Source organism: Anas platyrhynchos, chromosome 33 (genome assembly GCF_047663525.1).
Source record: "Anas platyrhynchos isolate ZD024472 breed Pekin duck chromosome 33, IASCAAS_PekinDuck_T2T, whole genome shotgun sequence".
NCBI lineage: Eukaryota > Metazoa > Chordata > Aves > Anseriformes > Anatidae > Anas > Anas platyrhynchos.
The window spans coordinates 1,181,572-1,250,185 of record NC_092618.1 but is presented as its reverse complement, the minus strand read 5'-3'; the positions used below and the strand labels follow the sequence as shown (position 1 = coordinate 1,250,185).

The following is a 68,614-nucleotide window of genomic DNA, read 5'->3' as shown; positions in this document are numbered from 1 at the left end:
GTTAGCTGACGCTTGGACTTGAGCTGAAGGCCCTTTTCCAAGCGCAAGGGTTCTGTGACTCTTTCACTGATTGAGTAGGCACCATGCAGTCACCGGGCCCAGGGAAAAGACGTCCATGGTGGCCTCCAAGTTAGCTCAGCGTCATGGCACCGAGTCACTGTGAAGGAGCTGCTGGAATAACGAGACAACAACCTAGTTCTATTAAATATATATATTGCTCTTTTGAGGACTGCTGCGGGGCTAGCGGCAACACGGCAGTGGAAATCTCCGTCCTGACGTTGCGGTATGCCTTGACGTCAGCATCACGGTGGTTTCAACTGCCCCGGAACGGACCATGGGTTCCGGGTCTTTCTCTGAAGGCCGGAGGACTGCAAAAGAAAGAAGAGCAGAGATGAAAACCCACTCGTTGCAGAGATCCCCAGGCATCCCCTGCAGACCATGCCAGCCCCACTCGACTCTTCCCCAGGCCAGGAGGAGCAAGAGGGACAAAGGAATCCGTTGAAAGCTGCTGCTCAGCAATGTCCCAAATGCAGCCACCAGTCCTTCCCCACCTGCGCACCACAGGTCAAGTGGGGCACCTTCACAAGCTGGTTCCCTCACCACCTGCCTCCATCCCTTGGGAGGATTCACACACTCCAGGAATCTCCTGGACTCTTTCCTCTCGCTATTGTGCTTCCCCATGAGAGCAAGGGCTAGCAATCGTGACCCTGCTCCTAGCTGCTTGTAGGCTGTCTCATCTCCCTCTTCGTCCTGGTTGCGTGCTCTACAACAGGCTCCCACCTTCTGTCAGCCTTACTGTCACCCTTTCCCCTGACTCTTCCTCAGGGACACTCAACCCTTTCAGCGGCACTGCCCAGCTCCAGGCTGGGAGGCCATTCCCTGACACCACAGGCTACCCCGTCTCCTCTCCCTCGTTCCTATGGCTGCATTGCTCCTCCGCCCCGAAGCATTTCCCTGGAGCAGGGCAAGGCACGGGGGCCTCTGCCGCTGTCCCCCCAGCCCTAGCACACCCCCCACTGCCCTCACTCACCTCTGAGGATTTCATTCAGCTTCTCCTCGCTCTGGTCCTCGCAGTAGCGCGCAGCAAGACCTAGACACAGAGACCCCATCAGAGCCCCGCTCCCCAGCACGCTCCCAGCAGCGCAGCCCCTGGCCTGGCCAGCCAGGCTGTGCCCCCTCCTGCACCCTGGAGCAAGGGCCCAGTCGGGGGGCTCTGGGGGCAACAGGGCAGTGCCTGGGGCTGCCAAAGACTGCCCCAAGAGGGACCCAGGGGCTGGGCTCACCAATGAATCTGACGGCCTCAAGTCGCAAGTCGGTCTGAGTGGCCTGCAGGTAGGGCTGGCTCTGCTGCAGGTATTCTTCTACTCTGCCTCTGTCCTGCTGCAGCTGGAGAGAGAGAGAACGCAGGGTCACGGGGCTTGCACACCCTCTCCAGGGTCTCCTCCAGCATCCTGGGGGCAGGGAGGGCAGAGGGGCCTGCAGAAGAGCCCCCTGGGGCTCTGTGCTGGCAGGAAGGGAGCGAGGATGCGGCTGCAGGCAGCGGGCTCTGGCCGGGCACGTTTGCCCAGCTGGGGCAAACCAAGTTGGGTCCTTACCAAGCACTCCCCGATCCTCCACGTCTGTTCTGTCTGGGCCAAGCGCTTCAGCTCCTTGCATCGCAGAAACTCTGCAGTCACGGCGAGAGCTTCCCCAGAGGCCTGCGGAGCAGCAGAGGTTGGGAGGTAGCAGCACAGCCTTGGGAAGGAGACCCTCTGTCCCCTCCTCTTGGCAGGGCTGCAAGCCTTTCCCAGCGCGTTATGGGAGGCTGTGGTGGGGGGCAGTGTGCACTGGGTTCAGTGGCCAAGGCAAGGCCACGGGACAGCCACCATCGGAGGCAGCTCATGCTGCCGGCCAGAGATCCCCCAGAGCAACCCTGTGGCATCAGCACACCCTTGCCCACATAACTGCTCAGCTCTGAGATCTGTACCTTTGCTACGCTCTCACTCTGGTCTCTCATGTGAAAGTAGAGTGGGAGAAGGCTCCTGTGAACTGTCCTCTTCATTTCCTTCTTCCTTTGCCGCAGCACAGCCTCCACCACGGTTTGGAAGAGGCAGATGGAGTGCTCCCGCATGTGGCTGGACTCCTGGCAGGGAGGAGGACAGGAGGAATTTCAGCATTAGCATGGCCGATGTGAAGGGAGCTCCCAGCACTGTGAGATGCTTCAGCGCTGGATCCTTCCCAGAGGAGCTGCTCAGGGGCAGCTGCAAGGCCTGGTGCCCGTGAAGGGCAACGCAATCGGTTGCCATCGCAGGCTGCCCGCCAGCCACCCCACTTTCGCCACCAGCCGCACCAGCCATGCCCAAGCAGAGCTCCCCAGCGCCTGGGCTGACGAGGAGACTGGGAAGGCCCTGCCTGAGTGCTGCCCACAGGGCCGGGCTGAAGGGCAGCCCTCGTTACAGGGGGCCCAGCTGAGGGCTCGGGCTCCCGCAGCACACTTACGTGGTCAAAGAATGGCAGGAGCTTCTCAGCCAGCTGCAGAGCCGGGCCACTGGCCTTCCTCCTCTCCACATGAGCCATCACGTTTTTCAGCACAAGCAGGGCCTTCAGCACCACGTCTGTGTTGGTGTCCTGCAGGGCCTCCAGGATGTCTGGCAGCAAGACCTGAATTTCCCTTGCCTGTAGGAAAGACACCATTTCCCTTCCGTGAGGCAGTGAGAGACCACCCTGGGCAAAGGGCTCTGGTTCCTGAGCACCAGCCTCCTGCCTTGCTTCCTGGCAGCGGGGAGGGACGGGAGGGCAGAAGAGCAAAGCCCCAGGCTGCCAACATGGCTTTGCTTGACGATGGCCCGCTCACCTTCTCAGGGCTCTCTGACACGGTGCAGAGCCCTTTCAGAACCAAAAAGCGCATCATTGGTCTTGGGTGCCTCAGGTAGCTCTGGAGGTGCACTGGGTTAACAAAGTCCTCCTCAGAAATGTGATTCTGGGCCAGCATCTGCAAGAAAGAGCAGTGAGAGCCTGGCAGGGCCTGCAGGGCTCCCTGCAGCCTCTTCTTCTCCCACCTTTGGGCAGGGATGGGGCAGCGCCAGCTGGCACCAAAGAGGCACCAGGCGCGGGGAGCTACGGGGGCTTGCCGGCCCCAGGGACCATGTGTCCGTACGTCCTGCGGGAGCTGGCAGTTTGGGGGTAGATGGGCACAGGGCTGTGCCTGTGTGCCTGAAGGGGCACACGTAGCCCTGCTGTGAGCAAGGTTTCATCTGGGAACTCACAGCCAAGCGACGGATGCAGGTGTCTTTGGTGACTTCGGTGCACCAGTTGCGCAGCGGCAAGTCTTGCATCATGATGTTTAAAACCCTCTCCAAGGTCTGCGGCATGGCCAGGATCACCTCCCACATGGCCAGGTCAGTGCTGCAAGCCCAGAATACTCTGTCAGTGAGGCTGCCTCAGCCGCAGGGCCACAAACTGGGCCAGCCCCGGAGGACCCAGGCTGTACTGCAGCCCCTGTGACTTGGGGAGCACTGAGGGCCCAGCCTGGGCAGGCAGGAGGGGGCTGAGCTGGTGTTCCCTGGGGGCAGGGGGACTCTGGGCTGCCTTGGACAGCTGGGCTGCTGCAGCCCTGGCTGGCCCAGTAGGGCTGGAACACATTGGTGGGAAGGAGGGCTGTGCTCCTTGGGGATGTCCTGCTCTTTGCCATTGGTGTGGCAAGCAGAGAGTCTCCAGGTGCATCTCCCAACACGGAACAAGCCCTCAAGGATGTTAAGGCCAGGACCTGTCACGTGGCGGAGAGAACTGCAGCAGGTTCTTGACTTCTTCCCTGGACATCTTTTTGGTCATCTGGAGAAGCAGGGAGTCCAGGCACTGCCGCGCCAATGCCGTGTGGATGCTGCCCAGGTTTCTCCTGATGCACTCCATGGTCTTTGGCACCTTGGGGGACAAAGTGGGAATGGTGTTGCCAGCAGACAGCAGCCATTGTCACAGCTGCCAATCAAACTTTGGCCCCTTCCATTGCTCTCTGCTGGCTTCAGGTGGCTTCTGGAGCCCAAGAGACCCCGATGTGCGAGGGAGGCAGGGAGGGAGGCAGGGAAGGAGAGAGGAACCACGCCTGGAAGAGCTCAAGGGCAGGGCCATGGCCACAGGCCACTTACATCTTTCAGCCAGTAGAAAGGGTCCTCCAAGGCTGCGTCCAGCACGCTGCAGGCCCCCTGCTTGTCATGGATGCTGGAGTCTTGTAAAGCTTCAAGGGCTGTGAGGATGATGTCCAGCCTCTCATCAGGGAAGAGATGTCCTCCAAACCCCTGTGGGAAGAAGGAGGAGCGAAGACATGCCTCACTGAGTGTCCCAAGGGTGCTGCTTAGCTGAGCAGCAAGGGCAGCTCTGGAGAGAGGGCCCTCGGGGGAAGGGGTGAGGATGGGGCATATGGGGCCAGAGTGCTGGCCCTGCAGGTAACCAGGGCTTGCTGGTGGCCAGGAGGGTGGAGCTGCTGCCGGGACACAGGGGAGCAGCCTTCGCATAGCCCCAGCCTGGGGACAAGAGGAACCCTCTCAGCAGGGCGAGTGAGGCCGTGCCAGCCCCACCGGTTCTGGACCCCTTTGCTCACACGAGATGCCTGCTGATGCTGCGGACAAGATCCCCAGCAAGGCCAGAGCTCATTACCTTGGCAATTTCACACGGAGTTGATGTTGTAGAAAATGGAAGTTTTGCATACTCCAATTTCTTGTGTCTCACTGCATAATATAGCATGTCCTCTCTCAATATGCATTCTAAACAGGGGGCAACAGCGAAGAGTCAGTAGGGAAGAGCATCTTTGCCAACAAGCTTGCCAAATGGTGAAAAGCACTTTCACTAGGAATGGCTGAGGAGGGAGGCTCAGACCCACGGCGAGGAGAGTGGTGGGCAGGGATGTAAAGCACAAGGTGAGGAGTGCTGGGAGCAAGAGGGACCTCAGGGATGATGCAGAAGGAGGAGAAGCAATGGCGTTGGGTGCCGTGGGGGTAGCAGCGTGTCACAGACCCCCTTCTGCTCGGGGTCAGGATGTGCAGGAAGCCCCCTGACACCTGCCTTTAAGACGGCAGGGAGCAAACAGTCAGGGAGCATTCTGGAGGGCGTCACCATCCCTGGTGATGCACGGCTGGCTCTGCTGTTCACTCCTCGGGGAAGATGCCGTTTGGGAAGTGCTCATCGATCGATGGCTTAGACTGGGGGACACCACAAAACAGCGTGGTAGGTGATCTGGGGAGGGTTGGGAAGGACAGCAGCAGAGAACTGCTCCTGGACGGCAGGTGAGCGTCTAGCTTCTGCGGAAAACGATAGCCAGAATGCTGCGGGAAGCTGCTGTGAGGAGCAGAGGAGGCCAGGGAACCTGGCAGAATTCCGTGGGCAGCCTCCACCAAGCACAAAAACAATCCTTCACAATACTCACAGAATCACAGAATGTCTAGGTTGGAAGAGACCTCAAGATCATCGAGTCCAACCTCTAACCTAACACTAACAGTCCCCACTAAACTCGGGGAAAACAAGTAGACAAATCAGTAGATGTTTGTGTGCAGACGGACGCTGCCCACCACACCTTCTTACCTCTTCCTTTTCTGATGATTTTGTATATGTGAGAAAGAGTTTCTAAAGCTGTGAATCTGATGGAATCTTTGTCACTGGTGAAAATGAAGAGGATGCCCAGCAGCTGTCCCAGGATGGGGATGTAGAGCTCTGTGGGCTCATCATCGCTATAGTTTTCATAGTCATCTGTGATCTGGGTGAGGAAGGGAGGAGAGACAAAGGGCTTAGTGGAGGCAGAGCCAGCCCCTGAGATAGCAGGGCCTGGGGAGGGAAGAGCAGGGGCGAAGGAGGGACGAAGACCCTCGATTCACGGTTCTGAGGCACTCACGTGCATCGAGGCTTGCCTCACAGGCACCCCTGAGTGGCAGGATGCTCTGGGATGCAGGAAAGGGTGGAGGGTTCCTTGTGCCTTACCTCGCTCACAAAATAACTGATGATGAAATCACCCAGCCTCTCAATCCTCCTCACAGCGCTCTCACGCACAGCTGAGTCTTTGGAGACAGCAAAGTCCAGCATCACCTGTGAGGAGAGAAGTTGCTGGGTTGACAGTGGTCTGCAAATGAGACCTGAGAGGATTCTTTGGAAATTCTTTGCAAATGCCAAACCTTCAACATATTCTCCAACTCTATGCTGACACTGGTGTTGGCACAGTTGCGTACGAAGCCCTCCAGCATGGTGTCCATGGCTTTCATAGTCTGCAGGGAGGACAGAAGAGCATCGAATTATTTCTGTGGCCCTCCTCACCCCCAGGAGCTGGCTCTGAGCCCCTCGGGAGTTCAGGGGTGGCTTTGGGGCTAAAAAGCTGCTGTGTGCAGACCTCCTGCAGCACAAGATCAGGTCGGGGAAGGGGTGAGGCTGGGAAAGCAAATCTGGGCCCCGGCCCTGCACTGGTCTCTGGTTGTGTCAGCACGGGGAAGCAAGGCAGCAGCTCAGCAGGACTGGGGGTGCTGGTACCTCACCCAGCACATACCTTGGCGTAGAGCACTCCTGTCTCTGGCACATCCGACTCCGGAGGCAGAAAGAAGATGCTCTTGCAGCACATGTTTAGGAGACTCTCCTTTTTGCCACACAGTGCTGTTGGTATGGTGTTGCTGAAGAAAAGAGAGAGAGGAGCCTGTTGGACGCAGTGCCTCGAGGCTTATGAAGGAGGACACGGACCTCCCTTGGCCAGGCATCCCTGGGAGGGACGGGCAGCCTCCCTGCCAGCTTCAGGGCCACCAGGACATTGCCACCAGGGGCTGGGCACGCACCTGAGGAGGGCGACAGTCTCCATGGCCTTCTGCCGGAATGCTGTGCGCAAGCTGTCCATGGGCTCCTTTTCCAGCAGCGCCTGCAGAGCACAAGCAGGATGAGACCTTGGAGCCGCCGGCACCCAGCAGCAGCAGAGCCAGCGCTGCCCCAGCCCTCGCCTCCCAGGGGGCTGGTGCCGGGGGGCCTTGCCCCTTCCCCAACCCGCTGCGCATCCTCTCACCATGATGTTCTCCACCAGCTTATGTTTGCTGCAGAAGCCATGCAAGTTCATCGGCACACCCCTCTCTGTGACACATGTGCACAGATCGCAGATTTTGCTGAGGAACAGCATCTTCTGCTCCTCGTCGTCCTGGCAGCCACAAAGACACCAACAGAGCATTAGGGGGACACCCACGGCCAGCAGGACCAAAGCCTTGAGGGGTCTGGGGCTGTGTGGGACCCCTGGAGGGCAGCGCCAGGAGCACAGCTGTGATGCAAGCGGCTGCCATTACCTTTTCTGTGCCTCTGACATACGCCCTGATGAATTCCACGGCCTTGTCTCTGCACAGTTTCCATGCCTTACCTGGAAAGGAGGAAAGCAAAGAGTGCTGCAGAGAGGGGCTGAATTCAGGGGTGAGGAGAGGAAGGGCCCCAGCCCCAGAAGGCCGTGGGGAGGCCGTGGGGATGCCCAGAGGCTGCAGCAGCTCCACTGGGAAGAGAGGCTGAGGGAGCTGGGCTTGTGGAGCCTGGAGAAGGCTGCGGGGGGACCTCGCTGCGGCCTCCCCGTGCCCAAAGGGGCCTCCAGGAAAGCTGGGGGGGGATCTTCATCATGGACTGCAGCGACAGGACAAGGGGTGACGGCCTTAACCTCAAAGAGGGCAGGTTTCTTTCGGACAGGCAGGGATTTCTCTCCTTCACGCCCAGGGCAGTGAGGCCTTGGCGCAGGCTGCGGTGCCCCCTCCCTGGCACTGCCCACGGCTAGGCTGGGTGGGCTTTGGGCAGCCTGGGCTGGGGGGAAGCATCGTGATCGCCGAGGTCCCCCCCAGCCCAAAGCGTCCTGGCATTCTGTGGTGCTGCGGAGGAAGCTCGGCCCCGTCAGCCCAAGCGCCGCTTTACCCAGGGAAGGAGTCCTGGAGTCAGGCAGGGGTCTCTGTGTCCCCAACCCTCCCCACCCCATCCCGAAGACCCTGACTCACTGGGATCCAGCCACTGTACGTCGTCCTGGCTCTCCTCTACCTGGCTGCTGCCCGCTGCCTGAGCAATGGCGTCTGCCGGGCTGCTGTCCTCTTCCGGCAAAAAGGCCTCAACTGGGGTTCTTTCCACTGCCAGCAAGCTGTCCTCTGCTGGCCGGTTGCTGCCCCTAGAAGACCAGGTCTCCTGCCAGGCCAGCCTGGGCTGCCTGGGGGGCATGCCTCCCTCCTCATCCCCTTCAGAAGCAGCCTCTGGAGTGGGAGAGTTCTCAGATAGAAACCGGCGGCTCCTCCGGGCGGGCGGTTGCGGCATTGTGGGACGTGGGCTATGCTCGGGGACTCCTCGAAGGCCCTGTGCTCCTGCCCTGTCCGTCACTGCCGTGCACCGACACTGAGGGTCCGAGCCACGGCTGCGCTCTTATAAGGCGGAGCCCTGGGGTGTCACCAAGTGACGTCACAATGGGTGCCACTGTGACACGCGCCTGGGCTGGGTGGGCACCCATTGTGACGTCACTTGGTGACACCCCAGGGTGCTGCCTGACGCGAGTGCAGCCGTGGCTCGGACAGCGTGCACTGGGTTCAGTGGCCAAGGCAAGGCCACGGGACTGCCACTATCGGAGGCAGCTCACAATGAGAGAGATCCCAGAGATCACAGCCAGAGATCAGAGGCTGGACTCGATGATCTTGAGGTCTCTTCCAACCTAGAAATTCTGTGATCCCCCAGAGCAACCCTGTGGCATCAGCACACCCTTGCCCACATAACTGCTCAGCTCTGAGATCTGTACCTTTGCTACGCTCTCACTCTGGTCTCTCATGTGAAAGTAGAGTGGGAGAAGGCTCCTGTGCACTGTCCTCTTCATTTCCTTCTTCCTTTGCCGCAGCACATCCTCCACCATGGCTTGGAAGAGGCAAATGGAGTGCTCCCGCACCTGGCTGGATGCCTGGCAGGGAGCAGGACAGGAGGAATTTCAGCATTAGCGTGGCTGATGTGAAGGGAGCTCCCAGCACTGTGAGATGCTTCAGCGCTGGATCCTTCCCAGAGGAGCTGCTCAGGGGCAGCTGCAAGGCCTGGTGCCCGTGAAGGGCAACGCAATCGGTTGCCATCGCAGGCTGCCCGCCAGCCACCCCACTTTCGCCACCAGCCGCTTTTTGTTTTGAATTCTAGCGCTTTCTGTCACTGTTACGCAGTATTTGTGTGTTCTGGGATATCGTGGTTGTTTAGCATTGCTCTTTACTGCTTAGGTGTCTGTGCACAGACAACAACAACAGTACGACTTCTCCCTTTCAGTCTGGAAGACGTTTATCCATCTTGCAAAACCATTGTTGTATTTGGCATAATTGTTGGCAGTTTCTGCAGGAAAAAGCTTGAACTTGAAGACAACGGGTCCACCCACACAGCCCTTTCAAAGCAGTTAACTTTAGTCTGTCAGTAGTTTTCCTTGAGAACCATTTTGGGAGTGGGAGGACTATGAAGGGAAGGTGCTTTTCTAAGTCTTTCACTTGCTCTCTCCCTCTACAGCCAGTCATGCACGGTGATAGTGGTTGTTCCATCCTTGGAGAGAAATTTAAGTATATAACAAGAGTTTGAGACTTCTCTCTAGTCACACTCTAATCTCTTTTTAACTAATGCGCTTGAGCATCTGTAACTGGGGAGATTTCTGCCTGTGCCAGTTTTACACTGAGTCAAATTCTCTGGTCTCTTCCTGTAAAAGATGATTTCTGAGTTGTCCGAATTCCTCCGAAATCTGCGTGAGGCGTCCATGGTCCAAGTCAGGTGTTCCCGGTATACGCTGGATATTCACTCTTCACATTGAAGATCCTTGAACCCATTTATCTTAGAGTTGCTTGTGCTTAAGAACAGATAAAATGTGTTGTGCTGATCAGTCTGCCTTAAAAAGAGAGTGCCTCTTTTTTTTAGGCACTGGTCATCTCGATCTCTTTTTCCACATCTGATAAAGAGTTAGAACGGACACACTCTGTTCTGCCTGTGAGAGGATTATTTAGATTCAGGGAGGCCGCTCCTGAAAAAAAAAAAAAAAAGAGATCTTTTAGCTCGAGAAGGGATTTATTTCTAATCTCATGGCCTGTGAACTTTTGTAACTTAACATTTAATTTATTATTTGGGACCAATTCCCCTTTTTGGGAAACAACTCCCCATTTGGGGAAAATATTCCCTTGTTTGGGGAAATTTCCCCCTTTTTTGGGAAAATTCCCCTGTTTGGGGGAAAAACTCCCTCTTCCTGGGTAACAACAACATACTTTTAGGAACAATTCCCCCTTTTTGGGGAAATTTTTTCCCCAAAAAGGGGGAGTTTTTCTCCAAAATTGAGATTTTTTCTCCAAAGGGGGGAGTTTTTCCCACAAAGGGAGCAATTGTTGCCAAAAAACGGGGAATTATTACCAAAAGGGGGGAGTTGTTCCCCAAAAACGGGGGAATTTTCCCCAAAAAGGTGGCATTGTTACCTAAATAAGGGGAGTCATTCCCAAAAAGTGGGAGTTGTTTACAAAAAGTGGGAAGTTTTGCCAAGAGAGGTGGAATTGTCCCCAAAAGGGGATGTCTTTGAGGTCTTGTGTGGGGTCTCCTGTGAGACAGGAGGGGTCTGGACCCCTCGTTTTTGGGGTCTCCACCAGCACTGGGGTGGGCCTGAGGGCTTGGCTGCTGGTTTGGCTCTGGGGTAACCGGGACAGGGTCCGGATCGGCCCCCTGAGGGGTTCAGGGGCTGCTCTGCTCCCTCTGCGCCTGCCCTAGAGCACCTCGACTCCCCCCAGCAGCCCCTAGCTTTTCTGGGACCACCCCCCCCCCGGTGCTGTTTTGTGTGGGGTGGGGGTGAGAAATGGGGGCTGGAGGCGCTCAGCTCTGCTCTTAGCTCTGCTCTTCCCCTTGTTATACATGAGGTCTCAACTCAATCTGAACTTTGTAATATTTATAAAACAAATATTTCTAAAAGGTATAAAAGCTATAAAAGGTATAAAAGGCAAGTAAACAGCGCTGGGTGTGCGGGGAGTCTACGCTCCACCAGCACGCACACACGAACATCAAACATTCTAAATATACAGAACATTGCTTTACATACTAAACCCAAGTATGCCTATACATACGTACAATCAGGAAAGGTAACAAACAATCCTCCAAGTTCCACGACTCAACTGTCTCCATTTTCCACTCCTTTTCCTGATTACTAACAAGTCTCCGTTTTCCATTCCTTTTGAACAATATGTCTTGCTTTATGTTGTCAAGCAACTCGGTCCTCAGGCCCTATGGATCCCGTTCTTCCCAAATCGAAGACAAGCATATCCAGCTCCTTCTCAAGGCCATAGGGCCTGGGCCAAAAGGCACATCCAGGTCACCATGGGCGTAACAGCAAAAGCCTTCGATGGCTGTAGCAGCAGAGGGGCCGATGGCGTGGCAGAAGGAGCAGTAAAGGAGCCCGCAGCTCCCTCACAGTCTGGCAAACCACACGTTTCTGACTGTGGTCCCACAGGGCTCTTTAAGGCCTCAGAGACTGCTCGCCAGGTGCCGAGCAATCCCACTGCAACCTTGTCGTTTCTAGTTGCAGAGTCCCACACCTTGACCTCAGTTTGGTCCCATGTTTCAGGATCATAAACTGTCCGATTGTTAATAAGGAGAATAAGCTGTGAGGTGACCAGGACAGTCTTTGTTCCTAAGGACGTATGATTCCCCATAATGCGCAGCTGCTTAGCAGCGAGGGGCAGTTGTGTGCTGGCTCCGCTTCTCTCAGCTCGAGCTTCTCTCCAGCTCTGGCGCGCCTGTTTCCAGTACGAGCTTCTCTGAGCAGTTTGCTGAGTTTGGCCGAACCTATCTTCATGAGGCAATCAAAATGCCTGTTCCCGTCCTGGTCTCCATTCTGCCAGCCTGTTCCTCTTCACTTCTTTTTCCTGCTTCTTTATTGATGTAACTTCATCGTGTTGCCTTTTTTTCTTCTTCTTTCTTGAGGGCAGGCTCCCCTCTTATCCCCTTCTCTCCACAGCAGTTCTTTTCAAAACAACTTTTCATTGCTCAAACAACTTTGAATGTAACAACAACAGCAAACACCCAGGAGCTTCCATGCCTTACTGGCTGGAGAACAAGAAACCCGAGCCTGCATGGAGTCTCCTGAATCACCCTTCTTGGTTCCCTCTAAACTCTTTTACATTCCTGATGGCCTCCTCGTTAAGGGTCTAATTTTATCTCAACCACAGGGCTTTCCAAGCCCCATGGCCACACTCCCAAATCTCCCCCTTCTTTATTAATATCAACCATTTTCTCCACACGAATTACCACTCCATATATCACAATCCCTCATCTTCTTTTGAGTATCATTAATCCGTGTCTTGTTTTCAGATTTGGCCAAGGCCAATTGAACCAGAAGAGAATGCTTTCACAATATTCTCTGCAAGATTTATAAACAAGTTTTTAGCAATTATTGGACCCCCATATCTAGAATATTTCACCCAACTCATTGTTCCACACAATGTATACTAATCATCCCCAGCAGCATCACATACATCAAATTTGATTGATCAAAGTAGATAACCAATCCTCTAGGTATAGAGGATTATATATACTTGCAGTGCCGCCTCTTCTGCAAGTGGGGGCTGCACGCCAGTGAGGGGGGCACAGGGTCATAACGGGTGACAACATCGACATCCACTACGCCACCAAGGGCCTGCAAGGTGCGTCCCCAGAGTGTCCCCAAGGTGCCCCCAAGGTGTCTGCAAAGTGTCCCCAAATAGCCGCCAAGGTGTCCCCAAAGTGTCCCCAACCTGTCCCCTCCCTTTTGTCGCCCCCCCCAGGCTGACCCAAGCTGCACCTCGAGGTGTGGCACCAGGGCTCCCTGGGGCATAGCGAGCTGATGGGCTTCAGCTCCTGCCAGATCCCCAGCACCCCGGGGTGCCACGCGCTGACCTGCGTCACCTGGCGGCCCCAGGGGACCTGGCGGGAGCGCCTGAGCCAATTTTGGCTGGGGGGGGGGGGGCCCCCAACCGCTTACCCCCGACCCCGGTTACGGCGACCGCATTCGGCTGCGCACCGGGGCCGCCGGCACCGTGCGCCTGGAGCTCGGCGTCATCCTGGGCCACTTCGAGCGCTACGGGGTGCAGTGCTGAGCCCCCCCCCCGCGGGGGGGACACAGGGGAGCACCGAGCACCCCCAAGACCGACGCCCCTCCCCCCAACTCCACCAGCCCCGGTACTTGGGGGTCTCGGGACTGGTGCAGGATGGAGACGCGGGGAAGGGGCCCGGGGAAAAGGGTCTTTTTGGGACAGGGGGGGGTACTGCTGGGGGGGGGTCCTGGTTGGGAAGGGGGTTCTGGGGGGGCAATTGGGGGTGGGGGTTAATGAGGGGGGCTGGAGGGGGTAATTAGTGGGGATGGGGGAAATTGGAGGACTGGTTGGGGTAATTATTGGGGTGGGGGCGATTGGGGGTGCTGGTGGGGTAATTATTTGGGATGGGGGGCAATTTGGGGGGTCTGTAGGGGGCAATTGGGGGACTGGGGGGGTAATAATTGGTGATGGGGCAATTGGGGGGGCAATGGGGGGAGAAGGGAGTAAGGGGATGTAAAAGGGGGGGCGGGGGTGCAGTGGGGGGGGCGTGGGGCAATAGGGGGGGTCAGACAGGGCAATTGGGGGGGTCAGACGGGGCAATTGGGGGAACAAGAGGGTGGGGGGGGCTGCGATGGGCTTGGGATGTGCAGTGCAAGGGGGTGGGGAGCTCCTTGGAGGGGGTGCAGAAACCCCTGGGGGGGGACATGGACCCCCCCTCTGGGGTGGGGTGACACCGTGTGTGTGTGTCCCCATGTCCCCCCCCCCCCGTGTCCCCGCAGGGCATGGCGGAGCTGCACGTCATCAGGCAGCTGGTGGGGGCCAGCGGCTTCCCCCAGCGCAGCCTCTTTTGCAAGTGGGGGCTGCACGCCGGTGAGGGGGGGGCACAGGGTGACAACAGGTGACAACATCGACGTCCACTACGTCACCAAGGGCCTGCAAGGTGCGTCCCCAGAGTGTCCCCATATTGTCCCCAGGGTGTCCCCAAATAGCTCCCAAGGTGTGTCCCCAAATAGCCCCCAAGGTGTCCCCAATGTGCCTCCAGATTGTCCCCAAATTATCCCCAGAGTGTCCCCAAAGTGTCACAAAATAGCCCCCAAGGAGGGGGCTCCCCTCTGGAGCTCTCCTCAGGCCCTCCCCCCGGTGCCCCCACGTCCCTCGGGAGCCCCCTGAGCACCCCCAGACCCTTCTGAGCACCCCCAGAGCCCTCCTTAGGGCTCTCCCCTGCACTCCCGCATCCCTTGGGAGCTCTTTGACCACCCCTGAAGCCCTCTGAGCACCCCCAGACCCCTCTGAGCATTCCCAGAGTCCCCAAAGCCCTCCTCAGGGCTCCCCCCATTACACCCCCTGCCCCTCAGGAGCCCCCTGAGCACCCCCAGAGCCCTCCTCAGGACTCCCCCCTGCACCCCCACATCCCTCGGGAGCCCTTTGACCACCCCCGGAGCTCTCTGAGCACCCCCAGAGCCCCCTGAACACCCCCGAAGACCCTCTCAGGGTTCCCCCCATTACCCCCCCACCCCTCAGGATCCCCCTGAGCACCCCCAAACCCCTCCGAGCATCCCCAGAGCCCCCTAAGCCCCCCCGTAGCCCTCCTCAGGGCTCCCCCTGTTACCTTCCTGTCCCCTCAGGATCCCCCTGAGCATCCCCAAACCCCTCTGAGCACCCCCGGAGCCCTCTGAGCACCTCAGGAGCCCCATAAACCCCTATAGCCCCCCCTCAGGGCTCCCCCCGTTTCCCCCCTGTTCCTCAGGATCCCCCTGAGCACCCCCAGACCCCTCAGAGCACTCCCGGACCCCACCCCCTCGGCCCCCCCCACGCCCCTCGGAGCCTGGCCCCGACCCCATCTCCCTCCCGAGCCCCCCCCCCCCCCCAGGCGGCCCCCACCTGGCAGCCACAACTTGGGGCGCAGCAGCACCTCCAGCGTCGCCCTCTCGGGGCTCTCCTTTGAGCCCCGCACCTCCGCGGGGCCGTACAGCCCGGCCAGCACCGAGGTGTCACCTGCGCGAAGGGGGACACAGAGGGGACGGCACTGCCACCGGGCCCCGAAAAACCCCGGGGACAGAACAATAATGGATGATGCTCAGAGGGCCTTACGGGGCGAGTGAGCTCTCCAGAAACACCTTTTACCCTGATCTCCTGGGAGACAGCAGACTTCTCCATGGGTTGGGTCAGGCCGGCATATGCGGCCCTCTGTTCTGCTCAGAAGGGAGTCACTTATGACAGTAACCCTTCTCTTCTTCTTGATGGAGGTGGTCGTGATACTGGGGAAGGCTGACTTGCCCTAGAAAACCCCTCCAACCTGGATGGACCTTCATGCACATCATCGTTTGTGTGTCCATTACTTCCAGAGTCTGTTGTTTCAGGGCACCTGAAAGGAAGGTGAGGTAGGCAAGGAGGGGTCCGCCTGCTGCCCCGAGCAGATCTAAACTTCCATCCCTTCGTCACTGAGATGCACTCCTTCTGCCTGATGGCCAGAGGGTAGGGGATCCTCCATTTCCTCTGCTGTGTCTGCCTGACGCATCTGTCCCAGGGCTGGCACAGTACAGTTCAACCTTCTCCGACTCCCTGGTGCTCCTCAGCCTGCCCACCTCCTCCCGAAGCTCTGCCAGGAGGCTGAGCAGTTCTTCTACCTGGGCGCACCTACCACAGGTGGACTCACAGGATGGGATGTCAGGAAGAATTTCTTCATGCAAAGGGTGGAACCGGCTGCCCAGGGCACTGCTGGAGTCCCAGGCCTGGAGCTATTAAAGAAATGCGTGGACTTGGCGCTAAGGGCCGTGGTTTTGTGGTGGGCCTGGTGGTGTTAGCTGACGCTTGGACTTGAGCTGAAGGCCCTTTTCCAAGCGCAAGGGTTCTGTGACTCTTTCACTGATTGAGTAGGCACCATGCAGTCACCGGGCCCAGGGAAAAGACGTCCATGGTGGCCTCCAAGTTAGCTCAGCGTCATGGCACCGAGTCACTGTGAAGGAGCTGCTGGAATAACGAGACAACAACCTAGTTCTATTAAATATATATATTGCTCTTTTGAGGACTGCTGCGGGGCTAGCGGCAACACGGCAGTGGAAATCTCCGTCCTGACGTTGCGGTATGCCTTGACGTCAGCATCACGGTGGTTTCAACTGCCCCGGAACGGACCATGGGTTCCGGGTCTTTCTCTGAAGGCCGGAGGACTGCAAAAGAAAGAAGAGCAGAGATGAAAACCCACTCGTTGCAGAGATCCCCAGGCATCCCCTGCAGACCATGCCAGCCCCACTCGACTCTTCCCCAGGCCAGGAGGAGCAAGAGGGACAAAGGAATCCGTTGAAAGCTGCTGCTCAGCAATGTCCCAAATGCAGCCACCAGTCCTTCCCCACCTGCGCACCACAGGTCAAGTGGGGCACCTTCACAAGCTGGTTCCCTCACCACCTGCCTCCATCCCTTGGGAGGATTCACACACTCCAGGAATCTCCTGGACTCTTTCCTCTCGCTATTGTGCTTCCCCATGAGAGCAAGGGCTAGCAATCGTGACCCTGCTCCTAGCTGCTTGTAGGCTGTCTCATCTCCCTCTTCGTCCTGGTTGCGTGCTCTACAACAGGCTCCCACCTTCTGTCAGCCTTACTGTCACCCTTTCCCCTGACTCTTCCTCAGGGACACTCAACCCTTTCAGCGGCACTGCCCAGCTCCAGGCTGGGAGGCCATTCCCTGACACCACAGGCTACCCCGTCTCCTCTCCCTCGTTCCTATGGCTGCATTGCTCCTCCGCCCCGAAGCATTTCCCTGGAGCAGGGCAAGGCACGGGGGCCTCTGCCGCTGTCCCCCCAGCCCTAGCACACCCCCCACTGCCCTCACTCACCTCTGAGGATTTCATTCAGCTTCTCCTCGCTCTGGTCCTCGCAGTAGCGCGCAGCAAGACCTAGACACAGAGACCCCATCAGAGCCCCGCTCCCCAGCACGCTCCCAGCAGCGCAGCCCCTGGCCTGGCCAGCCAGGCTGTGCCCCCTCCTGCACCCTGGAGCAAGGGCCCAGTCGGGGGGCTCTGGGGGCAACAGGGCAGTGCCTGGGGCTGCCAAAGACTGCCCCAAGAGGGACCCAGGGGCTGGGCTCACCAATGAATCTGACGGCCTCAAGTCGCAAGTCGGTCTGAGTGGCCTGCAGGTAGGGCTGGCTCTGCTGCAGGTATTCTTCTACTCTGCCTCTGTCCTGCTGCAGCTGGAGAGAGAGAGAACGCAGGGTCACGGGGCTTGCACACCCTCTCCAGGGTCTCCTCCAGCATCCTGGGGGCAGGGAGGGCAGAGGGGCCTGCAGAAGAGCCCCCTGGGGCTCTGTGCTGGCAGGAAGGGAGCGAGGATGCGGCTGCAGGCAGCGGGCTCTGGCCGGGCACGTTTGCCCAGCTGGGGCAAACCAAGTTGGGTCCTTACCAAGCACTCCCCGATCCTCCACGTCTGTTCTGTCTGGGCCAAGCGCTTCAGCTCCTTGCATCGCAGAAACTCTGCAGTCACGGCGAGAGCTTCCCCAGAGGCCTGCGGAGCAGCAGAGGTTGGGAGGTAGCAGCACAGCCTTGGGAAGGAGACCCTCTGTCCCCTCCTCTTGGCAGGGCTGCGAGCCTTTCCCAGCGCGTTATGGGAGGCTGTGGTGGGGGGCAGTGTGCACTGGGTTCAGTGGCCAAGGCAAGGCCACGGGACAGCCACCATCGGAGGCAGCTCATGCTGCCGGCCAGAGATCCCCCAGAGCAACCCTGTGGCATCAGCACACCCTTGCCCACATAACTGCTCAGCTCTGAGATCTGTACCTTTGCTACGCTCTCACTCTGGTCTCTCATGTGAAAGTAGAGTGGGAGAAGGCTCCTGTGAACTGTCCTCTTCATTTCCTTCTTCCTTTGCCGCAGCACAGCCTCCACCACGGTTTGGAAGAGGCAGATGGAGTGCTCCCGCATGTGGCTGGACTCCTGGCAGGGAGGAGGACAGGAGGAATTTCAGCATTAGCATGGCCGATGTGAAGGGAGCTCCCAGCACTGTGAGATGCTTCAGCGCTGGATCCTTCCCAGAGGAGCTGCTCAGGGGCAGCTGCAAGGCCTGGTGCCCGTGAAGGGCAACGCAATCGGTTGCCATCGCAGGCTGCCCGCCAGCCACCCCACTTTCGCCACCAGCCGCACCAGCCATGCCCAAGCAGAGCTCCCCAGCGCCTGGGCTGACGAGGAGACTGGGAAGGCCCTGCCTGAGTGCTGCCCACAGGGCCGGGCTGAAGGGCAGCCCTCGTTACAGGGGGCCCAGCTGAGGGCTCGGGCTCCCGCAGCACACTTACGTGGTCAAAGAATGGCAGGAGCTTCTCAGCCAGCTGCAGAGCCGGGCCACTGGCCTTCCTCCTCTCCACATGAGCCATCACGTTTTTCAGCACAAGCAGGGCCTTCAGCACCACGTGTGTGTTGGTGTCCTGCAGGGCCTCCAGGATGTCTGGCAGCAAGACCTGAATTTCCCTTGCCTGTAGGAAAGACACCATTTCCCTTCCGTGAGGCAGTGAGAGACCACCCTGGGCAAAGGGCTCTGGTTCCTGAGCACCAGCCTCCTGCCTTGCTTCCTGGCAGCGGGGAGGGACGGGAGGGCAGAAGAGCAAAGCCCCAGGCTGCCAACATGGCTTTGCTTGACGATGGCCCGCTCACCTTCTCAGGGCTCTCTGACACGGTGCAGAGCCCTTTCAGAACCAAAAAGCGCATCATTGGTCTTGGGTGCCTCAGGTAGCTCTGGAGGTGCACTGGGTTAACAAAGTCCTCCTCAGAAATGTGATTCTGGGCCAGCATCTGCAAGAAAGAGCAGTGAGAGCCTGGCAGGGCCTGCAGGGCTCCCTGCAGCCTCTTCTTCTCCCACCTTTGGGCAGGGATGGGGCAGCGCCAGCTGGCACCAAAGAGGCACCAGGCGCGGGGAGCTACGGGGGCTTGCCGGCCCCAGGGACCATGTGTCCGTACGTCCTGCGGGAGCTGGCAGTTTGGGGGTAGATGGGCACAGGGCTGTGCCTGTGTGCCTGAAGGGGCACACGTAGCCCTGCTGTGAGCAAGGTTTCATCTGGGAACTCACAGCCAAGCGACGGATGCAGGTGTCTTTGGTGACTTCGGTGCACCAGTTGCGCAGCGGCAAGTCTTGCATCATGATGTTTAAAACCCTCTCCAAGGTCTGCGGCATGGCCAGGATCACCTCCCACATGGCCAGGTCAGTGCTGCAAGCCCAGAATACTCTGTCAGTGAGGCTGCCTCAGCCACAGGGCCACAAACTGGGCCAGCCCCGGAGGACCCAGGCTGTACTGCAGCCCCTGTGACTTGGGGAGCACTGAGGGCCCAGCCTGGGCAGGCAGGAGGGGGCTGAGCTGGTGTTCCCTGGGGGCAGGGGGACTCTGGGCTGCCTTGGACAGCTGGGCTGCTGCAGCCCTGGCTGGCCCAGTAGGGCTGGAACACATTGGTGGGAAGGAGGGCTGTGCTCCTTGGGGATGTCCTGCTCTTTGCCATTGGTGTGGCAAGCAGAGAGTCTCCAGGTGCATCTCCCAACACGGAACAAGCCCTCAAGGATGTTAAGGCCAGGACCTGTCACGTGGCGGAGAGAACTGCAGCAGGTTCTTGACTTCTTCCCTGGACATCTTTTTGGTCATCTGGAGAAGCAGGGAGTCCAGGCACTGCCGCGCCAATGCCGTGTGGATGCTGCCCAGGTTTCTCCTGATGCACTCCATGGTCTTTGGCACCTTGGGGGACAAAGTGGGAATGGTGTTGCCAGCAGACAGCAGCCATTGTCACAGCTGCCAATCAAACTTTGGCCCCTTCCATTGCTCTCTGCTGGCTTCAGGTGGCTTCTGGAGCCCAAGAGACCCCGATGTGCGAGGGAGGCAGGGAGGGAGGCAGGGAAGGAGAGAGGAACCACGCCTGGAAGAGCTCAAGGGCAGGGCCATGGCCACAGGCCACTTACATCTTTCAGCCAGTAGAAAGGGTCCTCCAAGGCTGCGTCCAGCACGCTGCAGGCCCCCTGCTTGTCATGGATGCTGGAGTCTTGTAAAGCTTCAAGGGCTGTGAGGATGATGTCCAGCCTCTCATCAGGGAAGAGATGTCCTCCAAACCCCTGTGGGAAGAAGGAGGAGCGAAGACATGCCTCACTGAGTGTCCCAAGGGTGCTGCTTAGCTGAGCAGCAAGGGCAGCTCTGGAGAGAGGGCCCTCGGGGGAAGGGGTGAGGATGGGGCATATGGGGCCAGAGTGCTGGCCCTGCAGGTAACCAGGGCTTGCTGGTGGCCAGGAGGGTGGAGCTGCTGCCGGGACACAGGGGAGCAGCCTTCGCATAGCCCCAGCCTGGGGACAAGAGGAACCCTCTCAGCAGGGCGAGTGAGGCCGTGCCAGCCCCACCGGTTCTGGACCCCTTTGCTCACACGAGATGCCTGCTGATGCTGCGGACAAGATCCCCAGCAAGGCCAGAGCTCATTACCTTGGCAATTTCACACGGAGTTGATGTTGTAGAAAATGGAAGTTTTGCATACTCCAATTTCTTGTGTCTCACTGAATAATATAGCATGTCCTCTCTCAATATGCATTCTAAACAGGGGGCAACAGCGAAGAGTCAGTAGGGAAGAGCATCTTTGCCAACAAGCTTGCCAAATGGTGAAAAGCACTTTCACTAGGAATGGCTGAGGAGGGAGGCTCAGACCCACGGCGAGGAGAGTGGTGGGCAGGGATGTAAAGCACAAGGTGAGGAGTGCTGGGAGCAAGAGGGACCTCAGGGATGATGCAGAAGGAGGAGAAGCAATGGCGTTGGGTGCCGTGGGGGTAGCAGCGTGTCACAGACCCCCTTCTGCTCGGGGTCAGGATGTGCAGGAAGCCCCCTGACACCTGCCTTTAAGACGGCAGGGAGCAAACAGTCAGGGAGCATTCTGGAGGGCGTCACCATCCCTGGTGATGCACGGCTGGCTCTGCTGTTCACTCCTCGGGGAAGATGCCGTTTGGGAAGTGCTCATCGATCGATGGCTTAGACTGGGGGACACCACAAAACAGCGTGGTAGGTGATCTGGGGAGGGTTGGGAAGGACAGCAGCAGAGAACTGCTCCTGGACGGCAGGTGAGCGTCTAGCTTCTGCGGAAAACGATAGCCAGAATGCTGCGGGAAGCTGCTGTGAGGAGCAGAGGAGGCCAGGGAACCTGGCAGAATTCCGTGGGCAGCCTCCACCAAGCACAAAAACAATCCTTCACAATACTCACAGAATCACAGAATGTCTAGGTTGGAAGAGACCTCAAGATCATCGAGTCCAACCTCTAACCTAACACTAACAGTCCCCACTAAACTCGGGGAAAACAAGTAGACAAATCAGTAGATGTTTGTGTGCAGACGGACGCTGCCCACCACACCTTCTTACCTCTTCCTTTTCTGATGATTTTGTATATGTGAGAAAGAGTTTCTAAAGCTGTGAATCTGATGGAATCTTTGTCACTGGTGAAAATGAAGAGGATGCCCAGCAGCTGTCCCAGGATGGGGATGTAGAGCTCTGTGGGCTCATCATCGCTATAGTTTTCATAGTCATCTGTGATCTGGGTGAGGAAGGGAGGAGAGACAAAGGGCTTAGTGGAGGCAGAGCCAGCCCCTGAGATAGCAGGGCCTGGGGAGGGAAGAGCAGGGGCGAAGGAGGGACGAAGACCCTCGATTCACGGTTCTGAGGCACTCACGTGCATCGAGGCTTGCCTCACAGGCACCCCTGAGTGGCAGGATGCTCTGGGATGCAGGAAAGGGTGGAGGGTTCCTTGTGCCTTACCTCGCTCACAAAATAACTGATGATGAAATCACCCAGCCTCTCAATCCTCCTCACAGCGCTCTCACGCACAGCTGAGTCTTTGGAGACAGCAAAGTCCAGCATCACCTGTGAGGAGAGAAGTTGCTGGGTTGACAGTGGTCTGCAAATGAGACCTGAGAGGATTCTTTGGAAATTCTTTGCAAATGCCAAACCTTCAACATATTCTCCAACTCTATGCTGACACTGGTGTTGGCACAGTTGCGTACGAAGCCCTCCAGCATGGTGTCCATGGCTTTCATAGTCTGCAGGGAGGACAGAAGAGCATCGAATTATTTCTGTGGCCCTCCTCACCCCCAGGAGCTGGCTCTGAGCCCCTCGGGAGTTCAGGGGTGGCTTTGGGGCTAAAAAGCTGCTGTGTGCAGACCTCCTGCAGCACAAGATCAGGTCGGGGAAGGGGCGAGGCTGGGAAAGCAAATCTGGGCCCCGGCCCTGCACTGGTCTCTGGTTGTGTCAGCACGGGGAAGCAAGGCAGCAGCTCAGCAGGACTGGGGGTGCTGGTACCTCACCCAGCACATACCTTGGCGTAGAGCACTCCTGTCTCTGGCACATCCGACTCCGGAGGCAGAAAGAAGATGCTCTTGCAGCACATGTTTAGGAGACTCTCCTTTTTGCCACACAGTGCTGTTGGTATGGTGTTGCTGAAGAAAAGAGAGAGAGGAGCCTGTTGGACGCAGTGCCTCGAGGCTTATGAAGGAGGACACGGACCTCCCTTGGCCAGGCATCCCTGGGAGGGACGGGCAGCCTCCCTGCCAGCTTCAGGGCCACCAGGACATTGCCACCAGGGGCTGGGCACGCACCTGAGGAGGGCGACAGTCTCCATGGCCTTCTGCCGGAATGCTGTGCGCAAGCTGTCCATGGGCTCCTTTTCCAGCAGCGCCTGCAGAGCACAAGCAGGATGAGACCTTGGAGCCGCCGGCACCCAGCAGCAGCAGAGCCAGCGCTGCCCCAGCCCTCGCCTCCCAGGGGGCTGGTGCCGGGGGGCCTTGCCCCTTCCCCAACCCGCTGCGCATCCTCTCACCATGATGTTCTCCACCAGCTTATGTTTGCTGCAGAAGCCATGCAAGTTCATCGGCACACCCCTCTCTGTGACACATGTGCACAGATCGCAGATTTTGCTGAGGAACAGCATCTTCTGCTCCTCGTCGTCCTGGCAGCCACAAAGACACCAACAGAGCATTAGGGGGACACCCACGGCCAGCAGGACCAAAGCCTTGAGGGGTCTGGGGCTGTGTGGGACCCCTGGAGGGCAGCGCCAGGAGCACAGCTGTGATGCAAGCGGCTGCCATTACCTTTTCTGTGCCTCTGACATACGCCCTGATGAATTCCACGGCCTTGTCTCTGCACAGTTTCCATGCCTTACCTGGAAAGGAGGAAAGCAAAGAGTGCTGCAGAGAGGGGCTGAATGCAGGGGTGAGGAGAGGAAGGGCCCCAGCCCCAGAAGGCCGTGGGGAGGCCGTGGGGATGCCCAGAGGCTGCAGCAGCTCCACTGGGAAGAGAGGCTGAGGGAGCTGGGCTTGTGGAGCCTGGAGAAGGCTGCGGGGGGACCTCGCTGCGGCCTCCCCGTGCCCAAAGGGGCCTCCAGGAAAGCTGGGGGGGGATCTTCATCATGGACTGCAGCGACAGGACAAGGGGTGACGGCCTTAACCTCAAAGAGGGCAGGTTTCTTTCGGACAGGCAGGGATTTCTCTCCTTCACGCCCAGGGCAGTGAGGCCTTGGCGCAGGCTGCGGTGCCCCCTCCCTGGCACTGCCCACGGCTAGGCTGGGTGGGCTTTGGGCAGCCTGGGCTGGGGGGAAGCATCGTGATCGCCGAGGTCCCCCCCAGCCCAAAGCGTCCTGGCATTCTGTGGTGCTGCGGAGGAAGCTCGGCCCCGTCAGCCCAAGCGCCGCTTTACCCAGGGAAGGAGTCCTGGAGTCAGGCAGGGGTCTCTGTGTCCCCAACCCTCCCCACCCCATCCCGAAGACCCTGACTCACTGGGATCCAGCCACTGTACGTCGTCCTGGCTCTCCTCTACCCGGCTGCTGCCCGCTGCCTGAGCAATGGCGTCTGCCGGGCTGCTGTCCTCTGCCGGCAAAATGTCCTCTGCCAGGCTGTTGTCCTCTGCCGGCAATATGTCCTCTACCGAGGTGCTGTCCTCTGCCAGCAAGCTGTCTTCTGACAGGCTACTGTCCTCTTCCGGGAAAAAGGCCTCGACTGGGGTTCTTTCCACTGCCAGCAAGCTGTCCTCTGCTGGCCGGTTGCTGCCCCTAGAAGACCAGGTCTCCTGCCAGGCCAGCCTGGGCTGCCTGGGGGGCATGCCTCCCTCCTCATCCCCTTCAGAAGCAGCCTCTGGAGTGGGAGAGTTCTCAGATAGAAACCGGCGGCTCCTCCGGGCGGGCGGTTGCGGCATTGTGGGACGTGGGCTATGCTCGGGGACTCCTCGAAGGCCCTGTGCTCCTGCCCTGTCCGTCACTGCCGTGCACCGACACTGAGGGTCCGAGCCACCGCTGCGCTCTTATAAGGCGGAGCCCTGGGGTGTCACCAAGTGACGTCACAATGGGTGCCACTGTGACACGCGCCTGGGCTGGGTGGGCACCCATTGTGACGTCACTTGGTGACACCCCAGGGTGCTGCCTGACGCGAGTGCAGCCGTGGCTCGGACAGCGTGCACTGGGTTCAGTGGCCAAGGCAAGGCCACGGGACTGCCACTATCGGAGGCAGCTCACAATGAGAGAGATCCCAGAGATCACAGCCAGAGATCAGAGGCTGGACTCGATGATCTTGAGGTCTCTTCCAACCTAGAAATTCTGTGATCCCCCAGAGCAACCCTGTGGCATCAGTACACCCTTGCCCACATAACTGCTCAGCTCTGAGATCTGTACCTTTGCTACGCTCTCACTCTGGTCTCTCATGTGAAAGTAGAGTGGGAGAAGGCTCCTGTGCACTGTCCTCTTCATTTCCTTCTTCCTTTGCCGCAGCACAGCCTCCACCATGGCTTGGAAGAGGCAAATGGAGTGCTCCCGCACCTGGCTGGATGCCTGGCAGGGAGCAGGACAGGAGGAATTTCAGCATTAGCGTGGCTGATGTGAAGGGAGCTCCCAGCACTGTGAGATGCTTCAGCGCTGGATCCTTCCCAGAGGAGCTGCTCAGGGGCAGCTGCAAGGCCTGGTGCCCGTGAAGGGCAACGCAATCGGTTGCCATCGCAGGCTGCCCGCCAGCCACCCCACTTTCGCCACCAGCCGCACCAGCCATGCCCAAGCAGAGCTCCCCAGTGTTATAAGTTGCCCCCTTAATTAATTTTCAGAGAACATTGCATTAATAATAGAAAGGAAGTTATTGAGTAAGCAACAGCAAGCAAAACAGCGCTGGGCGGCCACGGAGTCTCGGCTCCACCAACGGCGCGCACCTCACCCCCGCCAGCATCCCTTTTTATATCTTGGTAATTCCGGGATTACACAGCACATCCTGGTATATTCTGCGACTGCGCGCACTGTTGCTAGGGGGTCGTCTCTGTCCCTCTGGTGGTCGTGAAGATGAAGGCCGTAGTCTTCCTCGGCGTTGTGGTTCAACTTCTTTTTTTAGTTGGTCATGTTGGCCCAGTGTGAGACAGGAAGGCAGGATGTTGATACACTAGTTAGCAACTTATCAGGAGATGGTTACATGAGCTTTGCAGCAGGGTCTTTGAACGAAAGAGGCAACTGAGATGCAGAGGGAGAGAAGGGGAGGGGGTTCTCTTTTTTGTTACATTAAGCAAAAGAATTTTCATAGTGTCTAGCCAAGTATTATACAGCTCCTTACTTCAGCAGGGAGCTTTTGCAACTCCTGCTCCTCAAACGGAACTCCTTGTTTTTATAATACAAAAGACAATGAACAAACATTTATTGTGTATTACATGGTGAGGCCGCCCCTCAGGTGCTGTGCTCAGCTTTGGGCCCCTCAGTACCAGAAGGACATCGAGGCCCTGGAGTGTGCCCAGAACAGGGCTACAAAGCTGGGGAAGGGCCTGGGGCACAAGTCCTGTGAAGAGCGGCTGAGGGAGCTGGGGGTGGTTGGTCTGCGGAAGTGGAGGCTCAGGGGAGACCTCATTGTACTCTACAACTTCCTGAAGGGAGGTTGTGATGAGGAGGGGGTCAGCCTCTTTTCTCAGATAACTAATGATAGGACTTGAGGAAATGGCCACAAGTTGTGCCTGGGGAGATAAGATATCAGGAACAACTTTTTCTCTCAGAGAGCAGTCAGGCACTGGAACGGCCTGCCCAGGGAGGTGGTGGAGTCACCGTCCCTCACAGTGTTCAGGAAGTGCCTGGACAAGGTGCACGAGATATGATTTAGTAGCTTATTGGGTAGTAATGGTAATAGAAGGATGGTTGGACTAAATGATCCTGTGGGTCCTTTCCAACCTCGTGATTCTATGATTCTTTCATGAGGAAGCTGTAGATCGCGATGAGGTTTCCCCTCAGCCTGCTCCTTTCCAGGCCGAATGGGCCCAGTGCCCTCAGTCGCTCCTCATATGTCTTCCCCTCAAGGCCCTTCACCATCTTCGTAGCTCTTCTCTGGACACTCTCCAACAGTTTAATGTTCTTTTTGTACTGTGGTGCCCAGAACTACAGTTGTGTTTTACTATTCCCTGCTTCTTGTGAACATTTGAAGGAAAAGAGGCTGGGTAACTCATTTCTCACACACACACACACAGAGAGCAGAGCTGCAGGTAGCACGGCCTCTGCGCGCTCAGTGCTAGGCCTCGCAGTTTGTAACACACCTGGGCACCTTAAACCCCTTCTCCTCAGGCTAGAGCCTCAAGGTTTTTTAGTATTTGTGAATTCAGTTCATCTTTATTTGAGAAAGAAACCCTGAAAATGCAAATTTCCCTTGCTTGAGCCTTCAGGAAAGCCCAAGGCCTTGCTGGCCCCAGCAGGCAGCAGGGCAGTGCCTCTGCTACAATACAGGATGGGACACCGTTTATCTCATGCTCCTCATCCCCCTCATTTGAAATGTTCTGCCTGAGCCAAATGTCCCTGTGCATGCTGTCAGCCTGCCAGAAAGCCCTGTCCCCAAGGCACAGTGGCGAGGCCTTGCCCTGCCACCGGCCTGCCCTGCCCGACTGGTGGCAGCAGGGTTAGCGCCATTCCTGTACTTCATTTTACTGTGATCCTCTTCTTATTTTGAAGGCAGATGTGGCTGAAGTGTGCAAATCCCTGAAGCAGTACTGTAGCTAATTTTATGGCTTCTTTAGTGCCATCCAAAACAAAAACAACAAAACCCAACACCAAACAAGCAACTCCCCCTGATGGAGCAGTCTAAAGAAAGGATGTTAAGCAACACAGCATTAGCCTGTGCTTTTGTCAGTGTTTCCACTGCCAGGTTGTCTTCCTAAAGGAACCAAACTTTGGCATGGAAAAAAAAAATATCTTGAAACGTTTTCAAAGGGCTATGTGATGGGGTGACAATGAGAGTTAAAATGACTAACAGCGCTGCAAATTTTGGCCCAAAATCCCGCAAATGTTGCCAGGCGGCAGCAGCCAAGGTGTGAGCATTTCTCAGGAGGTGCCAACTGCCCATGGGAGCGATAAGGGCACATGCACACACATTACGTGCAAATAATTAATAGATGACTTTTAGATGCCGGGCGCTGCAGCATGAGTAATGGAGGTCAGTAATTTCTTGTCAGCAGCAGCTTTTCTTGAACGAAAGGTTTTAAGACGTGGCTCATACTGTGGTGGGGAAGAAATCTTTCTGCATTAATCACGAACTTGTCTTTTTCACGAATGTATTCTGCTGGAGGTAAGTACACCCTGCCAAACTGTCTAAAGCAACCAGAAACAGCACTTGATTTCCAGAGAAGGTGGAAATCTGAATAGAAAAGGACACAGGTTTTCTGAGGGCCTTCATTTTAGTCCCTCTCCATGAGCACGTGTAAACCCTCAAAGTCTCTTGGAGCAGGACACTGGTGGAAGAAGGCAGTCCCAGCCCATTTCTCCCAGCTGCCATGCCAAGCAGTGCAGAGGCAACGGAGAAAGCCATGAATGAGGGATTAAGCATCTAATTCCTCCCAGTAAAACACCACTGGTTCATATGGCAGGTAGGGCACTGTAACCCCCTCCAGGTCCCCTCTTCCCACCCTGCTGCTGGGACCAACGTGGGGGGAACATGGTGCTGCTACCCCTGGTCTAGAGCCAGGCTGGAGGCACTTGGCCTTCCTCTTCTCTTCTTCCTCTGCACCTCAGGACTGAGCTGCTCGGGCTCCGTTTACTGTGTAGCAGCTCCCTGGAACAAGGCGTTTGAAAACATCTTCTGGCTAGACACATACCTTAGCATATTAGAAGGTATTTTTAGTACCTCTGGCAGAACGGATCAAACTCGGCTTTCAGCTCTGCTAATGGAACCCTGTGGACTGTGCTGGCATCGCCTCATATTCGTACTGAGGTAGCAGCTGAGCAAAGTTTACTAAATAGTTGTGTTTACTTCACACAAGACAAAAAAAAAAACAAGTAGAGAAAAACACCAGAGGGGTTCCTGACGTACAGCAGGCTGGGGTTTTTGTGCTAGGAGCGTGGCTTGGGCTGGTAGACGCTCCGTTTGCTGAAGAAACAGCAGCACACAGCAAGGGCAAAACACGCCGAACGTTGCCGCCCGAGTTTGTGATGACTTTGTTTTTGCACAGGGATAAATATAACCACGACCATTTCATACAGCAAAACACTCTGTGATGAGTGCATGAGTACAGTATAAGTGGCCTTACTGATTACAGGAGCTATAAACACGGGCTGGAAACCCTTGTTCCCCTCTGCAAGTCGGAAGCCATGGCAGCGGAGGGAGGTTTTACAGCTAAATCATTAAAAGCCGTGGCAGAGTGCTTTTTCTGGAGGGCTCCGAGTGTGAAGCTGGTGCTCTGCCACCCGACCAGCCATGCCAAGGCGGTGGGAAGCATGCCACCACCATTACACACTCGGAAGAGGGGAAGGCTGAGCTAACTACCATATTCTTACCGTGTAGGCTGGTTAAAAAAAAAAAAAAAAAGTAACATGTAACGATTCCTGCCTTATTGCAGTGTTTGGCTTTCAGATATAGCCCTGCATGGGAAGGCAGGTATGACGTTGGAGAGAGCCAAATGAGCATTTCCTGCTTTTAAGTCATGTAATGTCAGGAATCTGGCCTGCTGGAAACACCCTGCTCATCACACCCAGCAATGCCACCTCCCTCGGGCCTGGCGAGCACCGATCCACAGCTCAGGTCCTTTGTGTGCTGATTTTCGGCAGCACGAACCCGAGCTCTGTGTGCCTCCCGCATGGGAAGCGGCTTAGCTCCCCCAGAAACTCAGGGACTTGCCAGAGGCCTTAGATAAGTAGGCAAGATTTGTTTTAGCCGCCCTCAGCATCCAAGGTATTTCCTACTATAAGAACAAGGAAACATTGAGGACGCTTCAGCTGCCATATTTGTTTATCTTAGGTCAAACCGGGGAGATTTTCCAGAACCGCTGCTGCAGCTGTGCTTTGAGAGGCTGCCCTTCCAGCGAGTGCTTCTCTGCTGACACCATGATGACAAAAAAGCCTCGCTCAGATCTTCGCCGAGCTCCAGGGGCAAGGGCGCAGGCAGCTGCTGAGCAAAGCTGCGCGGATGCCTCCGGACACTCCCCGGGTATGCCTCATTCACCTTGACCTCGGCTGGGTCAGCACGGGGGAAGCCAGGAGGGAGAAGAAAATCACCGGCGCTTGCTCCCTCCAATTTCTGAGCAGGAAATTACCGCAGGCGGACGTGGAGATGGGTTTCACGTTGAGATTCCCCGAGCCTGCGAATCCTAAGTGCCCTAAGAGGGCAACCCCACAAAAGGTGGAGGCAGGTGCTCAGCTGCTGGGGGCTACAGGAATGACCCGGCGGGGTTTTCACACCTCCTGCCTGCTCCTTGCAGTGTCCTTCAACCCACCACCCGCGTTTGCTGGAAAGGCAAGGGGAAAAGGAGAAAACAACCTCACGGCACCGTAAAACGGGAAAATTCGGCCCAATTCATCCTAACAAGGGAAAAGCAGACCCTAGAGCTGACCGTTTTCACAGCAGATGGTTTCACAGCACACATGAGGTCCTGGCTGGATGACGCCGAGCGGGCGAGCAGGGAAGGGCCCCACAGGCCAAAATGTTCCGACCCGGGCTCTGATCCTGGAATCTGATTCATACGAGTGCAGCCCGGTGCCTCCCAGCTGCTCTACTTAATGGTGCAGATCGGATTACAGCCTCCCGGGTGCCTAAATTTAGCCCCCCAAATCCATACATCGATTAGTTTGACATCCTCAAGTGCCACGCACCCATTTCAGTAGGAATTACAAACGCTGGTTCGATCCAAAAGCTTGGTTTGAAGGCCTTGGCACGCTCCTCGATGCCCTCAGGGGCTCAGGCTGACAAGGGCAACACGAAACCCGGTGCCCCAACCCTGTGAGACACAGATCACCTCTGCGCCGCTGTGGGATGATTTGTTTTGAGCTGTAACAGCTCCTGGCACACCGTGCCAGCAGGGAACTGGCCGCACGCTTGCTGCGTGCTGACTGCTCTCTCTGCTGGCCAACTGAAAAATTTTATTTCCACGAGACAGGCCTGCAGAAATGCATCAACCGAGAAAATGCATGTCAGAAAAATAGAGCTTTTTTTTTTCCCCTAAAGTCCCAAACAGGCACATAAAAGAGGTTGAATTGAATAAATGATATTCTTAACAAAAAGGAAGCAGCAGAGGAGAAAGAGGCAGGACAGACATGGGTCTTCTGTCCCATCCCAGCTCACTGCATCCATAGTTTGGTGGAAGCGAGAGGACCGACCCATGGGACAGGGTGACCCCAGCGTGGATGTCAGGCCGTCAAGGCCTTGCCCTAACATTTTCAGTAGCAAACGTTGTAGTGTTGGGTTACTGGAGAATTTCCAGTGACCACCAGCACAGAGAAGCCAGGAGAGAGTGGGACTGTGAGGAACTTTTTTCTGTTTGTTCAATGCCTAATTCAAGGGTGACCGAGTCCAAAAAGCCACCACACGGGGACTCTCAGCACATAAATACTGTAATAGGAATGGACTACAGAAAGTCAGGACTTCTCTGTGGGAAAGGACAAGCTAAAGAGTGAGTAAAGAGAAAAAGGAACGTTTCTTCATGCTGATTTTTAACTTCTACATTCTGAATAATGGTTGTCTCTGTTCTCCTTAACAGCCTTGATCCTGAAATTAGACCAAACGTGGCAAATTCTCCTATCTGAGCCTCACTAAAGGGAGCGTGCCAAGGATTTCAGCCACCAGGAACCAGCTCAGTAGTTTAATCAAGGAGCAAACTCATGTCTGGAGGGATGACAACCTGATGTTCTACAGCTCAATGGCTCTGTTGAGTGACGCCCAGGTGCTGGGTTTATGTGGCGAGGTTTTGGTAGTGGGGGGAGCTGCAAGGGTGGCCTCTGTTTACAACAGAGCAACACGTTTATGGTGGGATGTCAACCTCTGATCTGATTTATTAAAAAAAAAAGAAGTTGACTCTTTTGTAATAAAAATAAAAGACTTTATTCAGTTCAGTGTACCCTGGGTACTGTATTTGCCCAAACGCTTATTCCATATAAAGAAATGTAAACCATTCATAAATACAATGTAAGAGCAGCAAAACAAATCAAACCACCTGCAACCTGCAGCAGAAAGAGCTTCTTTACTTCACTGTGCTTTCACGGAGCAGCTGAGATGAGTCTGTCTGCCAAACTGGCGCACAAAGTCCGATAAGGGCAGCACTGAGCCCCAGCCCACTCTGGGATTCATACCGATGAAATCATCCAAGTTCATCTTGGAATCTAAAACAAGAGCAGAGAAGTGAAATGTCAGAGTTCCCGATTCAGCTTCTGTAGCACATACAGCTACCATGAAAATCCCAAGAAAAACCGTTTGAAAGTATAACTCAGAGCAGCTCACAGCACACTTGCTGAGCAGCAGTCCAACAGCTCTGCAGACCATACAGAGCCACCAGAACCAAATTCCATAGAAATGGAATTTGCTCCAGCTGCAAAAAGCCTGTGTAATTAGGCTCACCATTACAGATAGTGTAAGCGAGGAAGGGAAGACAACGTTTGGGAATCCCATACCCAGCAGTCCCAGCCAACACGCAGCCCCTGCAGCCCTCTTGTTTGCACCATATCTACACCGCAGCACAGCTTTGGGATTTTCTGAGCCCCAGCTCTCAGCACCTGCAAGGTCTGGCCCCTAACTTGACCTTTTCCTTGTCAGCCCCTTTGGGTACTGAACATCAAAAACTCTCTCAACCACAGTCCCACTGCTGCCACAAGTGCCAGCACTAGGCCACTTTCTACTTGACTACGTGGGGATTTAAAATAGCACAAGCCCAGCAATTTTCTGTTGGAACTCCAGAACAACCAGCAGAGGATAACAGTTCCAGCATGCAGGTAGCCTGGTAAGCTTGTTTTCCAATCCCCAGCTTGTCTTTTCCTCTCAGATGCTTTTATTTTACAATTAATGTGATTACTCATGTAGTTTAAGATCTGAAAGATAAACAAGTCCCTGCTTTATGTGCACTGAGCATAGCAGAAGAATAATTTAATTAAAATGTTCTGCGAATGGTGAAGAAGCCCAAGGGGGATTGTTCCAGCAGAGTCACAACCAAAGCAGCTGCTGTTAGCAACTTGGGAACTGCTGTCACACTGTCTGTAGGAAGGGAAACAGTCTCTGACAGTCAGGAGGGTGGTGGCAGGGCATAACACAGTGCATCAGGAGTTTAATGAGAGCAAAACCTGTTGTAACAGGCAAGCAAGAAGAAGAAACAAGCTTCACCGTCCCGCGAAGAGCAGATGGTCTAAAGACCAGTCAGTAGGTGGCACTAAAGCAGTATGAGAGCCATGTAACTGCCTGTAGTGCTCTCCCATCTCCTTTGGTTCAGGAGACAGAAGTCCCCCTTTGTCATCCTTGTTATTCACGTGTCACATCTAAAGGCTGTGCACTTATGTGAGACCTTACAGCTTTAGCCAACAGCTCCGCAAAAACAGACCACCACAAAAGCCTTTTTCTGAAGCAGATAAAAAGTGGCAAAAAATAATAATGAAAAATCTCCTGTTTATTTTTAAGATTTACAACACGCTCACAGTCCTCCTCTGATGCTGTAGGTGTTACACTAGTCTGCATTTGGGCACGCACAGAGCTAAGGCTTCCTCTTTGCCCAAACTCACTTTGTTTACAGTCCGTGAGACCTACCTGGTGCATTCCGAGATCCGTGCACGTTTTCATTTCTTTTTTGATCAAGTCTGACACTTTTGCCCTGAGCAGGGACAAAACAAAAACACCATCCGATAGTGCACAGCCTAACAGCCACGATACCTGTGGCATCTGCCAACAGGAGTTTTTGGAGTAATTCCAACCTCCAAAGGGGGTGTTGCTGTAACAATATATGGATGATCTTCTATTGTTAGGACAGGAGAAAACAGCTGTGAAGGAAGGCACTAACAAGCTATTTGAATTTCTGGGAAAACAGGGCTTGAAAGGATTGGAAAATAAATTAAAATTCATAGAAAAAGAGAAGTCAAATAGTTAGGGCATCTAGTGGCTGAGGGGGAACGAAGAATAAATCCAGAGAGGATTCAGTGAGGAAACAGGGGAGGTGATCAGGCATCGGGTAATAGCGAATAAAAGGTTATGGTTTGTTTACTGAAATGCGCTCCTGATTGACAGGCCGCATGCCATTGCACTCGCAAATAAAATAACTTCACAGAAGATCCTGTCTGAAGAAAATTATTTGAGGTGTTTCTCACAACAGTTTTATTTTCAAATGGGAATCAGGTTATAGCACGCATGAGCTGCTTAGATCTGTATCAGTCCTTCTTTCCTTCTGCTAGGATCCTGCCATTACCTTGTGGAGAAGGTACAGAAGGGAACTGCAGCCACCTGCCTGCCCTGTCTAGCAGCTGCCCGTTACAGAAACGCATCACACACGGCACCCACACAGTTCCTCAGCTGCCCTACCTGCATTCTTCAGAAATAAACCCCCAGAATTCATGGCTTCTAGGGATTTCAGTAGTAATAAAAAGAACAAAAAGCCTTTACACATCCATTCTGCCTGTGTGCTGCCAAACACCTGGGGAGAACTGAAAATCAAAGTGAGGCTTTTCAGCGTTAGGAGCTGGTGCTACCAGTTGTATCGAAGCAGTAAGACCTGAGTAACTGCAGGGTGCAAGCTGGATTTTACACAGGCTTGCAGCAAGGAGGGCTGATCTCATCGGGACTTAAACCATGCAGAATCAAACCTCATTCATTTGTAGGAGGAAGACTTAAAAGAAAACCCCAGGCTGGGCTAGCCAGCTCCAGAATGGTGAATCCACACCTCAAAACAGATCTTGTTTAGTTTTATTTAAAAAAGCAGGATGAGCACCTGCAGCAGAGGAACAGAGGCCAGAGCACTGCCAACACAAGACTTACTCCAACACAAGAATTATTCCTTTTGAGTTAGTATTAGGAAAAAAAAATGCTTCACTGGTTCCTGATAGTTTATTGGTTGAATTCCAACAGGAATTTCACAGTCCTTTAACACTTCCTGGTAAACTTCATAAAAAGGCATCACTGGTCCCAGTGCCTTGTCCCAGCACCACAGTGGGTATTTACATTACCCTATTTGGCCTACATTTGACTTAAATGCTACAGAATTTCCTTGCCCAAAGTGCTCTATTTGGGCTCAGCAGCTGCTCTGCCCTGAAGAGGCAATATTTCAGTATCAAGAACAAAACCTCCAATCTTTTTAAGTTTACTAAAAGCTTTAAACCCCCACTGGATAAGTGAAGCAGGGTGTGTTGAGTGTAACTAACATCCTTTAAGACGCAGCAGCACCAGAGCGCTGATTTTCTTTAAATACCCTAAGTTCACAAGCTCATTTCTTTTTAACAGTACAATGCTCATATACATTAAAAAAAAATATATGTATTTATGCTATTTTTCAGTCTTCAAGCATTTGTTTAGCATCAAAGACAGACCAAATAGATGTAATATGAGTCCTTGTAACTGATAAGCTTTTGTAGTCATCTTCTCAAGAGCTTATAACTCTGGCTTCTCTAAATGACAGCAATATAACCTCAAGGAGTAATGTAATGCTCTGATCTCACAAATAAATTGGCACTAAAGCCATATACGTGATCAATTCCGCCAGCTGTTAAATTACAGTCACCTCTAACACCAGCAGCGAGCAATTTAATCTTCCACAAACACAAATTAGCATGGAAAAGAGAGTACTCTAAGTGGGGAGGAAGCAATTATCCATAAAGGCATTTGGCGTGGATGAACATCAATGTCCCAGGCTGTTTTACACTAACCAAAGGTCAGCCACCTGGCTTCCTATCAAGTTTGAAATCAGGTGCTTTATGCCTGATAAGACTGTGCATACATTGAAGCACACACCATTACGAGGTGCCTCAGGTGAGGAAAGGAAAAACAAAATCAAAGCCTGAGAAACTTGCACTGAGCGAAAGGCAGTGTGAACGAGATGTCCTAGACCTGACAGAGTCTCCTCCTGTTCTGACCCCAATCCCAGAGCTACCCAGTCAGCGATCCTCCACCTTGGGTGGGCGCAGGGTAAGCAGTCACCGTCCCCTGCAACACCCAGGTGACTGCCCAGACAAGAGCACATCACCACAGGTGCACTCAGAGCCTTCCAGGTGGCTGGCAACAGGACAAGAAGCAAAGCACTCGAGTGGGAACACAGGAAACTCTGGTTGCATACTGGAATTGTATTGAATTCATGCCTGGGATCAAATATTGGAACACTGTGCCCAGAGAGGTGGTGCAATGGCCGTCCCTGGAGTTGTTCCAGGCTAGACCAGACAGAGTCTTAAAGCCCCTCAGTCTAATTGCACCGGCTTTGAGCAGGGTCTGGACTGGATGACTTGGGGATGCTCCTCCCAGCCTGGCAAGGTACAGGCTAAGGAATGAAGTATGGGAGCAATCAAAGTCTCTGCATCTTTAGCTACCTACCAACATCCCAAGGATGACCTGGGGGCTGGCTGAGACAGGTGTTTCATAGCCTGGAATTTCTAAAAATGCTTCACAAGGCTGTACCTGTGCTCCCGCCCCCACTCATAACTCATTTATACCCAAGTGAAACGCCAAACTTTCTTAGAAAGCAACACAAAAACTGTGAATTAACTTGCCTGTAGCTTAAAACCACAATAAACTTGGCTCTAGACACAAGACATGTTCCTTTGACCCCACCTTCTCTAACAGAAATATATGGTAGCATTGTATTATTAAAAAAGCAGCAAAACCAAACGTGCACAGCATCAACAAACTCCACCAAAACAAAACTTCACCACACTTCTCTCCATCTGGGAAGAAAAGGAGAGAATAAGCACATGGCAAACATTAGCCAGCTTGGCAAACACCTGGTTCGAGTAAGCTGAAACGCCGTGTGATAAAAAAAAGTGGGGTAATCACCGTGTTAAAAATTCCCTTTCCAACCCTAGGCAGGTTGCTTGGCCTCTGTTTCAGCTCCCCACTGCAACATTTCATACCTCTTACTCTCTGCTCAGTTTCTGAAGACCAGCAGTTCGTGTTTGATAACAGCAGTGGCAGCTGCCAGGAAGCACGCTACACTTTACATGTTCGGAAAAGGCAAGCACTGCAGAGCCCCATTTTGTCCCCACACACTGTGCTGGCTGGATACGCTTCCAAAGCACATGTCCAAAAGCACATTTATTTATTGCACCCACCTCTGACTGAATCATTCAACTCTGTTAAAAGGAAAAAGGAGTCCTGCCAGCTCACCTGCTGTTTCAATGCAGGGGTACGAGGGAGGAGGTTTCTGCCATTTCCCATCTGCATCTTTCATGTGAGATCTGTCCGAAGCAAACGTCTCCAGGTACAGATCTGCTCGTATCATCCGGATTTTCCTGAACAACAATGCACAATTGTATCAAGAGATATATGTACATAACGCTGCATTAGCCACTCTGGAGAAGAGCCCTTTCTTCCTCCCAGGGAGCCTTAGCTTAGTTAAATACTCCACTCAGAAACACTGGGCTAAGCTGCTGGGCTGTTAAGAATAAACATCAGCAAGGAAAGGCTTTTGATGATTAAACAACAGCAATTAAAGAGCTTTAGAAAAATAATGCAGTGCATTGAGTTTCTTGGAGTATAACAGAAGACTTCTATCAGTATATATCCACAGAGACAACTTCAACTTGGACTTCATGAAATAAAATTCATGCTCTTCATCTTTATTTTTTTTGTCCTCACCTGTGAAATTCAGGATGAAGGCTGTCATCCAGCCTGAAGGCCTCCGTGCTGTACCCGTCAAAAGGACAGGGGAATGGCAGCTCTGTGTCAAGATCATAAATGAAGTTCTGCTCCCCACTGGAGACACGAAGTAGGATAACGTGGTAGTCCTGGGAAGAACGGTAATTGTCAGGAGTTAAACAGTTGTTAACCAGAAACCGGCACAGGGAGTAGAAAAAAAGCCTCCTGGAAGCTGAGGCTACAGCTTCTCTTCTTTAGAGACTGCTTTCTGATGCTCGGGTATCACGCCTGTGATGTTCCAGCACCAGGAGAGACGTTTCCTAATGCCTGCCTCAGCCCTCGTGCCTTTTGGTAAGCCTTGCTATTCTCCCCATTACTTGTAGCCTTCTTTGATATCAGCCTGGGCAGCTAACCTGAAGAGTACGCTAGTCCTCATACCACATCTTTGATTCCTTAACATGTAGGAAACACGGGTATGGCAGGGGGTTGGAGAAACTCCAGTTATTATTTTCAGTGTTAGTTACTTACATTCATTGCAGTTTTCCAAAAAGTAAATTGAAGATAGTTGTTGTTAACTCCTATTCCTTCTCAGATCATCCCGATAACACTTGGACCTCTTTTTAAACCAAGCCTTTTGTACAATATAAACACACTGATAATTTTCCAGAAAATGATTCTGTAAGGACAGAATTTCAGAAATTCATAGATTTTTTTTTTTTAAAACAGAATTTCTGAAACAAATTGCCATGCAAAATTTATTTTTTCCCTCCCATACAGTATAACCATAACTACACATCTTTAAAAGGAATTCTGTAGTGGCAACTACTGAACTACATTAAATTAAATGACACGCCAAAAACTCTGGAAGAGCTTACATACAAGCTGGCACCTGAAGACATGTATTGCTCACGTTTTTCCATCCCATGTCAGACCTATATGGATATTTTCACCCGTCAGCTTGTTACAAGACATCTATTTAACATCCTACAAAGCTGGCAGGCGCCAACAAAACCAGACAGTAATTTTCACAGAACTGTTGTGCACTCTTACCGATGCTAACTAAGCTTTGTCACCTGGTGGTTTTATGGGCCATCTCACTGCTATTTCCCTGTGAACAATAAAAGGGTTGCATTTAGGCTGCTGTAGAAGAATAATAAATACTAATACAGAACTACAGGACGGCTGAGGTCGGAAGGGACCTCTGGCACATACAGAGTGCTTCCTGATGCTCAGGGGGGACATAAACCTAAATTCATTCCAGCAGAGGTATCTAACACTACCCACATCTGATCCTGCAGACCTCAGCTGCAGAGGCACGCACTTAAATACTGACAAAGAAAGAACAGAGGGCCTTACCCAGACAACAGGCTCATCTCCATGCCCTGACTTCTGTTTCCAGAGCGGGACCTGAAAGTTAAGCAATTTGGCATAAACCACTCCTGACTTACAGAGATTAGTTTCACGTTGGGTAAGTTCTTTGCTAAACTCTGCATTTCATCAGCTTGTATCAGTGCTGCTGTCAGAAAGCTTGCTCCAGTTTTTATCTTTCAGAAACATTAAACTGGGCGCTATTCTGGACCATATAATGTAATATTCCCCCTAACCTGATGGATGACAGGGAAAAATCATCCCACAGCCCTTAGGGACACCGTGATTCCTTCTTCCCACAATCCAAGCGTGTCAGGTAAGGACATTCATAGAAACATTCAGGTTGGAAGAGACCTTTAAGATCATCTAGCCCAACCTTTAACCTTTAATTAAGATTGATCTGTTGTTTTAGGGCAACTTCTTTTAAGCTTGGAAAGAATGCCATGAACCTTTTGTTCCCCTGAGGGTATCCTTATCCTTGGGGCTTCCAGAGGAGAGAGCAGGGCTCTCTTCTGGTGCAGCAGGTCGAGCTGTTTCCTTTTACTGTTTCTCAGGTTCTGGTGTTGCCTTGATGTCTTGAGCAAATACTGCGTGGGGTCTGGAGGCCAGAAACAAATGAAATTCTTCATGCTCCCAGGTGCTGCTGCCTGCGTGCCTCTCAGCTGCTGCAGGGGGGCCTGGGGCCAAGACTCACCTACCCCAGGCTGTACTTAAAAGGCCTGGGGTAGTTAAAGCGCCTCCCACCTCCCCCCGCCTCTGGTTTACCACCCCCACGGAGCGCACAACTCACCCACTCACCATCCTCCTCTCGTTGGAGATGAAAACCGCGTAGAACTCCTCCACAGGGCGCTCCCCCCGACTCCTGATGTAGTCGCACAGCTTCCACACGTTTTCCTCACTGCAAAACACAACCGTCGACGGCACCGTTTTCTTTTCAATCCCCTTTTCACCTTCACTTCCAGCAACCCAAACCGGGCCGGGAAGGTTTCCCTGCGGGGTTTTTAGCTCCGTTTTCAACTCCCCCCCTCAGCGTGCCGCCAGCCTCCAGTCAGGCGCCGGCCGCCATTTTCAGGCGCCTCCCTTACCAGTAGCAGCCGGTGTAGGCGCAGGCGGCTCGGGGAGGCACCGCCGGCCGGTACCGGTCCTCATCCAGCTCCGCCATGCTCCGGGGGCAGATTTCCCGTGCTGGGGAACGGGGCCGGGCTCCTGAGGGAGCCGCCTGAGGGCGGGCGCGGAGCCCGTGAGGAGGCGGTGCCCGCCTGAGGGGGCGGCACGCGCCGCTTCCCGCCCGCCAAAAGGCTCAAACGGTGCTGCGCCTCCCGCCTGTAACCCTCCGCCGGCAAAGATTTAAAAAATACTTCCAAAAAAAAAAAAAAAATTAAAAGAGCGGGCGAGGGCCGGCCCTCAGTGAGGGCCGGAAGAGGGAGCCGCGCCGAGGAGGGAAGAAAGGGGGGAGGAGGGGGATGGAGGGCTCCGTGTGAGGCGGAGGGATCCGCAGCGGGCCGCGGGGCCGCCTCAGTGGGCGCCGCGCCTCCGGGAGGCCCTGCGGCGCCGCCATGGTGGTGCTGAGGCGCAGCGCCGGCAGCCGCCGGCGGTCCCTGGCTGCCATGGACTCGAGCTCCGAGTTCCTCTCGCTGCAGCCCGGCGGCAGGAGGACGAGCAGGCAGAGAGCAGCCCCGGCCGTGAGTTCCCGCGGGGTTCCCTCCGAGCGAGCCCGGGCGGGGAGCTTTGGGGGGGGGTTCGTTCACCAGCCCCCCACCCCCTCAGGCGGCCCCGCGGGCAGGTGCACGCGGGGGGTGCTGAGGGGGCTCGGAGAGCAAGGCTAAAAATCAGGGTTAATTAGTGCTGAAGTAAAAAAACCGTTAGTTAGGGGGTGTAATGTGGTTACGACTTCCCTTAAGGGGTTGATGGTGTTAGGGAAAGCCCGAATTTGCTCTTAGGGACGATTCGTGTGTCTGGTATTTCATCCACACCTTTCCAGCTCCGTCTTGCTGCTCCCATCCCCGCTCAGCATCACCTGAAGGAATTGGCTGCTGTACACACAGCTAGCTAGAGCTCAAGCTCTGCTCTTCCCAAAGGCAGAGCAGAACCACCTCAAAGCACCTCCCAGCTCTCAGGGCGAGCCCCGCCTCCGAGCGATGCTTTCAGCTCTCCGTGCCGCCGAGCTCAGCGTTCTCGGCTCTTTGGGTTCAGGCTGGGGTTTTGTTTTGCTCTTTCTCTTCCCCCTTCTCATTTCAAGTCTACTGAACTAAGCAGGAAGCAGCCCTTGGGGTGTCGTCTCTTTGCAAGCAGGCGCTGGAGGCTGCTTCAGTATCTCCACTTTGCCGTTGCAGTGTGCATGAGAAGCGGTTGTCAAAGCCTGCAAGGACTTGAGCTGCCCGTGGCACGTGAGGGAAGGCTGTGCAAAGTCAGGCAGGGCAAACAGCTGGCCCGCTTTCCTTGTGGGAGCAGGAATGAGGAAGTTAAATGTAAAGTTTTCACTGAAGCGAAAGCAGAATCCTTCTCATGAAACAGGTTGTAAGGTGTGTTTGGTTTGGTTTCTTTCTTTGTGTTTTTTCACCTCTTTGCAGAACTTTCCCATGCTTCAAGGCACAGAGTCACTCCTGTTTCGTTTGTAGGACCGCCAGCCTTTGCTGGAGCACTCATATAGCAGAGACATGTAGAAGTGCCCTAGATGACAGAGATGGCGATCCTGCTCCTAGCTGCTTGTTCACATCCTAATGTCTCTTCCCTGACTTTCTGGTGCGCAAAGACTCGGCAATAGCAGCTTTTGCAGTTTTCCCGATACCAGCAAGCCATTTACCTGCGTATTTCATCCATCTAGATTAAGGAGCATGCAGCAGAAAGTCTCAGGTAAACCGGAGTCTGATGGCTTCGTCTTCTCCCAAGTTTCCAGTCCCAAGGAGTCCTGTGGCAGACCGTAAGCGGCGGCTGTCCCTCTGGAGGCTGTTTGTCTGCAGCTTTACAACCCCGCTGTGATTCCTCAGGCCGAACAAGGTCGTTTTGTTGTGACCTGTACTTGACACCCGTGTGCTCCAGAGTTCCCTTTTTGTTTGGGGAAAGTGGGAAGTGGCCCTTTTCTCTGCTGAGCCTTCCTGAGTCATCTGCGTAGGGACTTGACACCAGAGCTCCTAGCCTAAACACACTTACCTGTTTGGCTGGCACTTGAGCATCTGCTTGCTTCCTTAGAGACACCCAACAGCTAACTTCTTAGAAGCAATTGTTGATCACTTCCCATAGTAGGAGGAAAATAACTTTCAAACTACTACAAAATTCCTTCCTGCAGTTTCCTTGCTCTGGTTTAGCCACTTGCTTCTGCTGAATTTCACTTCTTGAGTGTGTTTTTTCAGCCTTGTGTGACTGATACGAGCCAGTTCTGCCCTGCTGGCAGCCTGCTGCAGGTAACGTAGTGCTTCTCAGTGTCTGCTGTCTCACTGACTTGGGATGCTTTTGTAGGAGCCAGAGGATGGTCAGGGTTCCTGGTCCATTGTTCCTGGCTGTGCCCTTGTTTGAGACAAGGTGAAGATAAAAGAAGAGCTGATAAAGAATAACACGAGTACACGGCACTGTGCTTGTTGCAGAGAAGTCATCAAAGAAATGCATAACTATGTGTACAGAGGTCTCCTGAGTTATTCCACTCTTTCCTTTCTTAAGCCTCCCGGAGGAAAAACATTAAACATCACTGTGGCAGACCAGGCTGGTCTCATCAAGCTTTAGGTCTTGTTTCATCTCTGCTGGGTCTGGGGAATAAAAAATGTCTTCAAGAGTTGTTTCAGATGCCTGGATTCAAACTTGTGCTAGGGCAAGCATCTCGTGAGGCCCCTTTCTATCAGCACGGAGAACAGGAGGGAGAAAAGCATTCTCCCACGTGCCCTTACCAGTGCCCTCCTCTAACTTCTTCATGCCTTTGCTGTTACCTTGAGCAAACACTAACTAAGCTCTTAGTAAAGTTAGTGCCGGGAAGCAGAAAAATCTTGTCTATTTTCTGACTTTGGAGTGAAATTTCATTTGATGTACTCTTGCTGGAACTTCATTTTGTAAACAGAACGACCCCCCAATCAAGGATATCACAGCTTCCCTCCCGTACTAAAAATGATAGTACTCACCCTTGTAGGAGCAGCAATGTGAAGAAGGTCAAGGGCAGTAAGAAGGGTTCAAAGCTTTGATATAACAAGCCTTACACTTTTTTTTGACAGAGCTCCTAATAAGCATCTTTAGCAAGGTCTGGAGATGGGAGAAAAACTCGAACTAGATTTTAATTCTAGGATGTATAATGTCAAGCTTGACTGTTCCTCTGAACAGTCAATTGAATTTAAATTTTTTAATTTAATTAGTTTAGTTTTTTTAATTTAAATTCAATTGAATTCAAAGTTTTGAATTTAAATTCCAATTCAATTTAAAGGTTTTTTTTGTTGTTGTTTTTCACGAAACACTAAGTTTATGTGAAAGGTTTTGCTGCAATATCTTTTTGCCAAGGATATTAAGCTTAAGTTATCCACAAGAAAATGGTGGGGAGAGGGAAGCTTTAGTTTTGAAAGTTTTTTTTTGTTTGTTTGTTTTTTTCCTCCAGGTTTTTCTTGAGCACAGGGTTTCTTGAGAAAGGGTTAGTGGAGCAATAAAGCAAAGAAATTCATGCTTTTGTGATAGAAGTGTTGGAACACCAAGGACTGGAGATGGTAGTGATCACAAACTCATTTACTGATCGCTCAGTTTTCCGTGTGCTGTCTGTATACCCCATGGCACCTACCTTGCGTTCAGAAAGCAATGCAACCTTTGGGGTTAAAAAATAAAAACCAAAGAGGGCGGTGCTTTCCAAGAAAAAAAGATAAGTCCTTTTGGCAAACAGGTAGGTGAACGGAGTATGTACGTTCCTTCCTCGGTGTCCTGCTGTTAACGTGAGAGGATATTCACCAGAACCCAGTAGATAATTGCACTCTGGTTTTTGTGTTTTTTACCATCTTTCATGAAACAACTTCAGGTTACTTGACAGAAGCTAATGGCCTAAGCTTATGTGCATTTGGCATTGTTTTCTCATTGGTGAGCTTCAAGCCTGTGTCTGGCCCATTATTGCTCACAGAATTTGTGGCAGAGCTAGACTTGGACTTAGATTACTGTGCTTAGTCTTAGCACTACAGATTATTAAAACCCTTTCCATTAAACACTTTCTCAAACTAAGAAGTGACTTTCTGAAATAGCTGTTTTCAGAAGATCTGCATCTTAGCTAAGCAATATGACAGAATTTTGCCTGTTGTTAAACACTGAGGCTGACGACAAGTCCATCAGCAGTTTCAGAGAGGACAGACAATGTCTAGATGCATGCTCATCTGCTAGGATTTGTGATTTCTGAAACGTGACTTGCATAAATTCATCTTAAGGTTTTGCAGGATCCACTGTGTCATTAAAATAATGATAATAATAAAACTTACAGGCATCTGTGTAATGCATTTTGGATTTCATATAATTTGCAAAAGTACTTAACGATTCGGTGTCATTTTGTGGTACAGTACAAACAGCAAGAGGAAGTGAGAACAAAGAAAATGACGGTGAAGATGTTCCAAGGCGTTACAACCTTCGACGGAGGAAACCTGTTGACCGCTACCAAGCTCCTATGGAAAGCAGGTTGAACGCACAGTTTCTCTTAAAACCTTATTTCTTGCACATAAGTGAGATAATTTTTTTCAATGCAAATACATGTGTTTGCGCACACAGTTCTGTTTCAGTTCTGTACCTTCATTCTGCACATGAACTTCGCTGTTTTTATCAGACACGTGTGTCCTGTGCCCATTATATTTCTTTGCTGTTTGGCCTACTTAGTGCTATGTATCCTTGATATAACAGTAATTAATCACACTTAATAGTCTTGCTCTTGTGATTTTCAGTTCACCTTTAAAAAGGGCGTAGTTTTCCACTTGTACCATGCACTGATGAAAAGCAAAAACGGTTAAAAATTCTTCTGGAATTAGGGATGAGTGAAACACGTGGCATTTTCTTTATCTTTTGATATCCTCCTCTCTTAAATGTATCTGTATCATTATTCTAAATTCTTTCCTTTCAGTAAGACAAAGAGATCGAGAGAGGACTAACTCGGGCCAGCCCTGTTCTGTCAGACAGAAAGAGTCACTTGAAAATGCTGGGTCACAAAAATGTAGAAGACGTGCCAGGTTGGTGTATGGCTAGTGATAGCTCTTACTTATCCGTAGAGCTGTCAGTCTCCTTACTGCATAATGCTTCAAAGGGTTTTCAGTTTAGTGGTAATTACAGAGTAAGTTTATGATCGGTACTTTGGTAGTCTGAGGATAGAGAGGAAAGAAATATTTGGAGGGCAGGAGGTGGATACTTTTAAGTTGGTTTCTTTTTTAAATCCAATATTTGTGGGTCGCTGATAAGATGATTATGGAGGTAGTGTCTGAGTTTCTGTAACTGAAATTCTTTGGTTCTGGAACTGAAGCCAGAATCCCCCCTTAAAAATCTTAGTCACACTATTTAATCTTGAAGGATACAAATTATTTTCTTAAAACCAAAAATAATTTTATTCGATTTAGAGGGAGAGGCTTTATGGAAGTTTTGTTGGATTAAAAAAAAAAAAAAGTTATCACTCAAATACTGACTCTAGTTTCTGTTTGGAATCAACTAATGTTTCTATATGAAGTTAACCTTAAACAATAAAAGATCTAAATGAAATCATAAATTGCCTTAGTAATGATAAAGGCTTTTTGGATTCTGTAAGCAGTTAGTGCGTAGAGAATGCTGTTGATTGCCAGATATTTTGTTGAGCATTCTTGAAAGCAGACAGTTGTCACGAGGAAAATCATGTCATGGCCTTTGAAATCAGATTGCTAAGGAGTACAATGGACTGGAAAATAGATCTCAGAGTAAATTTTGAGATAGAATTCCCTTAATTTTTGGTGTTACTTAGTATCTGCTCTATTTTCTTTTTAACTTTCTGGTTTATATGCTTGCTTGCAGACAGAGACATGCAGATGACATCAGTGATTCTACACCCTCTTGCTCATCTCCCTTGCTTAGCACATGTGATACGGAGGAGAGTGGTGAGAGCAGTGAGGACAGCGAGAGCACATCTCCAAGAAGGTTGCTGTCATTAGAGAATAGGGGAGGGATGAATCTCCTTCAAATGAATATTTAGCCATGTTTAAGTTTATCTAAATTTAACTGTGTGAGTTTATGTCAATTAGTTAGGTCTTCTATATATTAATTAATGTTTTCTACATTTGCTTGGCATTATTATGAAAAACAAAAATCTTCGAGTTGCATCTTAAAGAAAAAGAAGCCCTATAACTTCTCCTTAATTCAAATCAGGACTTTTCGAGTGAAACTTCAGAAACAGGACCTAAAGAGAGTTCAGAGGGATCAAAAGAAAGTTGGAGGAAGTCAGGGAGATGCAATGCAAATAGATAGTGCGGTAAGTCTTAAACTAATCATCGTGTCAGCGAGTGTTTCCAGGGATTATGAAAGATCTCAGTGTGCCATCTACAACTACCTTTGTTGATGGTTTTCTCTAAAGCAACTTCAAAAGTTGCCCAGAATGTTTCCGTTGTGCTGAGATAATTTCTGATGAAACCTTGATCTAGGTTGCTGCTTTCTTTAACATACAAACTCTGTTGTGTTGAATTTCTCTTTAGATTGGATTTGAGAACGTGGGTGGTCTTTCCGAACACATCGCAGCTTTGAAAGAGATGGTGATTTTTCCCCTCCTGTATCCAGAAGTTTTTCAGCGGTTCAATATTCAGTCCCCCAGGTAACTCATTAAAGTGATAAATCGTAAGTCAGCTGTTTTCAGGAGAAAGTTCAATTCAGGCATCAATATGCTTCCATGCTTCAACATTTTGGCAGCGGTGAACGTTTGTTTTAGTAGTGGCAAAAAGTGGTTTCTTAAAAATGGATAGAATCCAGAATATTTGTAGGTTAAAAATATAAGCAACGTCTTAAAATTTTAAGTTTTACCGTCTGGTGTCTTTAAAAAGTTGGGTTAGTTGGGTTGGAGTGGTTTTGTTCTCAGTTTTATGTACAAGTCAGTGTCGCGTTAAAGGGGTGTAGCTGATTAACCGTCACGGGCCCGTTTGAATTCAGAGTACTGAACCAGTCGGACATTCACCAAAACTGGGGGTCCGTTCGGACAATCACCAAAAACGTAATAACCGCCTGGGGGTCCACTCAGACATTCACCAAAAACGTATTAACCACCTGGGGGTCCGTTCAGACATTCACCAACAATGCATTAACCGTCTGGGGGTCTGGTTAGATTCAGAACACTGAATTATCACGGATAATCACCCTCACCCAAGTCGCATTAATGAAAGCTATCACAATGCAATCAAGTATGGTTTATTACAGCAACAGAATATCAGGTTCTTTTGGATTGCCGGCGATAGTGACTGTCTGCAAAAGCAAGCTAATATGCATGAAATACACAGGCGTTATAGGTGTTATAGATGTGACAGGTGTTATAGGTGTTGCAGATGTTATAGGTGTTATAGGTGTTACAGATGTTATAGATGTTATAGATGGTATAGATGTTACAGGTGTTACAGGTGTTATAGGTGTTATGGGTGCACAGCCTAGAAATAAACGCGTTGAAAGGATCAAAGACTCTATATAGAGATTTATAAGCAAATATTCAGATCTCACCCAAAGGCGTCCCAATGGGGGGGGAAGAGAGGTTCAGCCCGTCGACTGATCCCAGGAGTCAGGAGGTCCTAAGGATGCTGTATGTCCTCGGGATGGTATCTCCCCTGACGATGGTATCTTCCCTCACATCCCCTCTCTCTTGGGCCAATTTATATTATTTTCTATCTTTTAGGTGGAGCTTGAGTGGCTCTAGTCAAGCATATCTTAGTTATGATTGGTGTAAAGTTTTCCCGTCTCCGTTTAAAGTAATAGGCTCCGAGAAATTCAGAGCGCATGCTCAGTGAGGGGTGGTCGCACCTTGGAGGCGGGTAGCTTTTGGGATGGAGGTGTGTTTTGGTATTATAATGATATTATAATGAGCAAAAAGTACACTAGGGTACAGCATTTGTCAAAACATGACAGGTCTTTGGCTTAGGGTGGCAAAAAGTGCTGCTTTGTGCACAAGAACAATCGAGGTCCCACCTGATCACAGAGCCTAGCCGTGGTGTCTCCACTCCACTCCACGCTCCGTGGTGTTCCTTAGAGCTAGCACACCAAGTTTCCCCAGCGCGATAGCATCTAAGGTTGGGAGCCTAGGGAACACTCAGATAATGCAGTTATGCCCTACCCTGAAAGCCTCTTCAAAGCTGTACCTTTTCCTTAAAAACGTGAATGTTAGTTTTATTTTCCTAGTTACTTCAGGCATTTACACCACAGTCAGCTTGATTAGTTTGTAGGCAAGAAGGGATTATCTAGTGGAAGTCAATTGTAATATGTTGCCTGGAAGCCCAATTGTTTTTCCTGCCTACTTTTGTTTTCTTTTTTTTTTTTCCCTCTGAGTGCTAAGGCATCTCTTTTCCTTCCGGCTTTAGGCTTCCTCACGTGCCATCAGCAATAGATGGTCTGAGAGACCAAACCCAGTAACTTAATGCTTTTGAGAGGAGCATTAAATGCTTTACTATCAGATTCTGCATATTATGAAAGCAAGAATATGCAGTTTATCACTGAAGAATGAAGTGGTGATTCACCATTCAGCCCATTCTCAGATTCTGTGCTGAAGTTTGCCTGTTTGGCTCCGGTTTGCTGTGATCAAACTGTTTGTCAGCAGTTTTGGAAGTGTCCTTCTGGGACAGTATGCTCTCTTTTGAAGGTTTTATACACTTGAGTTACCCCCTTATTCATTTCTTTGGGTGAAAAAAATGAATTTTCTTGTGAAACGTTGTAAAAATGCAGAACTTCTATCTGTTCTGACTCTACCCACACTTCAGCTATTACTGCTGTCTTGTACATGATGTGTTTTGGTTAGGAAAGACGCTTGTTCTAGAGATGATGGTTGTAGGAGGTACTCATCATGATGTTTTTTTTCCTATCTGGATCGTTTTTTATTGCAGAGGCTGTCTATTTTATGGCCCCCCAGGAACAGGGAAAACACTAGTTGCTCGTGCACTTGCCGGTGAATATAGCCGAAGTGACAGAAAAATAACATTTTTTATGAGAAGTGCTTCGGACTGCATGAGAAAATACGTGGGGGAATCAGAACGCCAACTTCGTGTGTTATTTGAACAGGTAAGGTTGAAATGCACAGTGTGTTCTGTCAGAGTTGAAACCATTATTTTCTGTGGTCAACGTTTTTAAGTAGAACTTGCTTTTTTTGTATTTTGTTATTTTTTTTTTCCCACTGAAACGGAAATGCCAGTGTTTCTGCTGTGAATGTCAGCTGTAGGAGCTACTGGAACGATTTGCTTCCTGTCACCCGGATACAGTGGGTTGACACAGACTGCTGTCTTCTGTTAGTCATGCCAGATACTCCAGTAGCTCTATCAGTAGAGGTCCCAGAGGCTGAAGTGAAAAATCTAGTTTAGATGACATTCCAACCATGATGTTTTTGTGTATTTTTCCTTTAGATAATGGTGTTTTACTCTGTGTTTTTGTGCTAGGCCTATCAGATGCGACCTTCAATTATTTTCTTTGACGAGATAGATGGTCTCGCTCCTGTGCGCTCTAGTAAACAAGACCACATTCATAGGTATTACAGTTTTGCACCTACATAAAATCTGCTTGATCTTTGGGGAATGAAAAAAAAAAAAAAAGGATGATGACCTGTTTAATTTACTGTGAACACGTTAATTTATCCTGAAAACTTGTAACTCAATGCCAAAACAGGTGCTTCTAAACAATAGTTGAAACCAATTTACTAAGCCTGATATCAGCATGTGGTCTGTGTTAACTTACCTATTGTTTATGTCTTAAAATGAGTCTTGTCCTTAAAGCTTATCCTTTTTGACTACTCATGGAAGAAAGTCATGTGGAATGTGACAAAATTTACTGAACCAGTAAGTAAAAATTATATTTTTCTATTAGTTCCATTGTTTCAACTCTTCTGACGCTTCTGGACGGCATAGTTAACAGCGGGGAGATCGTGGTAATCGGAGCTACCAACAGACTGGATTCTATAGATCCTGCTTTACGAAGACCAGGACGCTTTGACAGAGAGTTCCTCTTCAACTTGCCAAATAAAGAGGTGAGAACTGAAATTCAACGTTAGCGCTACCATGGCAAAGTCCAACTTTATAGGAAAAAAAAATTGACAACTTGAACAAGAGAGTGATATGTGGAGACACTGCGTTGTTCCATGGAGGGCAAATCTGGTACTGAATATATATGGTCAAGATGATACCACCAAGTAGTTAGTTCTGTAATCAAACCTTTCATTCCCAAAGTTGTACCTGTTTGCTTAATTATTTAGTCCACTTGGGCGCTTTCATCATGAAGTTGTGTTTTTGGTCTCAGTCCTTCACTTATGAATGAATAGGGGGCATGTGTGCATTTGATTGTGCCCCAGATCAGTGGTAGTAGTTTGAGTCATAATTATTTTCTTCTTTATAGTAATTGTAGCAATTTGAAACATTGTGCCAGAAGTGCTTTCTGTGAATTTACTGCCTGAAAAGCAAATGTGATGAAGTAATGAGACTGTCACAATGAAAGCTTGTTAAATTTTAGAGAAGTTTTTTGGACAACAAAGAAATGTTTCTGGATAAATTTTTCATTGCAGTATTTTCCTCTGGGTCTTTAGGTCTCGTAGTTTGGAAACTTGTTATTGAAGCTATAAATGCCTTTTCTTTCACTGTAGGTTCCTAGAAAAAAGTCCAGTGTAACAAATAAGAAATATTCAATTTCCTGGTTGACAATGCAGAGTGTATATTAAATAACTGTAAAATACTTGAAAGTTGAGCAAGTAAGAAAAGCGTATTAGTAGATGAGGGGTTTTGAGGGAGGACTGTTTTGTTTTTTTTGTTTGTTTGTTTCTTGTTGGTATTTTTAAGGAAAACTTGAGACAAGCTAAAATGCAATGATTTTGCTTCCAGGCTAGAAAAGAAATTTTCAAGATTCATACTCGTGACTGGACCCCTAAGCCACCGGACATGTTGCTTGATGAACTAGCTGAGAAATGCATTGGTAAGACTGAAACCAAAATGGATTCTTGCTTGTGACCAAGTTGTAAAGAACCTTAGCTTGTACCAGGCAGTACCCAAGCTCTTGTGCCTTGCTGCACAACTAGTCAACGAGGCAGCTGGCACGCCTTCATAGCAATCAGAGTTAGATGCTTTCATCTATTTACTCTTTGTTGTCGTTCCTCTTGTTGTCTGAGAACATTAAATGGTTCTGGGGCATCTGCCTCAAGAGTATAGTTTTTGATGAGGAGTCTGCTTCAGCTGCATAAGCGCAGGATATCAGGCAGTGAGCAACATGAAACTTCCCTGCAGAGCGGTAGCACTTTGAATTCCCTGTTAACCTGTTTGGTTTTGACATGACAAATTCTTTAAATGTTGCATGTTGTAAACCTGGGCCTTGACTGATGTAACGTTTGATTTTTGTTTGTTAGGATACTGTGGTGCAGATATCAAATCCCTATGTACTGAAGCTGCTCTGTGCTCTCTGCGCCGATGCTATCCTCAGATTTATGCAAGTAGGGAGAAATTGCAACTAGACGTTAATTCTATTAAAATAAAAGCAAAGGACTTTTTCATGGCTCCGAAGAAGGTTGTTCCGGCATCAAACAGGATCGAGGCTTCACCCGTACAAGCACTATCACCCATTTTCAAGCCACTTTTTAAAAGATCAGTAGCGAATATTTTACAAGTTGTGCAGAAGATCTTCCCGCAGGCACAGCTAGTGCTAAAGGAGGACCGACAGCAAGGTATAACCACAGCATCCACTTCTTTATAATTCTGCTAAAGATTGTTCGTAAGCTCCTTTATTCTAAGGGAGAGAAAAAAATCACCAAGAGTAGCGTACCTTATACGTACACATCAGTGGGACTTGGTACAGCTTTGTAGGGCCTTGTGCCATCTGCTTAGATCTGTGGTGGGATGAACTCTAGGAAATAGCTTTCAGTGTGTGCTCTCAAATGAAGAAAGGGTTTTGGCACTGATTTAGAAGCTGTATTAATGTAAGAGAAAGAGACAAAGGCTATTCAGGGAAGTTAACAAACCTCTTTTGCCTTTCAGACCATTTAAATCCTATTTTACAAGATGGTATGTTCAACAGTGATGACGATGCATCCTTGGTTTCCGGAGATGAATTCAAAGATGGAATGCCTGACGGACCGGAGAAAAAACTCCTCTGTTTCAGCAGGTAAAGAAAGATAGATCCCTGTTATGTTTAAATTCTCAGGTCTGATGAGTCTTTGTAAACAGTTCCAGCTGTTAAAAGTGTGAGGGGTGGTAGACGAAGGGGTAACATCAAGTTAGTGTGTAGAAGGGGTGCTTGGTATTCACAAGAAGAAAGGGTGAAGGGACTAAAGTTGTAATGAAGTTGCTCTGAATGACCCAATTGAAATGCCCAGGCTTCTCTTCCTAAGCCAAAGTGATCCGTAGACTACCAGAACACGTTGACTTAATCCATGGCATTCTTTGAAAGACTCAAGACCGCATACATGTCCTATCTGTCCTTTTAGCTAAAAGTACCCCAACTTTAGGGGTTTGTGTTGCCACCTTTTGCCCTTCTGTTTTCCAGGATTGTTAAACCAGTAGTGAATTTTGTAGTAGAAAGAACACTGAGAAATGGCTTGTTAAAACACCTTGAGAAAAATTTGAATGGTGTCTTTATTTGTTAAGCCACCAAGTTGTGTTAATCTTGTGGTATTTTAGTATGGAAGTCATGCAAGCCCACGGTTGGAAAGTTAGATCATGTTGTCGCAGCTGGATCAGTTATTTTTCTCAGTTTCTATTGCTGTGCTGTCCAGAAGATTTTCTGTCCTCTAGAGCAAGGCTAAGTCTCTAGCATCTTTGATTTAAGCCAGCAAAGGTACAGCCTGACTGTAGTGGGGAAACAAATGCTCATTGCAAATTTATTTCCTAGTAGTAAGGCAAGATTGCAGGGATATTAATTTGCAGTCTTGGTTTAGTAAAGAATAGGAAACACAAGGGAAGAAGATGAAACAATTGGAATGACTGAATAACTTAACTGGAAATCTTACATGTATTTAATGTACCACTGCCATTGGGATTATTTGGGGAGGGAAAAGAAAATCTATAGGAAAAGTACTTGGAACATCTGTGTGTCTATTCAGCACCTCATTTATAAGCTTGTTTTCTTAACTCTTGTTCTAGGAGTGCTTTCTGCGAACCAACATCACGCCGGCCCCGTCTGCTAATAGTAGGAAAAGAAGGGTACGGCCAGGTTTCTTACGTGGCACCCGTGGTGTTGCACGCTTTGGAGAAGTTTCCCGTTCACACCCTGGACCTTTCTGTTCTGCTTACAAACATTGCACCGCCAGAAGAAATCTGCGGACAGGTACCTTTTTTCTTTTTATTCTCATCGGATTCACTGACTGTATGTAGAGGATCAATCGAGTTGCAAGTAAGGTGAGCAAAATTCATTGGTAATGGAGGTGGCCTTCTTTTAATGTGCTGGGATGTTTGCTTCTGTCTGAAAATCCCCTTTTCTTTTAGACAGCACCACAAACAATCTGGATGTTGTACATGTCCACGTTTTCCATACCCAATTTTACAGTGAGGATGTTGCTAGCAGCTCAGGAAGCTGGGCGGTATTGCTAATGAACATCTCTTTGTGGAAAGAAATGCTGCTCATCTCCCTGGGATCCAGAAAGTAGTTCTCATTGCCTCCTAAGACTGTGTGCTCCCAGTAGATGGCTCTGTACCAGACTGCATGTCGGCTACTTTTTGTAGCCTTCTTTTAAATTATATTAGTAAGGCAACCAAGGTTTGGGGCTTCTGTTTATTTTGTTTTCACACGGACATACACAACTTGTGCTGTTGCAGTGTGTGCAATAAAAGCATTAACACGCTGATGTGGTTTTAGCTAGAAAAAATGAACAGATTTGGTGTTTTTACTTTTAGGCAGGAAATCCATTTTACTGTTTGGCATCACTACCTTAAAATATTTTTACCTTTAGTGGAAACATTTGAGAGCTATACAAGTAAGAACAGGCATGTTACACTACTGAATACTGATGTGTCCCAAAAGAGGGACATTTCCTTTCTTTGTTATGCGATGATTGTGGCTGTGGCCATATAGCTACGGTGTCTAGCCACTGCCTGAATATATCCTTCCCATCTTCTGACTAGAGTTCTCCGAATACTGATAATCTGAAAGGGTGCCCAGAGAAATTCCTTATGTGAAAGGATGCTTGCCACTCTGTTCACATAGTTTCATTTCATGGGGCAGTCAGATGGCTATGTAGCTATGTATTAACAGGTTATTCTCCGTGTTTTAGTTTTCTTACCCAAGCTTTCCTTTTCACTAGCTGATCCGAAATGCTCAGAAGACAGCACCAAGCATAAGTTATGTCCCAGATATCCATTTATGGTGGGACAACGCTGGACCTGCCTTGAAACTTACTTTTCTAACTCTACTACGTAACATTCCAGCATTTTCGCCAGTTTTGCTGCTTGCTACGTCTGATGTACGTCACTCAGATCTCCCAGAAGAGGTGTTTTTCAATACTTTTCTTACTATTTCTTCAGTTTCTTGTAATTTTTGAATGCTTCCAGCATCAAAATGCTGTGCTGTTAAATGCATACTGTTATTACTCAGGCACCCTAACAAATCACTTAAAATTTGCTTAGAGAAAAGGAATACTGTGAAAGCATCTGCTTAAAGTTTTTTCTGAGTCAAGCAAGTGACTTTCACCCCCTTCTCACGCATGCAAATAATAAATTAATACAATAATTCCGGTGGCTACAAAGTGGTTCAGTCAAGAATATGCAGTGCTTGAAATGACAAGAGGATGTCTTTACTGAAGAGACTTCTTCTGACAGTCTGTCATTCCATGCTATGTTGGGTAAACTGCTAATAATGCAATTTAGTAGAGAATTGAAACACTTTGATTAAAAAAAAAAAAAAATCAGTTTCTTTCTTCATATAGGCCAAAGCTTTCCAAGCTGGAAAGCTGAGTTCCAATTTCTGCTCAAGTAACTTTGGAATGGAATTCTAGTTGTATTCCTAAATAAACTGTAGTAAAAAAAGTACATGCAGAACTTCATTGACTTCTGAGAGTTTACATTAAGGGAAGGTGCCCAAAACAGGAACACGCTGTTCTCGTTCTGATTATTTTGTCTCAGTTATTGGGGGAAGAGAACGGGTCTTACCTAGACGTGTTTATTATCAACTGCTTTGAAAGTGCTTGAGTTCCCACAGAAGTTTTTGTGCAGGTTCTAAATTCCTTCTAAAATAAGTAGTGAAATTCCTTACCTACCTTTTAATACTAGAAATTGAAAATGGAGGAAGACGTAGAGGTACTAGCTACTTCAGACACCTTTTGGTAGAGAAATAAAAACTCAGCAAAAAGCCCTCACTTGTCTGCTGAAGCCTTTCTCTTCCCTCTATAGCCATAAAGGTTCTAAGTAAAGGATGCAGCAAGGCAAGTAAATACAAAGGAAGCGATGTTGGATGTGGTGAAAGGCATTACTTTATCAGTGTAGCGTACAATCCCTTCACCGAGCTTTAATTCTACAGGTGATTCTTAAAGGTGATATTTGAATTTGCCGTGCCAGCCTGTGAAAATGTAGCCGTTTAAGGCCAGGAAGATAACTTTTTTCAGTTTGTGTTCTTCAGGTTATTATTAATTTTAAAAGGTACTCGTCTTTTTGGAATAGAAGATGAGTTTTTGTGGCCTTAAATCTGAAATGTCTTTCCTCCTTCTGCTTTAGATCCAAAAATTATTTAATAAGGAATTTGGAGAAGTGTGCAATATTGAGGTGCCTGGTAGGGCAGAGAGAGCAGCTTTTTTTGAGGACCTAATTCTAAATCAAGTGGCTAAGCCTCCTGTAAAGAAAACGGGTGAGGAGGATATAAGAAGTACATCTAAAACTTTCCTATCGAAGTTACTAGCTCTTTGGGATTTGCTTTGGTGGTCATTTTCTGTCAGTAATTTGTCATATGCTTGAATTTGAGTACTGTAAATTGGCTAATTTTTCCTGATTAATTGAAGTTGATCGGACATTGGAAGTCCTGCCTGTAGCACCACCAGCTGAGCCTCAGAAGCCACAAGAGGAAGAAGTAGGGATGCTGGAGGAGGAAGAGGAGGATACCTTGCGTGAACTTAGAATTTTCTTGAGGGACATTACTCACAGACTTGCCACTGACAGACGTTTCAGGGAATTTGCAAAGCCCGTTGACCCACAGAAGGTAAACTAGTGCTGATCTGTGTGTCTGTAACTTCTCAGCGTTCGTATTTCTCAGCGTTTTGGGGAAGGTTCAACTTTGTTTTTAGGGCTGCGCTATTAGGATTTTGCAAGAAGCAGAGGCAGTGCTTTTACTTCTGCTGACTCTCAAACGTCTCTTATTGGATTATTCGCTGAAAGCCCTGGTTTCATTCTAAAAAGCCAGTCCAAATGCCAACACAGTTTGCTCGTGAAAAGGCTTTGGTATGTAGGCATGTCACAGCACTGAAAAGCCCAGAGATCCTCCCTTATAATTACAAACAGTATTTACAGGACTACTTTAATGAAGTCTAAAGCCCTTTATTGGACTGTCAGTACCTGTGGGAACAGGAATAGGAGCAGCCGTTTGTAAAAGTAAGTTTTGAGATCCTGTTCTCTGTTTCATCTGGAACTCCTCAATAGGAATCAACCATAAGTGCAGTGTGTTTTCTTTTTCCTCCAATTGGCTGCTTAGATGCCTTTTTCTCCTTAATTGATTAGATAAGTCTAAACTAGGGGCGTATATTTCAAAGACAGATGTAACTTGAATATACCTGCGGATCAGCAAAGTCCTCTTCATGTGGGCATCCACTGGCTTTTCTTCCCCTTTTCTCCTAGGTTCTTGAGCTGTGAAAAATCCAGACAGATACGTATGTCCTCATCTGAACTAGTTATTAGGCTCCTCTTACGGTCTGAGGGAAGAACTCGGCACCTCTGGGCCCAGTTACCTCATTCTAAAGTAGATGCCTGCAATAGGTACTTCACAGGTGCAATGCATGCACCTTTTCCTCAATGTCGACAACAAAGAGAATGTCGGATGGCTTACTCAGCTTTCACTGTTGTGATTTTCTGAAGCAAAGTGAAATGAATCTCCCACCCTCAGTGTTTCTTCTCTACCATGCACGTGCTTCTGACCGCCCTACCTCTTGTTGTCCTCTCCTAGCAGCTCTAATGCCAGTTGAAAGAGCCCTTCCATTTTTGAGAAGCAAACTGGTTAATTTCAGCATCTTCTGATGCATCGCAAATGTTCAGAGTTTTTAGGAAGTCGTTTATTTAAAGTTTTCAGAATAATTTGGTAGACAGTGCGCAAGGTTAAGAAAACCTCTGAATGCTTGTATTTGATCTGCAGGTACCTGACTATGCCACAAGGATTAAAGAGCCGATGGATCTTTTAACAGTTCTGACTCAAATTGACTCGCACCAGTACCTCACTGCAGGAGACTATCTGAAGGACATCGATCTAATCTGTAACAATGCCTTAGAGTACTACCCGGATCAAAGATCTACAGGTGAGGATGTGCTTTTTAGCCCTAGTTTAAAAAATCGGTCAAACGTATAGATGGATAAATGCTGTGTTCAAACAGTAGACTTCAGATGGATTAGATGATTTTGGACATCCACAGAGAACATCTCTTACCACATTGTAACTATTTTACCATTTTGCTACTTGGGCATGGAATTGTGATATAAGTGTTCCCAAGGAACTAGTGCTTTTGTTTAATTAACTTCTACGTTGTTATGCTGAAAATATTCACTGAGATAACCTTTTGGAACCAACCTATGAAGAAAGCAATTTTTTTCTGTGATCAAAACAGTTTCATTGGTTGGTAGACAACATTCAGTTAAAGTCTGTAAAATTTCAGATCGTCACAGAGCCTATGTTTTGCAAGACACTGCATATTCAATGGTGAGGAACGAAATGGATACAGAGTTTGGACGACTTTGTGAACAAATTAAAGAATCTCGTGAGAAAAGAGGTACGTGCTTTAACGCTAAGGATTTTAAGACTTGTCTCTGCATTTGTAACTGAAAATGCACGACGAAGATCTTTGGTATCTATTCTTTATTGCAAGGTCGCACCTCTCCAGCGTGGTCTCCATGGGACGACTCCAAGTCACCACAGCAGAACCCTGCTACTGAAGACGACAAACCAGAGGAAGAGAGTAATGAAAATGAGGAGATGACAGCGGCACCTGTAGATGCCAGTACACCCATTTCTAATGGTAAGTTGCATTTTATTCAGCTGCTCTTGTCATTCATACCTTCTCTGTTCTTGAGGCGCAACAGGTGTCTCTGATGCCTGGCTCTTTATGCCAGAGGTATTTTGTTTTCAAATTTACTTCAAAATGTGAGAGAGAAATCCAGAGGTCATTCATTCAATATAGTGATGAATTAAAGTTCAAAGAAAGTTGGTTTACAACATAAAAAACAAACAAACAAACAAACAAAAACAACTTTGATGGCCCAATTGACATTTAGCCGCCCCTAAATTGCTAATTCTTGAGGTAAAAAATGTTGTGGATGGCAGTTTCTGAATACTTAACTAGTTTTTAATTATGCAAAATGGCATTTTTACCCCCACTCCACCCCTCCCTTCCCCAAATGCTAAAATCTTAGCTACCTCATACTGTGATTCCCAGTTGAAGGAGGGAAGTCTAACTAGTGAGAGTGGGAATTTTGCCATGGACTCCACCCATATCCTTTTGCAATACTATATGAATACTACGAATGTTGGGCAAAACCACAAAGTTTGTTTTTTCACAAAAGGTTTACCAAATCAGGAAGCGTACGAGGTATAAGTCTTCATGTTTTTTCTCCTTTGAATATTCCCTTAAAATTGTCTCATTAATTAATCTCTTCCAAACACGTATTCAGCTTTTGAAGTCTTCAGCTTGATACCAGACTCGAAGGAGAGCTTATTTCCAGAGGCTTTTATGATGTTCATCTGTATTAGTTCATGTAGTAAGACAGTGACTTTGTCAAATAACCTCACGTTGTATTAATGCTGCCCATCCAAAGTAAGAATCCTCAGCATGTAAAATCCTGAAAGTGACTGTTTAGTGAATGAAATTCCGTAGCTGTGTGTGTGGTTTGTTTGCTTGTTTTTAATCTTAATAGCAAACTGACCCCATTAACTTTCAACTCTTTTCTCAGCATATGTAGGGATATAGGCAGTGGTAGCTCAGTTCCTTTGTTTTCCTTGTCAGTTGAGTAAGATGAAGATAATGGATTTTGAAGAAAGAATTCTTTTGGTTATGTTTTGGATTATTTTTTTATGCTGTCTCTTTGTAGGTGCGTCAGAAAGAAAGCGCAGAAGGAACAACTGTGCGCGTGCTGCAGCAAAGAGGAGTTCTCAATTCGATACAGAGAACAGAGTACCAACAGATGACCAAAACAATAGTGATGGAGAAGAGTTTGTGGACAAACATGTTTCTGACGTATGTCAAGTTAAACTTAACACTGAAAAGGAAAGTGCTAAGCTTTGTGGATATTCAACACCAAGATGGGGAACTATAACTAATGGAAATCCAAGTTCAAATGGTAAGGGAGAAGTCCATCAGATCCTTTAGCACCCTATTCTTGCTGAGGAGGATTGCACTATTTATTAGCTTTAGCCTTCAATTTCACTCTATTTTTTCTGTTACAGCTCTCAAAAATCATCACACAGTTTATTCCATAACGATGTTGCTCCTCTAATTGTGCAAGCCTAGCCCACATGTTTCTGTAGGTGCTGTTTTTTTGATTCTAAAGTGTGTTTTTTTCTAATGGTACCTAACTGAAAGCAGGCAGTCACTGACACTCTTTTATTGTACGAGGTGCTTTCCAATAACGAGCAGCTTAGGTGAAAAAGCAGCACTTCAAGATGCGTGGATCCAGAGTAACATGTGGAATAGGAGACTTAAGCCCTAATGTTGTACTCTAAGATGTGTTCCCTAACCTGAATTGGCAACATGACTATTTTTTTTCACTATTAACCTTTTCATTAGTGCTTTTTGTTTGTTTGTGGGTATTTTTGTTTGCTTTTTTTTGTCTTAGTTTCTGTTTTTTTATGGAGCAGTGGCTTTAGCTGGAAAGAAGGGAGAAGCCAAGTATTTCTCAGTGCAGACGATAACAATTCTGTCTCTGTATTTGTAGAGAGAGACTGTTTTGCAGGTACAGGATACTTCACTGAGACTGTATTCTAGATAAACAGGAAACCTGACTGAAGAAATTTGTGTCCTTCCAGATTCCTGGGCATTTCAAGCAGTGACTCCTGAACATTCTTGGGAAGAAGACCAGCAACAGATAAGTGATGAGAACCCTGTACAAGTTCCTACAGAGACAGACTACATAGTTATCGTGGATCGCTATGAGCTCAAAGTATGTCTAATTTCAGCTTTTTTTTTGATGCTCAAATAGGACATATGCACTGTGACTGTTTAGTTTCCATACCTCGTGTAGATTTCTGTAGGCTACCATTTGCTTCTGGTCATCTGTAGTTTAGGAGACAGATTCTTTGCCTAATTTTTAAGATAAAAGGCCTTGCTGAATTTTAAAATACCACATTGACAACCTGCTAGCACTATTATGGATATCATTTAATGATTTGTAATTTTAATGATGGGTTTGAGGGCTTTTATTTGGGGATTTTTTTTTCATGCTTTGATGTATTAAGAACCTGAAAAGGATCTTTATTTCTTGCAGTGATGATTTTAAACCTGAAGTTAGCAGGTTGACGTAAACTAGCTAGCCATGGAGAAGTGACTACTTTTCTGAAATTCCTTGAAAGTGCAGCATTAGAAGTTCTTATAGTGTGTGTGTGTGTATATATATACACGAGGGAGGCAGAGTTTGCTGATTAGATGATAGCAGCATTATTTCCAGGGGGCAGTAGTATTTCCATTTGGTATGGCTGCTCCCTAAAGCTACATACTCGCAGGCTCACACAGCTAATGGACAGCTGTGGCAGTGGAAGAAGGTGCTGCCACTAGCTTGTCACTGTTGCTGTGCCAGAGATTATCATCTCTGCATCTTTGGTAATAGAAATGGCTGTGTGAGAGAGAGGTGATTGCTACAAGCAGTCACTTTGCTATTTACCCACCCCTGAATTTAAAGGTAGGACTGAGCAAACTAATCCACCTTTGCTCTGGGCGTTTGAGCAATCTGTTCTGCCAGCAGAGTTGTAGGCATGGCACACGTGGGTAAAGGTAATCACCTAAGGGTGCTTCCTTTTCCAGCTGGCACAGCTGTATCTACAAGATCTGCAGCCTTTTTACAGTGCCCCGCGCTGCTGCAACGCTTCTCTAATGAAATGCAACAGTGGCTTTGCTGTGGCAGCAGCTGTCCTACAAAGAGGATCGTGTCATTCCCTGCTGCTTTGGGAGCAGTCGACTTGCAATTACAACCGTTGATGTGATTGATTAGTAGTAAAAGATTGTCCGAAATTTCAGCCTTTCCTTTCTCTGAAATATGAAAAATTAACTCATATTTTCCCTGCTGAAATCTTATGGGATATTTAATCTGTTCTCTGAAGTGTCACATTTTATTTAATAGCGTAAGAAAAAGTAGGCTGTCACTTGTATTGTTACTGTTCAACCTCTGAAAACATATAGAGCGTATTCAAAGGATCTTATACTATTCTAAAGTTGTTGTTTTGCTCCATTGTTGTCTTCAGAAACTGTTATGCTTTGTCACTAAGATAACGAAGGGATTTGACATTTAACACCTGGAAAAAGTATATGGCGTCATTAATCAGTGTATTTACAACCATAGAGAAGACTACGACAAAACCGATTTGGTGGAGGTAATTTTTGTTTTGAATTCTAGCGCTTTCTGTCACTGTTACGCAGTATTTGTGTGTTCTGGGATATCGTGGTTGTTTAGCATTGCTCTTTACTGCTTAGGTGTCTGTGCACAGACAACAACAACAGTACGACTTCTCCCTTTCAGTCTGGAAGACGTTTATCCATCTTGCAAAACCATTGTTGTATTTGGCATAATTGTTGGCAGTTTCTGCAGGAAAAAGCTTGAACTTGAAGACAACGGGTCCACCCACACAGCCCTTTCAAAGCAGTTAACTTTAGTCTGTCAGTAGTTTTCCTTGAGAACCATTTTGGGAGTGGGAGGACTATGAAGGGAAGGTGCTTTTCTAAGTCTTTCACTTGCTCTCTCCCTCTACAGCCAGTCATGCACGGTGATAGTGGTTGTTCCATCCTTGGAGAGAAATTTAAGTATATAACAAGAGTTTGAGACTTCTCTCTAGTCACACTCTAATCTCTTTTTAACTAATGCGCTTGAGCATCTGTAACTGGGGAGATTTCTGCCTGTGCCAGTTTTACACTGAGTCAAATTCTCTGGTCTCTTCCTGTAAAAGATGATTTCTGAGTTGTCCGAATTCCTCCGAAATCTGCGTGAGGCGTCCATGGTCCAAGTCAGGTGTTCCCGGTATACGCTGGATATTCACTCTTCACATTGAAGATCCTTGAACCCATTTATCTTAGAGTTGCTTGTGCTTAAGAACAGATAAAATGTGTTGTGCTGATCAGTCTGCCTTAAAAAGAGAGTGCCTCTTTTTTTTAGGCACTGGTCATCTCGATCTCTTTTTCCACATCTGATAAAGAGTTAGAACGGACACACTCTGTTCTGCCTGTGAGAGGATTATTTAGATTCAGGGAGGCCGCTCCTGAAAAAAAAAAAAAAAAGAGATCTTTTAGCTCGAGAAGGGATTTATTTCTAATCTCATGGCCTGTGAACTTTTGTAACTTAACATTTAATTTATTATTTGGGACCAATTCCCCTTTTTGGGAAACAACTCCCCATTTGGGGAAAATATTCCCTTGTTTGGGGAAATTTCCCCCTTTTTTGGGAAAATTCCCCTGTTTGGGGGAAAAACTCCCTCTTTCTGGGTAACAACAACATACTTTTAGGAACAATTCCCCCTTTTTGGGGAAATTTTTTCCCCAAAAAGGGGGAGTTTTTCTCCAAAATTGAGATTTTTTCTCCAAAGGGGGGAGTTTTTCCCACAAAGGGAGCAATTGTTGCCAAAAAACGGGGAATTATTACCAAAAGGGGGGAGTTGTTCCCCAAAAACGGGGGAATTTTCCCCAAAAAGGTGGCATTGTTACCTAAATAAGGGGAGTCATTCCCAAAAAGTGGGAGTTGTTTACAAAAAGTGGGAAGTTTTGCCAAGAGAGGTGGAATTGTCCCCAAAAGGGGATGTCTTTGAGGTCTTGTGTGGGGTCTCCTGTGAGACAGGAGGGGTCTGGACCCCTCGTTTTTGGGGTCTCCACCAGCACTGGGGTGGGCCTGAGGGCTTGGCTGCTGGTTTGGCTCTGGGGTAACCGGGACAGGGTCCGGATCGGCCCCCTGAGGGGTTCAGGGGCTGCTCTGCTCCCTCTGCGCCTGCCCTAGAGCACCTCGACTCCCCCCAGCAGCCCCTAGCTTTTCTGGGACCACCCCCCCCCCGGTGCTGTTTTGTGTGGGGTGGGGGCGAGAAATGGGGGCTGGAGGCGCTCAGCTCTGCTCTTAGCTCTGCTCTTCCCCTTGTTATACATGAGGTCTCAACTCAATCTGAACTTTGTAATATTTATAAAACAAATATTTCTAAAAGGTATAAAAGCTATAAAAGGTATAAAAGGCAAGTAAACAGCGCTGGGTGTGCGGGGAGTCTACGCTCCACCAGCACGCACACACGAACATCAAACATTCTAAATATACAGAACATTGCTTTACATACTAAACCCAAGTATGCCTATACATACGTACAATCAGGAAAGGTAACAAACAATCCTCCAAGTTCCACGACTCAACTGTCTCCATTTTCCACTCCTTTTCCTGATTACTAACAAGTCTCCGTTTTCCATTCCTTTTGAACAATATGTCTTGCTTTATGTTGTCAAGCAACTCGGTCCTCAGGCCCTATGGATCCCGTTCTTCCCAAATCGAAGACAAGCATATCCAGCTCCTTCTCAAGGCCATAGGGCCTGGGCCAAAAGGCACATCCAGGTCACCATGGGCGTAACAGCAAAAGCCTTCGATGGCTGTAGCAGCAGAGGGGCCGATGGCGTGGCAGAAGGAGCAGTAAAGGAGCCCGCAGCTCCCTCACAGTCTGGCAAACCACACGTTTCTGACTGTGGTCCCACAGGGCTCTTTAAGGCCTCAGAGACTGCTCGCCAGGTGCCGAGCAATCCCACTGCAACCTTGTCGTTTCTAGTTGCAGAGTCCCACACCTTGACCTCAGTTTGGTCCCATGTTTCAGGATCATAAACTGTCCGATTGTTAATAAGGAGAATAAGCTGTGAGGTGACCAGGACAGTCTTTGTTCCTAAGGACGTATGATTCCCCATAATGCGCAGCTGCTTAGCAGCGAGGGGCAGTTGTGTGCTGGCTCCGCTTCTCTCAGCTCGAGCTTCTCTCCAGCTCTGGCGCGCCTGTTTCCAGTACGAGCTTCTCTGAGCAGTTTGCTGAGTTTGGCCGAACCTATCTTCATGAGGCAATCAAAATGCCTGTTCCCGTCCTGGTCTCCATTCTGCCAGCCTGTTCCTCTTCACTTCTTTTTCCTGCTTCTTTATTGATGTAACTTCATCGTGTTGCCTTTTTTTCTTCTTCTTTCTTGAGGGCAGGCTCCCCTCTTATCCCCTTCTCTCCACAGCAGTTCTTTTCAAAACAACTTTTCATTGCTCAAACAACTTTGAATGTAACAACAACAGCAAACACCCAGGAGCTTCCATGCCTTACTGGCTGGAGAACAAGAAACCCGAGCCTGCATGGAGTCTCCTGAATCACCCTTCTTGGTTCCCTCTAAACTCTTTTACATTCCTGATGGCCTCCTCGTTAAGGGTCTAATTTTATCTCAACCACAGGGCTTTCCAAGCCCCATGGCCACACTCCCAAATCTCCCCCTTCTTTATTAATATCAACCATTTTCTCCACACGAATTACCACTCCATATATCACAATCCCTCATCTTCTTTTGAGTATCATTAATCCGTGTCTTGTTTTCAGATTTGGCCAAGGCCAATTGAACCAGAAGAGAATGCTTTCACAATATTCTCTGCAAGATTTATAAACAAGTTTTTAGCAATTATTGGACTCCCATATCTAGAATATTTCACCCAACTCATTGTTCCACACAATGTATACTAATCATCCCCAGCAGCATCACATACATCAAATTTGATTGATCAAAGTAGATAACCAATCCTCTAGGTATAGAGGATTATATATACTTGCAGTGCCGCCTCTTCTGCAAGTGGGGGCTGCACGCCAGTGAGGGGGGCACAGGGTCATAACGGGTGACAACATCGACATCCACTACGCCACCAAGGGCCTGCAAGGTGCGTCCCCAGAGTGTCCCCAAGGTGCCCCCAAGGTGTCTGCAAAGTGTCCCCAAATAGCCGCCAAGGTGTCCCCAAAGTGTCCCCAACCTGTCCCCTCCCTTTTGTCGCCCCCCCCAGGCTGACCCAAGCTGCACCTCGAGGTGTGGCACCAGGGCTCCCTGGGGCATAGCGAGCTGATGGGCTTCAGCTCCTGCCAGATCCCCAGCACCCCGGGGTGCCACGCGCTGACCTGCGTCACCTGGCGGCCCCAGGGGACCTGGCGGGAGCGCCTGAGCCAATTTTGGCTGGGGGGGGGGGGGCCCCCAACCGCTTACCCCCGACCCCGGTTACGGCGACCGCATTCGGCTGCGCACCGGGGCCGCCGGCACCGTGCGCCTGGAGCTCGGCGTCATCCTGGGCCACTTCGAGCGCTACGGGGTGCAGTGCTGAGCCCCCCCCCCGCGGGGGGGACACAGGGGAGCACCGAGCACCCCCAAGACCGACGCCCCTCCCCCCAACTCCACCAGCCCCGGTACTTGGGGGTCTCGGGACTGGTGCAGGATGGAGACGCGGGGAAGGGGCCCGGGGAAAAGGGTCTTTTTGGGACAGGGGGGGGTACTGCTGGGGGGGGGTCCTGGTTGGGAAGGGGGTTCTGGGGGGGCAATTGGGGGTGGGGGTTAATGAGGGGGGCTGGAGGGGGTAATTAGTGGGGATGGGGGAAATTGGAGGACTGGTTGGGGTAATTATTGGGGTGGGGGCAATTGGGGGTGCTGGTGGGGTAATTATTTGGGATGGGGGGCAATTTGGGGGGTCTGTAGGGGGCAATTGGGGGACTGGGGGGGTAATAATTGGTGATGGGGCAATTGGGGGGGCAATGGGGGGAGAAGGGAGTAAGGGGATGTAAAAGGGGGGGCGGGGGTGCAGTGGGGGGGGCGTGGGGCAATAGGGGGGGTCAGACAGGGCAATTGGGGGGGTCAGACGGGGCAATTGGGGGAACAAGAGGGTGGGGGGGGCTGCGATGGGCTTGGGATGTGCAGTGCAAGGGGGTGGGGAGCTCCTTGGAGGGGGTGCAGAAACCCCTGGGGGGGGACATGGACCCCCCCTCTGGGGTGGGGTGACACCGTGTGTGTGTGTCCCCATGTCCCCCCCCCCCCGTGTCCCCGCAGGGCATGGCGGAGCTGCACGTCATCAGGCAGCTGGTGGGGGCCAGCGGCTTCCCCCAGCGCAGCCTCTTTTGCAAGTGGGGGCTGCACGCCGGTGAGGGGGGGGCACAGGGTGACAACAGGTGACAACATCGACGTCCACTACGTCACCAAGGGCCTGCAAGGTGCGTCCCCAGAGTGTCCCCATATTGTCCCCAGGGTGTCCCCAAATAGCTCCCAAGGTGTGTCCCCAAATAGCCCCCAAGGTGTCCCCAATGTGCCTCCAGATTGTCCCCAAATTATCCCCAGAGTGTCCCCAAAGTGTCACAAAATAGCCCCCAAGGAGGGGGCTCCCCTCTGGAGCTCTCCTCAGGCCCTCCCCCCGGTGCCCCCACGTCCCTCGGGAGCCCCCTGAGCACCCCCAGACCCTTCTGAGCACCCCCAGAGCCCTCCTTAGGGCTCTCCCCTGCACTCCCGCATCCCTTGGGAGCTCTTTGACCACCCCTGAAGCCCTCTGAGCACCCCCAGACCCCTCTGAGCATTCCCAGAGTCCCCAAAGCCCTCCTCAGGGCTCCCCCCATTACACCCCCTGCCCCTCAGGAGCCCCCTGAGCACCCCCAGAGCCCTCCTCAGGACTCCCCCCTGCACCCCCACATCCCTCGGGAGCCCTTTGACCACCCCCGGAGCTCTCTGAGCACCCCCAGAGCCCCCTGAACACCCCCGAAGACCCTCTCAGGGTTCCCCCCATTACCCCCCCACCCCTCAGGATCCCCCTGAGCACCCCCAAACCCCTCCGAGCATCCCCAGAGCCCCCTAAGCCCCCCCGTAGCCCTCCTCAGGGCTCCCCCTGTTACCTTCCTGTCCCCTCAGGATCCCCCTGAGCATCCCCAAACCCCTCTGAGCACCCCCGGAGCCCTCTGAGCACCTCAGGAGCCCCATAAACCCCTATAGCCCCCCCTCAGGGCTCCCCCCGTTTCCCCCCTGTTCCTCAGGATCCCCCTGAGCACCCCCAGACCCCTCAGAGCACTCCCGGACCCCACCCCCTCGGCCCCCCCCACGCCCCTCGGAGCCTGGCCCCGACCCCATCTCCCTCCCGAGCCCCCCCCCCTCCCCAGGCGGCCCCCACCTGGCAGCCACAACTTGGGGCGCAGCAGCACCTCCAGCGTCGCCCTCTCGGGGCTCTCCTTTGAGCCCCGCACCTCCGCGGGGCCGTACAGCCCGGCCAGCACCGAGGTGTCACCTGCGCGAAGGGGGACACAGAGGGGACGGCACTGCCACCGGGCCCCGAAAAACCCCGGGGACAGAACAATAATGGATGATGCTCAGAGGGCCTTACGGGGCGAGTGAGCTCTCCAGAAACACCTTTTACCCTGATCTCCTGGGAGACAGCAGACTTCTCCATGGGTTGGGTCAGGCCGGCATATGCGGCCCTCTGTTCTGCTCAGAAGGGAGTCACTTATGACAGTAACCCTTCTCTTCTTCTTGATGGAGGTGGTCGTGATACTGGGGAAGGCTGACTTGCCCTAGAAAACCCCTCCAACCTGGATGGACCTTCATGCACATCATCGTTTGTGTGTCCATTACTTCCAGAGTCTGTTGTTTCAGGGCACCTGAAAGGAAGGTGAGGTAGGCAAGGAGGGGTCCGCCTGCTGCCCCGAGCAGATCTAAACTTCCATCCCTTCGTCACTGAGATGCACTCCTTCTGCCTGATGGCCAGAGGGTAGGGGATCCTCCATTTCCTCTGCTGTGTCTGCCTGACGCATCTGTCCCAGGGCTGGCACAGTACAGTTCAACCTTCTCCGACTCCCTGGTGCTCCTCAGCCTGCCCACCTCCTCCCGAAGCTCTGCCAGGAGGCTGAGCAGTTCTTCTACCTGGGCGCACCTACCACAGGTGGACTCACAGGATGGGATGTCAGGAAGAATTTCTTCATGCAAAGGGTGGAACCGGCTGCCCAGGGCACTGCTGGAGTCCCAGGCCTGGAGCTATTAAAGAAATGCGTGGACTTGGCGCTAAGGGCCGTGGTTTTGTGGTGGGCCTGGTGGTGTTAGCTGACGCTTGGACTTGAGCTGAAGGCCCTTTTCCAAGCGCAAGGGTTCTGTGACTCTTTCACTGATTGAGTAGGCACCATGCAGTCACCGGGCCCAGGGAAAAGACGTCCATGGTGGCCTCCAAGTTAGCTCAGCGTCATGGCACCGAGTCACTGTGAAGGAGCTGCTGGAATAACGAGACAACAACCTAGTTCTATTAAATATATATATTGCTCTTTTGAGGACTGCTGCGGGGCTAGCGGCAACACGGCAGTGGAAATCTCCGTCCTGACGTTGCGGTATGCCTTGACGTCAGCATCACGGTGGTTTCAACTGCCCCGGAACGGACCATGGGTTCCGGGTCTTTCTCTGAAGGCCGGAGGACTGCAAAAGAAAGAAGAGCAGAGATGAAAACCCACTCGTTGCAGAGATCCCCAGGCATCCCCTGCAGACCATGCCAGCCCCACTCGACTCTTCCCCAGGCCAGGAGGAGCAAGAGGGACAAAGGAATCCGTTGAAAGCTGCTGCTCAGCAATGTCCCAAATGCAGCCACCAGTCCTTCCCCACCTGCGCACCACAGGTCAAGTGGGGCACCTTCACAAGCTGGTTCCCTCACCACCTGCCTCCATCCCTTGGGAGGATTCACACACTCCAGGAATCTCCTGGACTCTTTCCTCTCGCTATTGTGCTTCCCCATGAGAGCAAGGGCTAGCAATCGTGACCCTGCTC

At 50.4% G+C, this 68,614-nt stretch overlaps 3 protein-coding genes and 2 long non-coding RNA genes across 8 annotated transcripts; 4 read left to right on the top strand and 1 right to left on the bottom strand.

The window, feature by feature from the left end:
* Positions 1-30,317: 30,317 nt before the first annotated feature.
* On the top strand, positions 30,318-31,289 carry LOC140000152 (uncharacterized). Its single transcript, XR_011805431.1, has 2 exons — positions 30,318-30,845; positions 30,933-31,289. It is a non-coding gene; the product is annotated as an uncharacterized lncRNA (long non-coding RNA).
* LOC140000150 (protein N-terminal glutamine amidohydrolase-like) lies at positions 31,250-47,674 on the bottom strand. Of its 4 annotated transcripts, none has more exons than XM_072029927.1 (6): positions 46,994-47,674; positions 39,146-39,245; positions 38,336-38,386; positions 36,980-37,128; positions 36,509-36,633; positions 31,250-31,551 (listed from the first exon to the last, which is right to left on the bottom strand). In XM_072029927.1, exons 2-6 carry the CDS (start codon positions 39,146-39,148, stop codon positions 31,418-31,420), a joined length of 462 nt encoding a protein of 153 aa, XP_071886028.1. In that variant the 5' UTR covers positions 39,149-39,245; positions 46,994-47,674; the 3' UTR covers positions 31,250-31,417. The 4 variants fall into 4 exon arrangements, with proteins under 4 accessions (XP_071886028.1, XP_071886025.1, XP_071886026.1 ...); XM_072029924.1 differs by lacking the exon at positions 46,994-47,674 and adding an exon at positions 39,433-39,567; XM_072029925.1 differs by lacking the exons at positions 38,336-38,386; positions 46,994-47,674 and adding an exon at positions 39,433-39,567.
* On the top strand, positions 39,895-55,569 carry LOC140000148 (ATPase family AAA domain-containing protein 2-like). The gene is made up of 15 exons (XM_072029922.1): positions 39,895-40,029; positions 43,852-43,966; positions 44,403-44,508; positions 45,314-45,436; positions 45,665-45,767; positions 45,988-46,103; positions 48,364-48,538; positions 48,910-48,998; positions 49,334-49,493; positions 50,338-50,428; positions 50,856-51,170; positions 51,481-51,607; positions 52,585-52,768; positions 53,742-53,900; positions 55,428-55,569. Exons 1-15 carry the CDS (start codon positions 39,904-39,906, stop codon positions 55,455-55,457), a joined length of 2,019 nt encoding a protein of 672 aa, XP_071886023.1. The 5' UTR covers positions 39,895-39,903; the 3' UTR covers positions 55,458-55,569.
* LOC140000151 (uncharacterized) lies at positions 40,739-42,113 on the top strand. Its single transcript, XR_011805430.1, has 2 exons — positions 40,739-40,869; positions 40,966-42,113. It is a non-coding gene; the product is annotated as an uncharacterized lncRNA (long non-coding RNA).
* LOC140000149 (ATPase family AAA domain-containing protein 2-like) lies at positions 55,492-61,310 on the top strand. Its single transcript, XM_072029923.1, has 7 exons — positions 55,492-55,624; positions 56,768-56,927; positions 57,282-57,395; positions 57,492-57,641; positions 58,711-58,959; positions 59,645-59,778; positions 61,073-61,310. Exons 1-7 carry the CDS (start codon positions 55,502-55,504, stop codon positions 61,118-61,120), a joined length of 978 nt encoding a protein of 325 aa, XP_071886024.1. The 5' UTR covers positions 55,492-55,501; the 3' UTR covers positions 61,121-61,310.
* Positions 61,311-68,614: the final 7,304 nt, after the last annotated feature.

What these genes read in the sequence shown, in the direction of transcription:
- LOC140000150 (XM_072029924.1), bottom strand. Translation starts at nt 39,509, where the DNA reads ATGGCGGAGCTGGATGAGGACCGGTACCGGCCGGCGGTGCCTCCCCGA. An exon ending in GCCTACACCGGCTGCTACTG is followed by an intron (nt 39,246 to 39,432) that starts GTAAGGGAGGCG and finishes TGTGTTTTGCAG; the next exon opens with TGAGGAAAACGTGTGGAAGC. An exon ending in TCTCCAACGAGAGGAGGATG is followed by an intron (nt 38,387 to 39,145) that starts GTGAGTGGGTGA and finishes CTTAACTTTCAG; the next exon opens with GTCCCGCTCTGGAAACAGAA.
- LOC140000148 (XM_072029922.1), top strand. Translation starts at nt 39,904, where the DNA reads ATGGTGGTGCTGAGGCGCAGCGCCGGCAGCCGCCGGCGGTCCCTGGCT. An exon ending in AAATGTAGAAGACGTGCCAG is followed by an intron (nt 44,509 to 45,313) that starts GTTGGTGTATGG and finishes GCTTGCTTGCAG; the next exon opens with ACAGAGACATGCAGATGACA. An exon ending in TCAACTTGCCAAATAAAGAG is followed by an intron (nt 49,494 to 50,337) that starts GTGAGAACTGAA and finishes TTTTGCTTCCAG; the next exon opens with GCTAGAAAAGAAATTTTCAA.
- LOC140000149 (XM_072029923.1), top strand. Translation starts at nt 55,502, where the DNA reads ATGCTGGAGGAGGAAGAGGAGGATACCTTGCGTGAACTTAGAATTTTC. An exon ending in CCCGGATCAAAGATCTACAG is followed by an intron (nt 56,928 to 57,281) that starts GTGAGGATGTGC and finishes GTAAAATTTCAG; the next exon opens with ATCGTCACAGAGCCTATGTT. An exon ending in TGGATCGCTATGAGCTCAAA is followed by an intron (nt 59,779 to 61,072) that starts GTATGTCTAATT and finishes TGTTGTCTTCAG; the next exon opens with AAACTGTTATGCTTTGTCAC.